This window comes from Struthio camelus, chromosome 3 (assembly GCF_040807025.1).
Source record: "Struthio camelus isolate bStrCam1 chromosome 3, bStrCam1.hap1, whole genome shotgun sequence".
Taxonomy (NCBI): Eukaryota; Metazoa; Chordata; class Aves; order Struthioniformes; family Struthionidae; genus Struthio; species Struthio camelus.
Window position 1 is genome coordinate 90614617 of NC_090944.1, and position 72089 is coordinate 90686705.

Below are 72089 nucleotides of genomic sequence, written 5' to 3' on the forward strand. Positions count from 1 at the left end.
AGGTAATTTACAGTTGGTGCCAAAAAGCTTGTGCTAAACTATGTTATTAACCTGTTTGAATGCAGTTATTGAGAAGAAATACGAAGACAGAGGCCGGCATGGCTGCTGTTAGTCTGATTTCTGTGTGGTTCCTGGAAACAGGGAAACTGAAATTTGTGTTCACAAGTACCCACTTTACAGTACTTTTGCACCTCCAGTGCTGTGTAGCTTCATTTGTCTGCTTCCATCATGGGCACTGAAGGACTACGAATTATGCAATGTATGGAGTTTTCCACCAGTTAAAAGGAGAGGTGGTGATCACACTGCTTTTCTCGGCAATGAACCTATTCCCTGAGTCCCGTGGCAGAAATCTATAAGAAAGAACAAATTATTTGCAGCTGTCGCGAATGAACCTAAGTGAAGCTGTGGCAGACAGAGTGGGCCAAACTCACCCAAGACAAAATGCCATTGCAGTCATCAGTGGTTCTTGTCCCAAGATCTGACCTCTCAATTCAAGCTTGTTGTCCTGAAGTCAGGAATAAAACCATCCGAAGGAGGGCTCTCAGGAGGGGTCTCAGGAAAGAGCGACTCTGAGCAGCAAAACAGTGGATTACAACATAAAATGTACCTTCCGAATCTGCCACACCTTTTATAGCTGGATAAATACTGAAAAAGTTGTGGCAGATTTGGAAGACCTTTTCCAAACTGCAGCCCCTTGACACCTTCCTGTCTTCCTCTCTCCCATTCTCTCTTCGTTATTCATCCTCATTTCCTACTGGATAACACAAGGGATGCAGAATGGTGTAGCTCCTCTTGAAACCCAGCTGCTAAAGCCCATGATTAACCCACATCTCCTGCCCTAGTGGAATATTTGATGTTGTTGCTTGTTAGCAACTTGTTATGCAAGGGATAAAATACTGCTCCACTGAACCAAGATGCTGTACCTATGAGAAAGCTTGGAGAGCAAGGCTGTCTCCTTCTGTTTGAGTATGACTTGGCTGACCTGTGGATATTTCTGATGTGCAGCTGGATGTCAAGCCAGCCAAACAGCAAGTCACCTTCCTTCTGTTTTGTTTAATTTCAGAAATGAAAGAATAGCAAAGATGTAAAAAGAGCTTGGAGCTGTTGTTGCAACTGACATTTTATTTCACGAAGAGACATAAAATGCGGGGCTCCTCCCTAGAGCTAGCCATTTAGAAGCCTTAGGATTGGAAATGTATGTGACTTTTAACTCCTTATGTTGTTACGGACAGTGACCCTGAATAGTTTAATAAGGCTTTTAAATAGCGTCTCCACTCTCTGCTCCATCAGAAGACTGCTCGCTGGAGATCAGGAGGCAGGATTCAATCCCAGGTCTCACGTTTGCTGTTACCGATAGCGGCCGGGAGCTGGGGCCTCTGGTCTTGTGGCCGCGTGGCTGCTGGGAAGGTGGGCTCAGGTCCGCAGGGGCATGGGGCTGCATCTCCACCTCTCTCTGTGCTTAAATCTGCTAGGCAGTATCGCTGGCACCCTTGAAACACCAGCCTGGCCACAGCCCTCTTGTCAGCGATTCCTGCTGTGGTGGCTGTGATCTGCCAGTGCTGGGTACTGGGAGGAGCAGGACCCTCTGCAGGAGGCCCCCAACAAGACCCGCTGTGGGAGGGACCTGCTGCGGGAGGCTGCCAAGGGGACTGCTGGGCCAGCCGAGACAGCTCCAGTGCTTTGTGGTGAACCTGAGGCCTTGCTCCGAATAGGAAAGAAAGGGGACATGCACACAGGCGTTTCCCACTCCAGTCGTTGCCCCAGCCACCGTGTTATTTACCATTCGGGGAGTCTCACAAGGGATCCCGCAGGGAGCATCCACCTAACCTCCTCACTTGGCGTAGGGACCTACCTCCAAGAAGGGGAATACTGCCCTATCTTTGGCAAGAAAGACCAGCCCAGCCACGTCTTCTTCCTATTTCCTTTGCGTTTCATCCTGCCTTGATTAGGCAGCTTCCTTCCCCCTTTTCTGGCTCTGAAGGGCCCTCTGACTCCTCACTTACCTTGGACATAGTGCCAGGGCCTCACATTCAGCCCTGAGGAGGCTGCTGGCTGCAGGTTGTTGCATTGCCATGTTGAGCACACACAAGTACGTAAGTACTGCTGGTGCACTGTGAATGAGGGAGAGGAGGAAAGAGTGCAATTTCCATGCGTTTTTCTTCTTCTAGCACCTTTCTTCCAGACCTTGTATGAGCAGCAACCATTGCCTACCAGCTGCTCTGCTGCTCAGTCCTGACCCTGAAGGGGGCCTGACAGTCACAAGCTGCCACAGAGGCTGGGTACGGACCTGGGCAACTGCCTCGGTGCTCCCTCCCTAGCGAGCATCAGCAAGTCCCATATGTCAGAGCCCCTCATGCCACCATGGACCCACCTCACTGAAAAGTCCCTTGTTGCAAGATAACACATGCTAGGCTTGGTGACACATAACTAGCGGGAGTTTGTATGCCTCCCGGCGTGCGTGGGCAGGTTATTTCAGCCCATTTCCTGTCGCAGAAGTGGTGACAGTTTGAATCTGGTGCCTGGTTTGAATTTGGAGGCCACAGGAAATTCCACAGCTCTGGGAAGAAATAAACTGGTTCTGATCAGGAATGGTGAACAGCCGCCTCCACTGGTTGAGGTGGCTCATCCCCAGGAGCCCTAGTCCTGGGTGCCAAGCTGTGGCCTCAGGGCTCCCTGCTGCAGGGCTGAGCAGGCGAGTGCAGAGGTCAGGACCTGCAGTGTGGTGGCCTGGTACTAGGGGGCAAATCTGGAGCTGGTGTCTTGGCAAACCCCAGGGCTTGCAGATACCTGTTAGGTGAGCTGGAAGCCCAGCACTTCCACAGATTATTTGTGCTTGGCATCTTCTGGCAGAACTTTTTTTACCAGACAAACCTAGATCAAGTCTAGTTTAGCACCTTTCTTGCATTGCTAAATAATGATTTAAGTCTACTGAACTTCTCAAAGTTCTATCTTTGCAGGGAAGAGGACTAAAAATTTACTTTTTTGTTTTATGTATATTTTTCAATAAAGTAAGACAATTATGTCCGGCGTTCAATAATAAATACTTTTTAAAAGGTGTTCCTTTCCTCTTTCCCACACATTCCTCTTCCCAGTGCAGCCCCTTCACCTTCCTGCCAGCTCATAACCTGACAGCAGTGAAGATGTCACCAAAATGGCACAGGAAGAGAAACTGGGTTGTTACTAACCATGCTGTGTTCCTCATTGCAAAACCTGGGGCTTCAGTATTACTGACCCCCCTCCTCCTTTCCCGGTTTAAACATTAGTCTTCCTAGCCAGCCACAGTACAAACCTGCACCACTTCCCGTGGTGCAAACCAGCCTCATTTAAATCACAGCCGCAAGGAGAGGCACACAAAAATCAAAAGCCACAGTGCCAAGTAGTAGGGAAGCAGGGCTGAGATCTGAAAGAAGGAAAGGTCTGAGTGTGTTGCTGTGGCAGAAAAATACCAAATGTAATTATTTAAGGAGAAAAGATGGGTTCTGACAGCTGATCTGAGCTCAGGCAGTGAGTCAGACTCCCCTGTCACTGGGGAGACAGAGCACCATATGACCAAAATCAATGTTCTGGACTTTGTGAGGTAGTTACTGGGATTATTAAGATGACTAGATTTGCCTGTTGGAGTGTACAGAGTAAAACATATGGCATCAAACAAGCCTGCAAGACGGTCAAGGGGCTGCTGCGTGAAGGGATTTGTGTATAAACATAGAGGGGCAAGGCAAAAGCCCTGCTCCTGAAAGTTAATTTCGCCACGTTTGCTGTAACGACAATGTGATTATAGGAGTGCAATGCAGGAGATTTATCTTTTTAATTAGTAAACTCTTGTGTCCTTCAAAAATCTCCTTTCACAGCTACAGTGCCACCTGCGTCAAAGTGCAGCGGGGAGCCCTAGCTTACTCATGATTTCTGCGCTCAGACTCACCCCACGCTGCAGAACTGCCACAGCTCCAAGCAGATGGTCCTGCATCCAATGTTTCCTTCCAGTGTCACTTACTATTAATTAATTGGCACATTGTTAGCGTGCATCATAATTTCCTTAGACATTTTCCTCATATCGGTGTATATATCCTTTCAGTGATATCTTAAATATGTATACATATAGGCCCACATTGCCTAGCAGTGTAAGTTTCCTTTTGGTAATTTCAGCTAAAAAGATTCTTTCTTTTTTCCTGAGACAATTCAGCATGTTAGCAATACTTCCTGAATTTGCTTTGCAGCAGCAAGCTGAGCGCTCTAGGAGTTTTGTCAAAAGCCAAAGCCCACCCTGATGAAAGAAGAGTTGTGCCCAAGCAGTACATCCATCCTCTCACGGAGAGGTAGACACTGTTAGAGGGCACCATCAGTTGGATATGTGGGAAGCTGAGAGATGCAAAGTCTATCCCCAGCTCTGTCCTGGGGGATGGTGTGACCTTGTGCCAGTGTGTATGCAGTCAGCTTGACTATGTTGTAGGGCACCTACAGGAAGAAAAGCCTAACAAAACCCTAAGAAGTAGCATAAAGCTGTGAATGCATTTTCAAATAGCAGATATGAACTTTTCTTATCCTGGAATTACAAAAAAAAAAAAAAAAAAAGACTTGTGACCCCCTAATTGCTGTATTTCTGTTATCACCTCTACTAAGGTCACAGAGCAGCTGGGTCTCTTGGTAAAGCCAACAGGGACTAGGGACTGTGTGTGCATGCATGTGGGTGAGTGTTTGGGGCCCAACTGAGCCAGCGTTGAGGGCTGGCTGGCTGCAGGGAGATCTAGGAGCTGAACAGGCTGGAGGGCTCACATGTAAGGTGCCTGAGCCAGGGCTTTCCCCTGCTTCACTGCTTGCAGATACGCCTGGAAACGTGGCCCTGTATCGTTACCACTAGCTGCGCCGAAAAAAGAAACCATGGCAAATGCTTCCTGACACTAGCATGGCCTGTGGGACAGCTGCTGGAGGTTTCCTGCGCGTGCCAGCCTACTAAGAGCACCCGGCCCTCGGGACGCTGTCGGAGAGAAAGCACCGCTTACATTGCTGCCGTTCCCGCGGTCTCTGCACTAGCAGTGGGGCAACAGTAATGAGCTATAAGGATGAAGATACAGCAGGAAAAAAACATTCCTCAGAGTAGATCAGCTTTCAGGGAAAATCCCTAAGCCTCGACACACACAGACTGTGACACCACAAATGCAAACGACAGACCACTCCAGAAGGACTTTTGTGTGTCTTCGTGCGGCATTTTACTTTTGGCTGAGGTCTCAAGGCAAACAGAGCTCGCAACAGCAACGTTTATGACTGTGCCAAAAGAGATATATATTTTTTAAATGATGCAAGATTTTTCACTCCTACTAATGGACTGTAGAGTTTCACGCTGGATTAAGCCCCAGATTCCCTCCAAGAGATGATTGTACAGAAGCCGCATCATAATAAAGGATGGGTAAGCTGACTTGGCCTTACACATACCCCCTAATCCCCCTTCAGGAATCTCAAAGGCATTTACAACATGAATGAACAGACAAACGGATGAATTAAATCTTGCATATCTTTTGGGAGGTGGAGACAGGAAACAATATTTTCCCATTCTGAAGGTGGAAATTAAAGCAGTAGCCTGTCACCAAGCCTGTTTCAAAGGTGTTAAAAGCTGAGGGCAGGGGAAACCTAACCAAACTAAAGCGACTCCTTCTGTCCATGGGGTATAAACTGAGCTGAGGGCAACTAGCTCAGGTGAATCCATTTCCAGCAATTTTTTGGCTGATTCTGGATCATGCCCTGAGCCTGCAGTAGGACCAGAAAGGAGGTGAGCTCATAAATGCCCCATCCTGTTTTGACCCGTCCTGGCTCAGCCGGGTAACAGCAGTTGTGGATAAAGTGACCAAGGGCGTTTGGGGTCTGTAATTAAACAGATCAGCTTCTTAGGGCGAAACCACCTTACCAGCTGGAGGGAGTTGGTAGCCCACATGTCTCTGTGGTGCCGTTGCCCCTGTCACTTGCAGCTCTCTCACCTATACATTGAATTGCTCGCTGACTTATCAGCAACATAGACACCAAGATCGCTTCTTGCAATATACGGGAGAACAAGCAGAAGTCAAAAGTGCAACAGCCACCCAGTAACTTCTGTCAGCTTCTGCTCTGTGTCATATCAAAGATTTTTCTCTTGGTCTAAAGCCCACAAGACTAGCTCTGAGGAGCTATACAGGGAGTGAAGGTAGAGACAGGGTGTGGGGCCACGTTTCTTGCTTGCCAGTCTTTTTAGTTTATTTTTGTTTTATTTATTTATTTTTTCTCCCAAAAGACCTTACTAGGATACAGATATTCCTTTCATCGGAAACGCAGCTGATCTGAAGGCTATGCCTGGACATGAGAAGATCCATCCGTCCTTAGGAAGCTGTGCAAGTTTTGAAGTGGAGCTGGGGGCAGTAGCTGCAGGATGCTCGTCCTGGCTCAGGGCACTCTTTTAAAGTGATTACCATTGAATAAGAGGGAGCCTGAGCTAGACATAAACACCTCCTGTTTAACTATCAGCTACCTGAAACTATTTGAGCTATAGCCTATGACTACCATGTTTTCTTAAAAAGGACTTCAGACCAAATGTTACTGAAATTTGGTAGGCTTTTGATCTGGATTGGGATCCAGACTTTGTTTCCTTTTCTTTTTAGCTATTTTAAATGGGACTTGCATATCACTGGTTTGGGTCTGCACCTTGTCTTATGTTTAACTCTGATCAAGTCTCACTGAGCAAATATTTATTTTAAATGTGACATTCAGAAGGTCTGTATATCTCTAATATCTGGAAAGAATTGCAATATACTGGATCACTGCAGGACGCTGAGAAAGACATTATTCGTTGCTTCCAAAAAGGCTATTAAAAATATCCCGAAATAAGATAAGTTGCTTAGTAGATGCCTGTGTAGCAGAAGATTAAACATACCTCGGCCAGACAACATGTTATGGTTAGACTAGCCAGGCACTGCCTCTTCTCTTCATAAACCCTAATCCACTATATCATTTCTTCTTTAATGCGCTTTACCTGGCTGCCTGCTGAGAATGATCTATGTGCTTTGTGGAGGCAGAAACTAATATTATTCTGAGGAAAGGAAAAGGAAATAGAACTTAAGCTGACTGTTTAATTTTTGTACAGAAAATTTCGAAGACTCAGCAGTTTTTTTGCAGAAGAAATTGTGACTTTTTATTTTTTACTGAGGGTGTGATAAATATACCTTTTCTAAGCTACGTTTTGCATAAGGGAATATATCAAAGGATAAAAACCACTCAACCAAAATTACCTCTGGGAAGGCCATGTATAACTCCAGGAAAGTATGTAGAGATAAAATACACCTGTGGTCAAATTATCTGGGGAGAGGGTTGAAGTGCTTACTGAAATCCATGAAGCAGCCTTTTACAGCAGGAGAGGCTGAGGTCTGCAGGCTGAGTGAGTCACACAGCTCTTTGAGAGTGCTAAAGTAGCGGAGCTCCATCGCCAGGGTATCACTGTTGTTATCACTGTTTTTCGCATTGGCACCGTGCTAGGTGGGATCCAGAGTAGCGTGGCACTCGAGCTGTCTTCTGCAACTCACACTATCCTCTCATCAGCTGTGATCGGCAGGGGTTCACAAAATAGCAGTAAGGAGTGAAGCTGAGGGAGTTTTAGTGCTTTGGCCAAAGCGAGAGAGGAAACCAGTGGTGAGGCTCAGGTAGCTCAACCTATGTGTCTGGCCCTTCACAACAAACCCAACCACTAGCTGCAGCTGATGGTGGGAAGCTCGTAGGGGGGACGTTCAAGCCTGTAGGCCTCCTGGAGTTACAATTCTCTGTAGCTTTTAGGCTGTGAGGCCAATAGTGCCTAACTCTTTCCCAGGTCTTTTTTATCCATGTCATTAAAAAAGATCAGATTATGAAAAGAAAACCATTTGTCTAAAGAAAAAGAAGTACAGGCATGTGGAAGAGAAAGAGGAAGGAGGAACTGTAGCTATACACATTGCCTTAATTTATGTGCCAAGGCTGGAGACTAGTTCCTAGACTCTGTTTATGGCCAGCAGTGAGAGAATTTCCTCCAGAAAGAGATAGACAGCCCTCTCGTGAGCAGCTGCAGCTCGATGATGTGATCACCCTGCAGCACGTCACCACCAGCACTATGCCAGGTCGGTGGTACGTACTGTATGTTCCTTAAAAAGACCCTTCCCTTCCTTAAACTCTCCTTGAGAGTCTTTGGACAGTCTTTGGGCATTTAGGGATCTAGATGTAAGTAGGGTGCATCAAATATCTATGGTCTATTAATTATTGTTATCCCTGTGTAGCCTATTACCAGAATAACAGTCTTACGAGGCTACCTGCATCCTTCAAGACTAGACGGTACAGAAAAGCACTGTTACTTTGACCACTATGATTAAAGCACGTACACGAGCAAAAGCACGCAGCAGCTTTCGCCAGCCTTGTCAGATCTACGCAGGGCAGCTCTGGTGCACGTCTGCTGGACTTCTGTGCATTCTCCTTTTTAGGTGCTGACTTTAATTTACCTTCCCTTTGATTAACATGGGACAAGCAGGTCCCATTTGTAACAAATATTTCTACCCAAGGTCAGGAAGTTATCATGCTAAGGTTATTTTTCAACCAAAAGTTGATTGCTTCTTTTTGGAGGGGGAAAGAGGGATGGGATGTGAGGAAAAAGAGAAGGCGCCAAAGAGACAGAGAAAGATAGGCAGTTGGTAGATAAGAGAAGCAGTGAAGTGGAAATGAAAGCTTCCATATCATTGAAAACGGATAAATTCATGCGTTGCACTAGGATGTCACAGACTGTAATCATAAAAAAAAATCAAAGATACATAATAGCACCATTACGGGAAAATATGAGAAAGACTTGAAAGATAAGGTATCATCAAAACTCTCTTACAGTGAATATTTTGCCTCTGTTTTGTGCAAAAAGAGGCAAGGATATTGTTCCCTCTGCCCCTTTTTATAGGCAAGTTATTGCCCTTTCTCCACACATCTCTGCTTTAAAGCACAAATAAAGTAGCACCTCTGATAAAACCATATGACAAATGAAGTCATAAAATTCCATACCAGAACTCCAGTGTTACAAGAGTATTTAGGCTTGCAAGGTCGCAAACCCAGCTACAGGTAAATTGCTGTGACAAAGTTGCTCCAAGAGTTTCCACACCTGTTAACTCTGCATGTGTGTGTGTGTGTGAGTGTGTGTGCTTGTGTGCGTGTGTAGCCCTTTACAATACAGACTTTCACTGCCCTTGCACATAATCATTTCATCAGGTCCTTTGCCTCTTCCACTGGAAGGATGGACAGTGTGCAGTCTACTTGTTCTGGGTTTTTTTTGATCCCTATCAGAAAATGCATAGCCCAGTGTCTTGGGCAAAGCCTGATAAAATGTCCATATCAGTCAGCAGGAACTTTATATGCAGCCTTGTACATACTCCAAGTTTTGTAATCTATTTTTGTCTGGGGGGTGGGGGGGGAAGGGTGTCCCCTTCTTTCTCTTTCCAGGACCTTACAAACCTTGAAGAGTTGCATATGTAGGCCTGTGGTCTCCATTTTCCGGCTGCAGATCTGAGGCAGAGACATGAAGCAGATTGCTCAGATCTGCCAAAATGCAGCCAGAAAGTTTAACTACTGAAAAAGTTTTCAGCAAGTAATATGATTTCTTCAAATGGAAATGCATGGACAATACTTTGTTCTATGCAGAAAGCTGCGCATATGTGCACACATATATGTATAGCTCTGTGTGTGTAGGTGTCTCTCTGTAATTATACTTAAGCTACAAATTACACCTAAAAATTGACAAGAGAAAAAAGATTAGTTTTGGAATATTGTCTTCTCAAACCGTATAAACCAGTAGCAAAATTAGAAGACTATCTGTGTACATAATCCTCCCAAACCTAGCAAAATAATTGCTTGCTCTGAGTGGATCTACTAGTCCACAGCAATAAAGCTTTTCCGCATTGACAAATTAGCAAATTAGGTTTTACCTGAAAGTTATTTAAATATCTGTAACTGATATACTAACTCCTGAGTTTCTTGTGGACAGACATAAATATCGAATGGACATCTGCAGTACGAATCTTTCACATTTGCTTCAAGTGTTTCCAAAATCCAGATCTTTAAAGTAACTTAGTCCGCAGGATAAAAGTCATCTCTTTGACGGACTGGTTTTAAGCCCTCAGTAGCAATAGTCTTGGGGTCATAAGATGCTGAAATAAGAACTGTTGGGCCAATAGCTCCTTCCTTCCTGCACCAGTCACCCAGGGTTGCTTCCTGACTTTAAAGAAACAGTGCTAGCAACTTGATAGAGAAGCCAGATGGGCTGCTTGTTCCTTCCAGCACTTCCCAATTAAGGTAAGGACAAAGCGAGTCCTTGAATCTTCTCTGCATCTCTGGGTCTGCGACTCGTCCCCACAGGGACAGGCTGCAAGGGGAAAAGGCAAGATAGCTCGCCCGGACCATCTGCAGTGCAGTCCTCGGGGCAGCAGCTGGCCTCCCCGACACTGCTCTGTCAAAACTGCCTGCCAGCCCGCCCTGAGCACTGGCTGCGTTCGGCGCAGCAGTGGAGGGCGGTGGCTCGCACGGCAGAAGGGGTTATCACCTCCAGGCGTAAGAAAGGGCGCTTCCATTCTCCGTTTCACGGCTTCGTGGCTTTCCGCAGACATCAAGCGGACTGACACGCCAGACATTGCCTGTGTCCCAGACATGCCCTTGAGGCTCCGTTTGGGTTTCTGCAAAGTGCTAGGGCAAAAGACGAATGTTCCCCCGCAGCAAAAATGCTGCAGTGGATAAATAGCAAGGAAACAGTTAACAGTGAAGAAAACAAATGCTAGTGTTTTTGAAATTGGAGGGTAAATGGCAGGTAAAGAGGATGTTTAATTTCTACTTTCTAGATTACAAACAGCAGAATAAGAGACCCGTAGCCCACATCATGAAAAATAATGTGGGTTTGGCAGTGCATAGTTATAATTTAAGAAAGCTCAGCTCTTTATTCAAACCCAGAGATCTCCTACAAGAATAAGACTTGGAACGATGCCCCTCACTGAGTATGGCAAGTCCTTTGGATGAAAGTTCTTGTGTGGCATTAACGGGAATTTGTTTAATACCATGTGCCATGCACTGCTGTGCATTAGGTGCCTTTTCCACACTGCATTTGTCATGGGAACACTTCAAAAACAAGCAGGTACCGGTGGAAAATGATCATGGTGATTCATGCTACTAAGCCCGTTAAGTGCAGTGGGTGTTAGGGATCTCTGTGTTGCTGGCATTACTGTTTCTCACCAGAGCTACAGAGCGGTGATCTGGGAATGGCCATTACTGGTTCTCTGGCACTCGTTACAGCAGTGTAACACTGCCGTGGAGACCCAGCTGGACTCTCCAGAGATCTCACCTTAAAATCTTGCAAGACTGCTCCTACGTTCCTGTCACCCACCTTGCTCTGCTGCCTCTGCCTGGTGAGGGCTGTAAAGTAGTCCTTTCCAAAACGAGTCCCAGGACTGCTACGGATTATCAGTGAGGTGACATTAAAGTGCTTTGACATGTTCCCAAGAAAAGAGCAGGAAAAGTGCCAAGTATTGCTATTTTGGTGTCTCTGAAGAATAGAAAGGTGCCTGCCCTGACACCGTTTCATCATATGAGAGTCTGTAAATTCATGTTCTGATTCACTCTTCTGTTTCTCCCCTAGGTTTGACCTTTGGGATGAAATCCTCAGCTGGAGTTTTTCCACTGGCCAAAGAGGAGCCAGGACTTCTTGCCATGTCTGCCATAATGACTTGCTATACAAAATGATGCATAGGGACTGTACAGCTCGAATGAAAAAGAGACCGGCTGTTTGCATTACTGCAGTGCACTGAGCCGTCTGTAGAGATGTGGTGTATAGGAAAATCTTTGCCTTGCTGAAAACACAGTGATTGCTTCGTCTAAGCCTCCCCTCTCTTCTTAATGCAAGACGGCAGCTTTCATGCTCCTCCGTATAATATTTAATAATTTGGGCTTTGCTGTATAACTAAATATATCAAGTGAGTGAGAGCTTCTCACTCACTTCAAAAGAAATGTTTTGTGCAGATAAGAGAGCTAAAGAAGGCTTGGCCAGCAACATCACAGATCGTAAACACATATCCCTCTAACTGTAACCTACCCAGGAAAAGATAGAAAGTGCTGCTTGTGAAAGCAAACCGCCTTCAATTTTTTTTTAAGTTTTAATGTCAGACTAAAAGACCTTGCACACATTGTAAGAACTGCCAGCATCACTGTGCTTAAGGTTGTGTCAGCAGTACTTCTGTTATAAAGCCTCTTTTCCCCCAGGAATCTATACCTCAGCTGTGAAATTTCCTCCAGGCTCAAACTTCCTTCCAAAGTACTAGCTAGGAAGTGATTTTATTTTCATTAGTTTTGACTATTTTTGTAATATAAACAGAACGGTGAGTGTGTATAAATTATATTGGAAGGAAAAAAGAAAAACATATGTTTTTGTTTTAATTCACTTCATTTTTCTCACTTTCTCACACCTTGAAAGAATTACATTTAAAATACTATGTCACAGCAGCAGATCACATGTAACATGGTCTTCTTGTCTTCATACAGTGGGCAAAAAAAGAGTTAAAAGTCTGAAAGATTAGGTCCAGTTCTGATCTCGTGGGTCTGACTTCAGATATTTGACTCAGTGGGGGGTCCTCTTGGTAAATGAAGTCAGAATCAGACCTATTATCTTGCAGAAAACAGTGGCTCTCTCTTCCATAGCATATTTAACCTGAAGCCCCTAATTGGCCTAATGATTAAGTAACACATTATTTTTTAGACATCCAAGCTCTTACTGATAAATCTCAGAGAGACATTATTTGATTTAAAATCAGTATCAGTAATTTGATGGCTAATGACTTGCTATTAAGTTCCACTGGCACAGAAACAATACAACCTGCCCCAGTGACAAAGCATGGTATATAGGAGTGTCTCATAGGCTTTTAATTATGATTATCAATCTCTTTTTCTGTCTAATACTCTCTCTCTCGCTCTCTCTCTCAAGTCCATGTATTAATCTGCATGTTGCTCTCTAAATAACTGGGCTAAGTCAGATCTTATCCTAAGGAAGCAGCTGTGATTTTTCTGTAAGACTAAGGATCCATACGTCCCAAATCACTTTTGAACTGGGGATGGGTGCTATTTTGAATGTTTTGCCCCTGCTGGATGGCATCTCAGTGACGCCATAGGAATCAGAACGTAATGCTGAAAGCGAACACAGGCCTGATTGCCTGATTTCCCCATCAGCCTTCATTGCTGCCCTCCGGCTCTCAGCGTCCCTGCAGCTGGTTCCTGCGTGCCACAGCGGGCAGCCCCACGGCCCACATGGTGTCTGGGAGGGTGTGTGGCAATGCCGTGACTCTGGCTGACGCAGGAGCTTTGCAAGGTCACTGTCCTTTGCAGATGTTGCTCCACATCATCCCAGACCCTCGCAGGGGGACTCACTGAGCAATACTTCGGTTCATTAGCACACCATTGACAAATCTTTAGCAGTGTTTTGGGTGCTTCTAAGGAAATCCTGCAAGGCAAAATATTTGTTGGTAAATTCTGGCAGAGAATAGACAAGATGGATGATGCAGGATTTTTCCTGCACATTTTGTGGGGTTCTCGTGTGTCTCTTTACGCTTCCTTCTTTGCTGCTGCCTAATCACTTTCTTTCTAAGCTGCACTCACAGGTACCTTTAGCGAAGACAGAAGAAGAACAGATGTTTGAAGATTCATTTGTAAAACATATGTGCATTAGAAAAGCATTTATTCACAGTGAATCACTAGATGTTACAAATTAGGAAGTGACTAAATGCAATATAAGAGCAAGAATCATGCATTATAAAGCATACTCTTTTCATTTATTCGGATAGTTGTAGCTCAGTTTTTAATTATTGACAGTAATACTCCTTAATGTGCTAGTAAATGTGCTGTTTTATATTTAGCAAAAAAATGAAGTCTTAGTAAAACATGAAGTCATTACAGCAGTCAGCTGTTAATTATTGCTTAGGGATAGAGGGAAGACTACAAATTTTGTGCAGGTTAATGAAGCATGAATCAGCTGGCTTCTACTGCAAGAAACAGCTGAATATCTTATGCGCTACTGCAGATACATGGATTCCTCAGGCTTTTTTTTTGCACTAGTGTGAACATGAGCACCTGAAAACAGACCTTAAGAAATGCATTGCAGAACTGTGGAAGGCTGCGGATAGCAGGGAAAAACTTCTGATTTGATCCTGCTCCCATTGAATTCAAGGGGACTTTGATGCAGAGTTCGTGAGGTCCGTGTGGGACCATTAAAAGAGTCAGTGACATTTCACTGATGTTGTTTAGAGAAGGAAGAAGCACAGATCACCCAAACTGAATTCAGATCAGTTTTACCAGCTGGATAGATGGTGCAATACACATCAGTCTCCTCAAGGTCTGTGTGCGTGCATAGGGTGTGTATGCACGTGGCTAATCATCAAGAGAGCAAGAAGGCAAAGCAACAAAGTTTGGAGCCCCTCTGCTGATCCCTCATTCCTTAGTTAGTGGACAGAGAGGCCTGAGAGATACTCACTTTTGCAATGCAATCTAAAACTAAACATTTCCTACTAGACAAGATTTTGAGAATGCTGCTAACATGGCCACCTCCTTAGAAGAACTTTTCATACAACCTCTATGATAGTGTTTACTCTACCGTACAACATGCTACCATTTCTTTAGTTGACAAGAGAGAGCCTTTGATTAATGCAACAGATGAGTAGTCACAAATATGTGTACAAATAAAAGCTGCTGATTCATATAGCTCTGGTCCCCTTCTTGCTTTTTACAGGCATGAATGAGTTCTGACTTACAGAATTGTTTGTAGAACACAAAAACTTTGCAAATACCAGCAGTCAGAAAGGCTGTGCCTGGAGAGCACTCCTCAGTCTATTTTGAGAAACCTCACATGTTAGATTTACTCAGCAGTCGCAAATGTTCGTCAATAGCTACCGAACGGGAGAAAGTACTAGTCCTGTTTATAATTCTTTGGTTGTCCAAACAAAGAAGAAGCTGGATGGCAACTTTGGTCACAGGTTGTACAGCAAATGACTGCTAATGCTCAGAGCTATTAGCTCTAAAACAAACCATGAGCTAATGCAAACTCTTGTAAAGAAAGGACATGCTTGTACAAGGCATTTCGTCTTTGTGGAGGTTTCATGAATGGGAACAACAGTTACATTCATTATATGAATTAGTAACAGTAAATAATTCGAGGCGCTCTAGTCCTGAGCATTCACTTTACTGAGAATGAATTTGGACCCCGCAGGAAGCTACAGATGGAGCCTTAACTTGCAGCCAGAGTCTGAAGGCAAGAAAGGTATGTGCTCGCTTTCCTCCCATTGAAACAAAAGGATAGGCAAGGGCCAGAGTGAGTAAAAGAACCACTAGTGTGAAAGGTTTTGCTAGGACTGTTGTCTGTTTATGTATAATAGGATCCTCTGGTATTAACAGGTACTTTTCAGCTCTTGGTATTGTTTTCAGACCAAGCTATTCACTAAAAAGAACAGGTGTCATTGTCTACCTACCTAACTGTGCAGGAGCCAACAAGCTTCTGCCGCAGGAGAGTTTGGCCAGCACTATTCTGTGACGTCCCTTAAAGACGAGCTGGTGTCTTCACTCAACCCACAGGTAGTTAGGTGTGCATAGAAAGACAAACGGCTTTTTGTTACTGGTGATATCGGCTGGCAATCTCCCTAGGTAGCCTTTGGTATGAGTAGAAAGGAAAGAACTTCTTTTTCTCTAGAATTTCTGCAAATTTTTTTTCCTATAGTTTTAAAATAATCGGGGGGGGGGGGGGAGAGGGAGAAGCAATACCTCAGAAGAGAGGGTATTGTGTGTGAGATCAAGCAGTAGTGGTACCACTGACACCTGATGTGTGAAGGCAGGACCCAAGGGCTGTAGCCCTACAGCTCGCCTGACTGCAAGTGTCCAGCTCTTGAGCTGCCAGCAGAGGTGGACAGTGGTGGGGCAGCTACGTACGGTGCGGCACGTGCCCAGTGGGTGATCACCTCAGCAGAGCCCCTCAGGGCTGCAGCTGCCCCAGCACCCAGGCCTGGATGCGAGTCCTATCACGAGTTAGGCAAGAGTTTAGGTGCTGCAAAGACTCAGCTCACATCAGGATGGGAAAGTCCTGGCTTCCCTCTTCTTCTTTCTTCTCTTTTGGTAGGTAGGTGACTAACCCTCATGACCATGGGGCAGAGCTTGAGAAGGAGGAATTCAGCCTGCATCGGTTGTGCAAGTCAAGACACAACTTTCTCTGAGGTTCTGTATTTAATCTGACAACTCCAGGCACATTGCCTCTTGTATACAGCAAGTCCGGCTTCACCTGAGAATCAAGGGGTCACGTTAGATAAAAATATGTTAAAATGGTGTCTACTTCTGCCCTCTTCAGAGACACCATCTGGCAGACATCAGTCATGGAGCTGTGACACATGCTCTTGAGTACCCAGCTTGGGCCGAATCACAAAGCTTTCCTTCAGGTCTGACAAAATCCACCACTAGATAAAACTCTGGGTGACTTCAGACACTGTTTTCCAAACAAAAGGCAAAGTGCAACCTGAGTAAGAGCTCCAGGTTTGGACCAGACTGGGAGTATTAACCGAGCTACTCCTTCTGGAATTGCCTGTGCCACACTAAAGAGGTGCTTAATGCATAAGCAAGTCAGAGGCTATGAGAAATAGGACGTGGTTTTGATCTCATGCTATTTATATACCAGTATTAAGTCACTGTAGCAGAGCGCAACTAGGCCTTACCGGATCCTAAAGCCAGGATTCGTAGAAGAACTACTGCACAGTGGCAGGCATTGCTAGCAATGAATTTGAGTGGGAATCATCGCAGGGTCTGCATTCGCAAATGAGAAGAGGGAGTGAAACAATTGGCTGGAATGTGTTCAGGGAGAAGCACAATGACAAAATAAGGTTTCTTCCCCCATCATTACCTCCGTATCAGCCGAGCAGGCAGGGTGTTGTCTGTGCCGCCTGCCATTGGCGCGTAGAATCTAATTCATCAGCCTCGCTGCAGATGGTGTCATCCCCTGGGACCACAGCGGGCTTATGATCGATGCCAGCATCCTCACGAAGAGAGAGGAGAGCAAAGAGGGAGGCTGGGAGAAAGCCTGCAAATGCCTCTGACTTCAGATGCCCTGTACTACTGCCATCACTCTTCGCCTTTCCTCTACACAGCTGAAAATGGCAAAGTCAGTGCTGCCATTCCCAAAGACTATCAGGCTTTTGGACTTAAAATTAAAGTGAACTTTTAGACCACTGCTGCCGTGCCTTCCCTGGAGCACGGACATGCTCTGGGGACCAAGCCTGGGTGTTGCAAGCCAGGGCAGCTGCTTCTCTTTTGCTGAAGTCTTTCTCTCTTGTAGTAGCCCAGACAGCAGCCATAGTGGTGCCAGGCTACAGAAAAGCAAACGGCCCAGTTCTGGGTGAGTGTAAGAGCTGGGGCAGCACTGGTGGCCGTATGGGCTGGTGGTCTGTACCGCGGCTGGTGGAGTAGTCATTTTCCTTCAAGCTCACTACATAGATGGGAAAAAAAAGAGGTTTATCTTTTATATGACCTTACAAGTAGGACTGGGGGTTAGTGGAGGTCTTACAAATCAGTATGAAAATAACAATGAAAGTGAATGGTGGGGGCTGTCAGGCAGATTTCCATGAGGCTGAGGTGACCAGCAGGTCCCAGGGTGTTGCAGAAGACCTGGGGTGTGGTGGGGACTAGCTCCTACTACAGCTCTGCCGTCCCGTCAGGGAATGGCTCTTCCTCAAATACACACACTTCACAGTGGTCATAAGACCCACGTATTTATGGAAAAGAAGTAGCCCGAAGTTTACTTGCCCTATAGGCTCCCATAAGGGAAAAGCACTGTGAAAAGAAAAGGAAGAAAGTTTCAACCGAGTTATTACATTTATGAAAGGAAAATAATCATTCCCATAAAGAAATACTTCCTCCGCCCCTTCCTCGCCTTCAAAAGGAATTAAATAGCTATTAAAAAGTACCTTCCTTTTAAAAAGGACAATGAGCATTTTGATTAAAAAGAGCTTTTAAGTATTTATATGATTACCTCTTTTGTCCCCCTGGCAGCATCTGTCTTGTTGACTGCTCGGCATCTGGCATGTGCTGCCTCATGTCAAGAAGGGCCTGATTTCTCATTCAGACAGGAGGTGGGTGAGGGAACAGACGCGTGTATATATGGAGAGACTTTTGCCAAAAGAATAAGGCCATTTCCCTGGCTGCCGTGGCTGCTGGTTGTTTGGCCACAGTGCTCCTGGAAAACAACACTTCTTTCTTCTCGCTGAAGCACCCTGCATGTACCAGATGGCAGGCTCATCGGGGTCAGGTCTCTACCACTGTGTGTCTGTGCGCAGCATGGCCAGACGGCGCGTCTCAGATAGGTATTCCTGAAATGTCATCTCGCTGTGGATGGGATGCCTTTTTCTCCCGCTTCCAGGCTTTCTTGTTTTTCCATGGATCTTCAGGAGATGCGGCGGGATTTCAAAAGCGTTCAGCCTTGGCCCGGCAGTCAGCCCTCTCCCTCCCGTGGCCACAGAAGTAGGCTGTCAGAGGGTGTTTGGGAAAATCCCATCACACCGTTTGGTGTGCTCACATCCATGGCACGCACAGCAAGAGATCTTTGGATTTTGCAGGATCAGCCTTATTTTCCGCATATTAGTTTCTCTAAAACTATCTTTGGTAACACAGTCGATGACTCACACAAACATTAGTCATACTTTGCACTGCGTATAATTCCTTGCCTTGCAGGGTTTCAGAATGTTTCAATGACAGTTTAAAATATCCACCATCCGTGAAAAAGCAGAACAGGTCCAATTTAAGTACAGCTACTTAAGGAAAGCTGAGAGATTAGTGGCTTCTCCAAGAAAGACAGAAGCTGACTGTCAGTGCATGGGTCCTGAATCTCCAGCCATTACATAATGTGGCCACTCCTGCTGCTCCAAATCTCTTCCTAATTTCACTTTAACATATCGTACGTACCAGTAAACCTGCTTAGAATTCAGCAATACAATAAAAACAAAAAAACCCCAAGATCTTTCTGACTCCTACTCCATCTTCCTTGCACTTACGAAGTTTTGCTTCTGAGTTGAAAATTGTACTTTTAAGTGCACTCCCTCTGCCACTTCCCAAACTAAAGAAAGCTACTTGTCATGAGGATGGTTGTGCCTGCTTGAATCATTCTTTAATATCTCAGATACACTGCTTGATTAATTCTCATTATTAAAGCCTTAGTTTTGCTGGCTTCCTCCAGAATTGGACTGAACTCTAAATCACATCCTGAGACTCAACAGAGGTTTTTCTTATTTCTGGAGGAAAAATGCTTTCACCTGTGGCAGATTAAAGGCATCTTGAGGCCTGAAGGAATGGATAACTAATGAGGTAACAAGCCAAAGCAGGATTATTTTGTCTGGCCCTCTGCTGTGTGACTCCTCCGTGTGATTTGAGACCCATCTAAACTTGATTGCATCTGTTGCAGCAAAGGGAAACAGAACAGACTAAGGAAGCTTTTTGAACTCTCCTCTGCTCTCACACCACAGCCCAATTAACAAGCAATGACCAGAGGTGATCTCTCAGCTTTGCACATGGCCCCTATGTGAGAGAGAAAATAGAATGAAAATACAGGAACATCCAGCACATAAAGCCACAGGCAGCAAAACTAATGCCTTTAGTACCGTTCGTTGACCATGCTGTAATGGCTGCTACAGCTTGAAATTATCTTTTTAACTGTAAGTTTGGAAGAAATCTTAGGGTTCGTTCTTTTCTGCTGTAGATGAATGGATCATCAGCATAACTGCTAGAAGCAAAAGTTAGAAAACCATGGGTCAGGTATGAGAACTGGGTTAAAGTGAATGAGAGCTGGGGTTTTTTGATTTGCCTTTAACCCTTTTCTTGTCTCTATAGCACATTGATCACATTTTCATGCTTCTTTTCTGGATGGCTAAAAGTATAAACTTCTGGTTAAAAAATGAAGGGGGTATCCTTATTTGTTCAACGCCTACGGCTTCAAGAAACAGCATATATTGTGAGACACCAGCTGTAAGACACAAACAATTGGCAATACAGCATCAGTGATTTAGATGTCTCCTCTCATTCTACTTGCTGTACTAGAGAACAGTGATCCACTCATCAGAACAAATAGCTCAGTTGGGAAACAAATAACAAAGTGATTTTACTTTATTGAGGAGCAGAAAAGCATCGCTCTCCCAGTAATGTGCCATCATTAGCCTTCCTCATGGCAGTGCAACACAGGGTGGGTTTTCTTTTCTTTCCTTGGCTGGGATTAATTTAACCTGATTTTGTCGCTTAGAAATGAAGCATCTCACCTCAACTTGTTGCCTAACTCCTTTCACAGTCAATGGAGGCAGAGTGGCGGTGCCAGACAGTGATTCACCCCACCTACCCCTATACCTGGCTTATAATGGGATGAATCAGCCAGAGCTTGCCTCCCTCTGTTGCCGCTGGCTACAGAGGCTGTGCAGACAGAAGCTCAGATGAGCAGCCTCGCTTCTGGCCAGGTACGTTTGGGGGAGGTGAGCCCCTTTGCATGCTGGCTCTGTGGCCAGTCTCCTGGGGCACCTGGGCAGGGCTCACAGCCTCTCTGCGAGGTTTTTAAGCCTTGGCGCCCTCTCTGATTAAAGATGTAGCAAGAGCTGACCCAGACCATTCGGGTGTCTGATGCGTAGGCTGACATGTATCTCCCCATGACACACCAAGCCCATTCCCTTGTGGATTGGGAAACAATCCCCCTCCCCCTCCCACATTTCTGGGAAACATAGCTGGATCCTGACATGAAAAACAAAATAGGCCTAAGAACGATTCCTACAGAAAGCGTAGGCTACAAAGAAGCAGAAGTAGCATCAGGTCTACAGACAGACAAGTACAGCGTTACCGCTTAATAGAGGCAAGCAACCCCAAACTGCCAAAGCCTGAAGATCCTCGATGGTGAAGGATGCTGTCATATCTACCACCTTAGTTTCAAGCGCAATGCGGTCAGTACTTGTGCTCTGTGTTTGAGTTGTAACTACCCATCAGAGAAATTTCTTCCCAGCTGTGCTATCTGATGCTTGCCTTACCCACAGAAGCGTAGAGCTGTGTTTCTCTTCTTTAAAGAAAATCCTATCTAATGTAACTGTGAGTAGTTTTATTGTCCATACACATCTAAGCTCTTTTTCTTTACTCCAGAAATCATGGCCTCAGTGGTATGGTGTAGCTAAGCAGCTAATTATGCTCAGTGCAAAACTAACGCTTTTGTTCAGCAGCATCGGAGGTCCTGTTCACTCCATATCATGGAAAAGGAAGTAGAAACACGCAGTTTGCCTTCTGGTCATCCTTAATTAATTCCTAAGTTGTACTTCTACTGTATCTATGTCCTGAGGATGAGATTTAGCCCAGCTTACCCGAGTTGTGCCATTCTGTGAGAAATTACAATGGGACATTTATGAAAATAGATGCTATTCTGAAGCAAGAATGTGTAACAGAATTGGTATCAAACTCTTCATGCTCCTCTGTACAGAAGTCTTTGCCCAAATCACACATTCTGATTATCTCCGAACTTCATTGTCTTCTATATTCCTTTCAAAACAGGCTAATATGGGAGTACAGAGTAGTCAAACTAATAGTGAATTTCTCCATTTTAGTAGTGCAGCTGTTTTATTGCAATGCTAGAGATTTCCTAGGCAAATACTAGCTAGACGCTTGTTTTCATTCCCATCGGTCACTTTACTGAGTGAAGTGGACAGCAGCAGACAGGAAACAGCCAACCTAAGTGATCTTCAAAAGATGACAATGGAAATAAAGGAGCAGTCAAAAGAAGTGGCTGCAGAGGCCAAGAGACATGAACCCAAGGGCTGGAATTAGATTATAGTAAGGGAGACTCTGTGGAAGATGACCAGATGAGTGGATGTCAAAGCAAATCCTGAAGTCTAAGGAATGTCCAGTGGAAAATCTGGACTTGATACCTGGACTTTATATGCAGGAATATAGCACGTTCAGCTTATGAACAAAAAAGCTCTCAGCAGGAATGGAGGGTAATGCTGCCTTTCTCAACTGGTCTGTGCGAATGCTCTAGGATGAAGTAAACTGGAGGAACCTCCTCTATTGGAATCAAACCTCACTCTAGGCAATGCTACATATTTACTAGCTGTAACGTAACTATGAGAAGGGAATACATTGCCCTCTCAGCAATTAATAGGAAGCAAAAATACATCCATAAAATGCCAAACTTATGCTTGTTTTGGAAGGGGGTGACTAGTTTGCAAGGAAATAGTTTTGGTTTCTGGCCAGTGTGACCCTTACCCAGGGGAACACAAATCGGTAACTCTTGCTTTTGGAATGGCGTCTCCTCCAGAAAGGCATCGCCTAACTAACTGGATCCTTGGGAGTGTAGCATTGCATTCACTTTGGTGCCCGTTATCCTCTGGCTGACATTTGTCTAATGAAGAAGAGCTTTTTAATATATTTTCATGGGGTTTTTCAATTCGCACTCATAATTATTTCCAATATGATTCATCTACTGGCTCAGGAAGTTGGAATCCCAGTGCAGCAAGTTTTGCCTGGCTAGAATAGGAGGCGACCCTCATGAAAAGACAAGAGCTCAGACAGCTGTGAACAGAAGGCCTTTCATTTGCATAATGCCAGCTTAGGGATGGGGGCGGAGGAGTGGATGATATTATTCGGAATGAATTTCTATTTAAAAGCATAAATTGGCATTACGGAAGGTGACTTTCTGAAGGGTAAGAGACATAAATCGCACTCACATGGAGCTTTCCATGCTCCAGAAAGAAAAAATAGCAGAAAAAAGAACAACTCTCCCCTCACAGACACCCACCCACAACTCTTGGCCAAAATGCTGATGCAGTGACCATATCCTTGGAGCTCGCGCAAGAGAATGTAAACAGTAATAAAAGGAAATACAAGCAGTGGACTCTAACAAGCAAAATTCACATTGCAACTTCATTATCCACAACTGTGAGTGCAACTTATAATCTGTGAACCTAATACAAGTCCCACTTCGAGATACCCGGCCAGTATGAAGAGTGTATGTTTGTTCCCTTTAGGACTTGGCCAAAATTTTAAAATAAGCTGCAAGAATTTCAGGCTTTTTAAAAAGATACTTTTTTCTATTCTTTTTCAGTTTTGTTTTGCTGCACCCTTCTGGATTCCAATCCTGTGATAATTGAAGTGTAAATAATTGCAGAGGAGATAAGTTTCAAAGCTCCTCCCTCTGCCCTCACTGCAGGCTGGGACACACTTCAGTAGTTTTCGCAGCTCGTCAGCTCCATCAGCCAGAGGTGTTATTGTCCCATCTACCCCAGCTGTTCTGCCAAAAGCTAATGCAGACGCCACTCCTCCAGCAAAAATAATTTTGACAACACGTTAAGACTAAATTCTGGGAACTGATTTAAGTTCTACCTGAGAAGGATCCTGTTTGTACCTGTGTGTGAGTGTGGGTGTGCATGTGCAGGGAACCTGAATTAGGTTTTCTATCTGTCCATTCATGCTATTCCATCATGGAGAGTTATGCCCTTCCGTTTCAGGGAGACTGAATACAAATCTAACTTTGGGGCTATCATCTCCAAGTATTCACACTTGCTTTTGCTAAAACAGCCCCCAATTCTGCAGTCCTCCATGGGAGCAGAACTGCCTGTTACAACTGCATCCAATGAAGCAAGTGGACCTAGCGTGTACATTATATGGCAGCACGAGTAAGGGCTGCAGAAATTGTCTGTAGTGACGGCTCAGCCACCTGCCTTCTTCACCGTTTAAAAAAGAACATTAAACATTTAGGGCCTAATGTCAAATTTGGAGTAAAAAGTGGTGAACGCACACAAAGCATCTTGCCACAGCCACCCAGCAATGAGATGCAGCTTTAGACTCCTAAAAATGTCTTTCAAACTTCTTAAATCTTGTTTTATCTCTTGAGGAAACACTGAATGTGGCAGTGGGAAAGTGGCATTAAAAAAGTGAAGTGGGAAACGTTCCGTATCTGCCTGCTACCACGCAAGCTTTGAAAAAGCAACATGAGAATAAGCGACCTTCTGTCGTTCCTTAGCTCTAAGTTAAATTTGGAAAAGATTTGGAAAAGAACAGGGCATCTCACAAGGATGGGACGGGAGGCAGAGAGGCTTTCTGCATCCTGCCCTTGTTTCTCCATTTTTCACCCTTTCTCCTTTGTGCTTACGTGGAGAGGATGTTGAGTCCAGAAATGACAAAGACAACATAAGTCAAAGCTCCTCTTTGTTTTTCTGTAGAGGTTACCCTTATTTCAAATCTAATGCTCCTGACGCTCTCTCCTCCTCCCACCGCCTGAGAAGTCACAGAGTTAGCTGCGGGTAGCATTTACATTAATGACTGTTTTTCTCCCACCCACCCCCCCCTCCAAGCTTACTAAGCTTTTTCTTTCAGCATGACCAATAAGGCATGAATACAAATAGACCGGAGGGTTTCTTTCCCTTTTCAGTTTTATTTCACCACTTTTAGAAGTTACTGAAGAAAATAGTGTCATTCTGTTCCAGAAGAGCTTTTATACTGAGCTGACACTGTACATTTAAATATGTATTGCTTCCTCTATCATTTGCATTTTAATGTTCCAAACCAATAATCATGAAGCCTTGTGTGAAAATGTAAAATAATAAGGATGCAGAGAAACTTGGATATGATTCTAAATCTTGCTGAATTACACCTTGAGGTGGCAGCTCAGTGAGAGACCCTTTTAAGAAAGTTATTTAGGCAAATTTAGTGCTTGTGAGAGAGGCTGTGCTGAATTGCAATGGGTATTTGTACTCTTCAATGTGAGTAGGCACAATCCAGTAGCCCTGTTCCTATGAAGCTTGTGCCTTGGCAATGTGTCTTAACTCTGCTTTGGAAGAGTTACCTTCCAGGGGTACAAAGAGAGTACAGTCTCTGCGACTGCTCATTATTTTACCAATTAGTACCAGTAGCATTAGACTGGTGTATATGTATAGCATTAGACTATGTATATGTAGCCATCCACCAGAAGCTGGACTGAAAACAACATATTTATTTAACACTGAGAGAACAAGTGCCATCCAAGGTGCTAGTCATATTATTTTCTTATTCTGCTTCATTATGGTCATCATTTAACTCCACCTCGTAGAAAAAAGCAGAATATCCAAATTAGGGTTTACTCTGTGGATGTGAGACTTTTCCCTTGCGTGGAAAGTCACCCATGTGCAAAATACATCTATTGGAGGTATTACAAAAGGTTCTTTCTGTGTTGCTGTTGAATACTCTCTGTAGGTGAAGCCTTACCTTGGAAGAAATAAATACTGGTGGCTCAGTTCTAGCAAAATATTTTCTCTACATTTTATTCTACTTTTTTGCTTTTAAGGGAAAAAATATCCAGCTTTAAAAGCAAAACACATTTCTGCTATCACAGCTGTTGTGCATATAAAGTCCCTCTTGGATCCTTGCAATACAGTGTGTCTTCACTGCAACTTTTTGCTCCTTTTACAAACACGAAATGGAAAAGAACAATCTATTGAAATAAATTTTGCAATCTAAATCTGACAAAAGACTTTTGTTCTCAGTCTTAGAAAAAAATGCACAAGGAGCGAACGCCTTCAGTTAACATAGGAAACCAATATGGATGTTTGTTTAGAGCTGCAGTGAAGCTCAAAATATTTTGAGTTTAGAAAATGTCCACAAACATACATGGATTTCTACATATGACTCTTTGCTTGTGGTTCCATCTATGAAAATAAACCGGAAATACTGTAAGGAGATTTTTTTTTCAGCAAATCCTCTATTTGACTGAAGCCTGAAAGCCTTGAAGAACATGCAAAAGAATCTGTTTACATCAGAACTTCGTCTACAGGCAGGCTATATAAGTCATGAAAAACTGAGGTAAATGTCTGAACTTTGAGACAGACATCCACTCCTCACGTACTCTCAACTCAACTATTTTTACCAGTTCTTTGCCTGCTTTAGTCTATTTTCATCTATTTTGCTTCCAGGCTTTCCTCCAGGTTGATGCATTCTCAGAGCAACACTTTTACCAAGACTAACCTTAATCTGGAGCTGAATAGACCTTGCCCTGATAACATGTAGTTATGAATGATCTCCTCTTCAACATTTTCTCTCCTTCTCTTCCTTTCATCTTGGTAATGATGCAATCAAGTTCAGGAGAAGATGAAAGTAAGAGCCTAGCAAGTAAGGGAAAATATGAATAGAGGGAGAATAAGAAAGGGATGGATACCTGAAATTTTCTCCTTTTTATGGTTGAAGATTTGCTTTTCCTTCCCTTTGGATTGCTTTTCATTTCCAGGAAGGTTTTTCAGATATTTTGAAAAGTTGCTGCATTCAAATTAGGTAAATTAAGCCCCTGTGTTTGCTGCTAACAAGATGTTATCTATCTTCAGCATTCTTGGAAACTTATTCTTGGTTATAGGTTGATGTGGCTTTGCCACTGGCACAGAAACATTTCCTGCATGAATGCAAATTGCTAAAGCTCCCCATTTCCTGGCTAGATGTGACAGACTGCTCAACTTCTTGCATTTAGGCAATAGGGTTAAATGCACAGCTACATCACATGGGCTGAGTTTTGGCTGATAGCTATCTCAGCAGTGAGGAAAGCTGAGATGTGAAGGGCGGTTGGGTTTGGCGCGGTAACCTGTGGTGCCCTGCTGGAATTCACCGTCGGGATGCAGGCAAGGCTTGGGCACTGAACCAGCGGCTCGCTCAGCACACTCCTGCTTCCTGCTCCCTGGCACCTTTATCTGTGGTTACATTTCACCCCTGTCTGCAGCACGGTGTCGTGGTCTGGCGCTCACCTTGCACCCATGGTGCAGCTTCCTGTGTGGCAAAAGGGGAGAGGTGAGAGGCCTGAGCTCACGGGGTAAGGTAGGCACCTGCGAATCGGTTTTGCAACAGCCAGCACGCCGATCAGGCACTGCCTGAAATAGGTGGTAGGAAATGCTAAGGAAAGGGGGCAGATCTGCCATGAAACTTATTCTTGAGCTCAGCCCTTGAGCTAGACCAGCTCTTTCTAGCAGAAAACAGTGGTTTCCATGTGATGCACTTGCTTCAGGAATCAATACATGCTTTCACATCCCCCAGCACCATGGGTCTTGCTTTCCCCAGAAAATCCTCTTCTGACTTGGATGGTCACAAGGACAGGATTTCTTCAAGAAATTTCTTCAGGCTGTGCTAATTTACACTGCATATCAGATACCGATGGAACAAGGCACAGACCTCCCATGTCCCTGGTGGATCACCTGGTCATGGTGCATAGCTGTATCTCTCCTTCTGGCCCAATGAAAATCTATGCAGAGTAGCAGTGCTACCACAGGAAATTTTAAGGGAGATATAACTCAGGGAACTGTGCAGAGCTGTGGCTAGGCAATTTTCCGGAAGTTAGGATACACATATCTAAGCCCCTGGTCTGACTCAGCCAAAGCGGTTGACAGTGTAAGAGGGACTTCTCATCACTCCATGAGGTGTTTGGCTCCCCAAGGTCATATACATATACTGTCCTGGCCTGTGCAGACACAGCTAGTGGGATGATATTAGCTTGCAAATCTGACCAGGGCTGAGACGTTAGGCAGGTTGTGAGACTCTGGCTGTGGGCTGCAGGAGCTGGAAGAGTCAGTGAGGCACGTGAGTCCTGCTTGAGAGCCGAGGCTCACACACTACAAGAACACATGGGAATTTTGCACCACAGTCATATAATACCTTTTGCTGGAGATAAAGAATCCCTGCATTGTTTTCTGTCTCTTTTTGGTGGCCATAAAGACTTTCCTTGGCTTGCCACAGTTTGCATGGAATGCATTGAGACCTTCTGCGTTTATGGAGTCTTTCTGTCCCACATGTTGGTCCACACTGAATTTACACCTCTCTAGAAAAAGGAGACAACACCATATTCCTAAGCTGAAAAGGGCTTCTGAAAAAGGCTTATTAAAAAAAAGTGCCCTTGTAAATTCTGTGCCTGACTCAAAGTTATCTGGAATCAATGGAGAGTTTTCTGCTCCCATTATGTGTTTTCCATCTGGCCCTGCAAGAGAGCTGGTAGGCAAATGTGCACCTAAAGATGTGCTTGCAGGAGTAAACCAAGCAATTAGACACACACACGCATACATCCTTATCTGTCCTGAGTAGTCAGCCATTCTGGGTACGTAGGAATACGCATTTCTGCGCCTGTAAATGCCCCTGTTTGCATGGAATTCAAGCATGCTCAGTGCAAGTCTGAAATGATCCAAAGTTTTTGGAGGATAAAGGAATCTGCCTAAAAGATATAACCCAGGACAAACCACAGATATCTGGGCCTCAGCTCTGAGCCAAGAACAGTCTGAGCAGTCATACAGAAACAGGAAGTCTTGCCTTATTTGTGAAGGGCAGAAAGAGATGAACAAAAAGGGTAGTGAATATGGGAACCGCAACCATTCTGTGATTCTGGGCTTTAAGACCTGTGTCTTATTGCAGAGGATCAAAGGATGTGAGCACTGACTCTGCACAAGGCAGAAGGGTTCTTTACACTTTCTAGTTGACTGCGCTGGTAGTTATTACAAGAAAAATGAGACTTGCTGCAATACTATTCCATGTGCTCCTTATGACTGTTGTGCTTACTTCTCATTTTCTTGTACACGCAAAGGATAGGAAACCAAAAAAGCTAGTGCTGTTGATGTGTTCCCCAGGCTGCTGGCTGTGGTGTATGGTGTCTGTTTTCTTCCCTTGCATTTCCACGTGAACGTATTTGAAGACGGTTCAAACAGCATTACTCTCTTTTGTCCCTATGCCTATACCTAAAGAAGACCCGCGGGATGGTTGCTGATCTCCCACGTCAAGGTGATCGACCTGACCTGCCTCTGATTAAGATGAAGCCATACTGCCATAAGCATGAAGGAGCTGCACTTTGATCAGCAATAAACAGTCGTTTACGTAATTGAAGAAAAAAACACATGTAAGGGAGGTAGCTTTGCTTTGGAGGGAAAAGTCTTGAGGAGGGAAGCACTACGTGAACAAAAGTATTATATTCTGTTGCTCTTTCTTGGCTAGAGTTTCAGGGATAAGATATGAGGAAATTATTAATTTAGTAAGTTATGGATTTCATTCTTACCCACATAAAGCAGCACAAGAAGTCTCAGGGAGGATTTCTGTGGAATAAGGTATTTCTCAGTATGAGCTAGGATTGCATATCTTCCTATGCAAATTATATTTATCTTCTTTGAAGGTACACATATAAGATCAAAATCCTGTCCTTAGGGAAATTCATCAAGTAACAGAACACATGTCATTCCATAGTAATGCATTAGTAAAGGTATAATCAAGGACTAAACAGACCCAAGTAGGATAATTTAGAAAATGTCTATTCCAATTTTAGCCATTTTTGTCTTAAGCTTTCCCTGAAACACAGTTTACACTTTTCAGCTAGCAGTCGGTTTGAGTTGGAAAAAAATGCAGAGTCTTTGCTTTAAAAATGATGCAATGCTGTATTTCTTATTTCAGGATTTTGAAATCTCCCCTACCCCAGCCAATATTTTGTCATGTATCAATAGATACAGCATAACAGACCCTGAGTGTCAATGGGGGATTCAAGAAATCGGCCTTTTCAGTGAAAAATATTACACTCTTGGCTAATTTTATTTTTGAAACGTCATTAAAAACTAGAGTGATTAAAAAGCCAAAAGATTACAAGAAGGTACCTAACCATGTTGTTGAGAACATAAGTTCTTTTATCCACTGTAATTCCAGTGTGATGCCTAACCATTTATAGGATGCAGAAGTTGGGTAGTTTCTTTCTGCAGTTAATGCAGAAGTCTAGCTATTCTGTAATTACTATACTATATAATAATGAAACAATAATTTCATTCCTGCTACGTAATGCACTCGACCAGCTTTAATTAAACCTAACAACCTCATTAGTGAATATCATTATATTGGCTTTAGGGAGGCAATATTATCTAGTGAATAAAGAATCAGTAAGTGACTTTGGAAGTCTGGGTTGCCAGGTGTGCCATGGGGCTGCTGCATGACCTTGGGCAATTCATTTAAGGTCTCTGAGCCTCTTTGTCCACTGGCCAAGTGAGGACTATGGTGTTTACTATCCTTTGTAAAACACACTGAACGATATGGGGCTGCAGTGGAGGGCCCTGCCTGGACTGCTGGAGGCGTATGTCAGGCAATGCAACAGACACCAAAAAGCAGAGAGGTTTGACCCGAAGGTATTGCTAGGACTCCAGAGCTGGATTTGGGGCTGCCTCCCTGATGCGAGCAGCTCCAAAGTGGTTGCTTCCCAACAGAAGAGGGGTATGTTGTATAAAAAGCAAGCCAAACACAGCTGGAGAGGGTCACGTCAGGCCGTCGGCAGGTGGCACGGACAGCAGGGGAAGGCATCAAGCCACCGGCGGGTGAAGAGGCCAGAGGGAGGGCAGCCGCAGGTGGGCAGAGCCGCGGGGGGTTATAATGCTTGAGTTACTGGAACTCACTTTTCCTTCAAATGTCACATATTTGGTATTGTTGCCAGCAGCAGGAAGCCTGTTTTAACACAACTGATTTTTCTAGTTGCCTATTCATTTCTCCTCCCTCCCTGCAGACTGCAAAGGTTACAGCTGGAGAGCTCTACTTCGCTTCGCTGCTTCTGATACAGAGGATGCTTCAAACCTGTGTTCACGGGGCGCAAAACATTTGGCTCTGCTAAATACGGGCTCTGGCAAAGCAGGCTGCAAGTCGGGCTGGACAGGACTTCCGACGCTCAGGACTGACTGAGGTGCAGTACATTCAAAGAAAGACACGTACACATCCTCCTGCTCTTGCTTGCCTTAAAGGGAGAAGAAAAGCAAGCTGAGGTGTAAAAAGCATGGATACACCCTCAGTGCTCATCAGGGAGAGACTGCCTGGTCAATGGGTGCAGCTGACTGGTCATTCACTGCTCCTTACTGGTTGTAACACCGGGAGGGCAGCATGGAAATATGGATTTGTCAAAATTGCACAGCCGTAAAACTGCCATTTGCGAAAGGCATACGTTGCATGTGAAATGTTGCATGGAGCGATTAACGTAATATCTGCCTACATTAGTGTGTGTCAGATACCGTGTACCTGACTTTCTGTTCTTATTTACAGTAGTTTAAATCTCATAAATACCCATTAAAGTAAAAGACTTGCCACCCCTGTGAAACTGCAGTGGATTTAAGGTTTGTGCCTCCTACCTCAGGGGGTTTAGCAGTGGAAAAGTGTGGATGATTGCAAGTAGCAACACGAACTTGCAATCTTTTCAGCTTTACCCTCTAGTGATTTGAAGTGATTCATTCATCATGTTGGCTCGGTCCCTGGTTTCTCTTGAAGAAAGAGCATGCCAAAGTAGGGGGTCATGTGAGCGTCTGTCTACTCTCAAACACTGACTGCCACATTTTTCCAGTAAACTGGAAACCCAAACAAACTTTGTCCAGTTCTGACTTCAGTACCCATGCTGCTTGTCTGTGCTCCCAATTGAACCTATGAAATGCAGCTAAAAACATCATTGTTGTTATGATTAGATGTTATTAATATTTATATTTTGTGCAAAGTAGCTGTGACAGGTCAGGCTTGCCGAAGAGGCTGAGCAGAGCTAAGTTTCCGCTGGGGACTCCCAGGGCCCAACCCTTCAGTCTTTCCTCTTGTGGGGCCTCGTACAAAAAGGTCAGGACAACCACGTGCAGAGGCCTGCACACTAAATGGCAGGATACACTTTCCGTGTGGCAACATTTCTAAGCCTCAGCCTGGCTTTGGGGGAGCTGATTTCCTAAAGCGTAGCTCAACCCCAGCATGCATGTCAGTCTGTGCCCCGTGTGGGGCCATGATCCTACGTGCTGGTCAGGCACAAGCCCCTTCCTGCCTGCAGGACCCCCACCATGGGCACACACCTTGTGGGGCCCAGGCTGTGAGCGCCATGGTCCATGGGCAGGCCATGGCTCAGTCTCCTTGGGGCAACAAGCAGAGTTTTGGGAGTGCAGATGAATGCAAGGATTATGTCAGCTTCCTCCTGCCACCGCTACGTCCTCAGGCTGAGCTGCCAGCATCGGTGCTGTATCCACGGCAGTTATCTGTGGCGACTATTGACGTTGTAATGTGATGGAGCTCGCTTGGGGAAAGCTACAGGCGTTCATGGATAGCTTAATAGCTACCTGCATTGGCCATGCAGATTCGGTGGCATGTCATCACATGGCATTGCCCTCCACTTTCTGGGATGAGTCACAAGGACCTCGTTGCCACTGCATTCATCACCAGCCTCTGCCAGCCTTTGCATAGCTCAGCTTCGAGATGATGTTTTTCTGAAGTTCCTGCTTTCAGGTAAGTATTCATCTGGTGATACGTACACATTCGACTGGCTGTTATGAAAGGCTTAGTCTCAACTTCAGCTTGGTTTCCTAAAAAAGCAAGATGAAGGAGTTTGCATCACCCACCTGTCTGTCTGTCTGTCCACCCATCTGTCCATCTGTTCAGCTGTGTATAATTTGCCCCCACTAAAAAAGCTTTCCAGCCTGTTAGTCTTTTTTAAATTATATGTCATGAAGCATTAGCAGTCTCCAAGATATTAAATTCCTAACAGCGTTGTGAAAATCAGCGGAAGAGGACAAGAGCAAGGCTGAATCCAGGCCCCCTGGGGTTGTGAAGCTGTAAGTGGGGCTCCCTTCTCTCCGGAGCAGCAGCCAGCCACATGGTGATGGCATCGGCAGCACCATAAGCAGCACTACAGGCTGCCCCTCATCCAGCCAAGGGTTCACTGCTGGGGAGGAGGGGAAACATCGGGAGCAAGGGAGGCACTTGGGAATATAGGCAACGGGTGGGATTTAAAAAATGTAGGACAAAAATCTCTAGGAACTAGGGGCTTCTCTTGCTCCTCTATGCAGAAGGCATTTTGACAGTTGTTAATTTTATCACAAATTTCACTTCAAAGTAATAGAATGAATTGAATTAGCCCGTTAGATAGAGAGCAGTATTTGTCTAATGGTTTCTATATAGTACTGAAATCTAGATGACTTTTCCTGGTAATGCTTTTACTGCCAGTACAAAGATTGCTATTTCATGTGTATGTTCGAGATGCCTGGGTACATTATATACAATTAAAGGTGAACTTAGTTATTTATCTTTCTAAACCTTAAACTCTGCTTGTCCCTGAGTTACATAGTTGACCCACAGGTGCCTCATATATCAGTAGAGCTCCAGCAAATGCAAGTGCATTCACAGGCTGTCCACGCTGGGCAATGTCATGAGCAGGTCATCAGCAAATTATACAACAGGTATTTTCATTTAATGGACCTTGGATCTGGAAGTAGTATGTAGGCACTTAGATAGCCCTTCAGTCTCCAGTATGTCCCAAAGCATTGCAAATGGTAATGAAATCATACTCACAGCACAGCAAACCTGCATTATTATCTCCTTTTTCAGGAGACAGAGGCACAAAAAAGAGGAACCTTAAGGAAGACCATACAGAAAACAGATGCCCATCAGCAAGACTGGGCATCAGAATCCACCTGTGAAGATCCTACTGTTTAGCTTTAACTGTGAGATCAGATCGTTCTCCCATAATTTAAGAACAATTTCATCACAGATACGCAGACAGCGAGAGAGAGACAGCCCACTATTAGGATTTCAGCTGTGCCTGCTGCCTGAACTGGCCACAGCTCCTTGTGTTAGAGGTCATGAGTTTGACAGGTTCCTGCTGTACAAATCCCACAAGAGTACAGAAGCAAAACCCAGATGATTTCCATCAACTTCTGATAATTGTAAACAAAAGACAATGAGAAACATCAGGGAGTCACATTTCACTAGAGCATAGAGACAGTGGGGGGCATAATTAGCATTGGAATCACATCTGCATCAAATTGAAAATTAGTAAAAATAAAGAAAACTCTTTGCTTTGCCACTTCTAGGATGAAAAGCAGTAATTCTTCTATGCATAGCGTTTTTTATTAAAATTGCTTTCTTACTCCTTGCAAAATTTAAATAAAAGATCCATAAAAATAGACAATCCATTTATTCAGCCATCTGAGGGTATGCTCCCCACATGTGCTATTCATACTTTTAACAAAGAAGTGCAACTAGATTCCTAAGTGTTGCTGGATGGTCATCTTTCAGCAGCAGTTAAATCAACTTTTTTACTCCTTTCTATTAGATTATAATCCCCTTCAGAAAGCTGACAAAGGCACAAGTCACACCTCCGAGAGACAAGACGGAACGTGGGAATTTGCACAAATCCACTGCTTCTCTTCCAGCCTTTGCAGTCCAGGCAGATTGAGCAGGGCTTGGATGTCTGCACCGACTCAGTTTAGTGGGGAGATACAATCTTTGGCACAGAGCACTCCCTGGGGATTCAGGAGACCTGGAGGTGCTTCTGCCTATGCCACTGGCTTGCTGGTAACCTTGGGGAAAACTCCTTTTGGTTCTCAGACCTCGGTTTCCCTCAGCTGCTTGGTGATTTCTCCATGAAAATTACAGGTGAAAAGATGATGTAAGAGTTAGCTATGCATTACCGCTGCCTGGAGTGAGAGGTGGCAGAAGGGAGAGAAGCCTACATGGCAACTCAGGTCTTCTTCATTAAAGGTATCTTGGCTCCTGGATGAGGTGCTGAGTGTCTCATTAGCAGCATCCAACTTAGATGCAGAAATAGCTACACTGTCGGTCCCTATCCCTGCAGGGTCTTAGGCTCTCAGGGGTAGTGGCCTGGGAGAGCAAGAAGTCCCAGTAGGAGGGTCCCAAAGCCCTGCACCCTGGGAGAGCTCTGCCTAGAGCCAGCAGGAGCAGGACACCCAGGGATGGCTCTGGTCACCTCTTTCTTGTCCTTCCCTGGGCTCCTGACTCAAGGTAGTGCGTTTATTTCCTCTCTCCCTCGGAGACAAGGAGTTCCAAGTGCACCCCTAAGCCCAGGCAGTGAGCTAAGCAGGGCTTGGATGTAAATTGTAATTTAGAGTTTTTACCTAAACATTGTTTGCTAGCACAGATCAAATGGCAGAAGTCAAGCTGACAGGTTAATCGCACTGTGAGGAGATTTTGGTACTTCCAAGGCTGGTTGTGTCTGGATTTGGAGTGAAACCAAATGATGCTGTCGTTTCTCCTGGGGGAAGCAGAGACCCCATGAAGGGGAGCCAAGTCCCCATCAGGGCAGACAGGGCAACCAGGGGCAGAGGAGCTGGTAGAAAAGGAGAAGCTGGTTCAGCCAGGCGCACGATCTGTCAGAGCTGCTTCTGAAACTAGCCGTTTGCAGAATATTTTGACCTTGTCCGCAGGCATTTCCAACAACAGAAATGCTTACTCATATTTTTTTCTTTCCTGAGCAGCTCTATTTTGACACTATGTAATATGCATTTGTCCAAAAAGATGTCTACAAACCATGAGGCTTGCAAATTTGACTGTGAAGCCTCAGGAATTTCAAAGCTCTCTGAATATTTGGGCCCTTCCTATTCTGCTGCTGTTTTGATGCCATAGCGCAAGGCCCAAGAGAGAATACCTGTTCTAAAGTAGATCCCTATGCAGATGGAGCGAGCTTTACACTGCAGCTCAGCATCCATCCTGAATACTTCACTCTGATTCTAGGTCTGATCTGATACTCATATAAGTATGAGGCCAGACCTCTGGGTATGGTCTGAATACCACCGAAAAACCCTCCAAAAATAATTGCTCTTGCTGAATCAACTTGCCTGAAGTGGTGGAAATCATTTCATAATACTTTGTAAGATTATAATTCTTCACTTTCTGAACCCAAGCAACACAATAAGCTAATAAATCTCACTAAAGAGTGATGTGTGGTATAATTGACATGAATATGTAGACAGAGAATATAAATCTAAGAGCACATCTGAATAAGTGATATGCGCACAGCGAACTGGGCATAGTGTACTGACCTGACATCATTAAAATTTGTTTGTCAAGCTTAATTATAAACATAAACTCTAACCTCACTTTTTCTTCATTCGTTTGAAAGTAACCTGATTATTTCAGCGAAGCTACTGCTTATTTATGTGGCTGAGAAGTGACATTAGGGTCACCGTCCTGCTTTCTTAGTTTGGAACTAACATGAGTAACATCTCTAGGTCACGTCTGGAGCACCTCTAGAAATCACCATGTGTGTGACATTGCAGAAGGTCTGCGTTGTCTCTCTGACACATACACAACTACACCCTAGCTTGGAGATCATTTCACCCATTTCCACGGTGCTAGCTGGAGAGAGGTTGCATTTCCTCCTAGTCAACAGAACAGTGAGTTGCTGTTCACAAAGATTTTAAAGTGGGTTGAAGAAGGTAAACAACCTCTGTGCTTATAAAATGGTGAATAGTTACTAGCAAATGCAAGAAGCACTTCAGGATATTAGCACGCATATAAATCATTAGAAAAAATAATTAAGCTTTCCATTGCGGAAAATGTTCTATATCTTCCTGGTATTGAAAAATAATGTGCATTTTAACATATTTTCTTATTTCAGAGCATATTATTAATTCTTGCTTACCAAACTATTATATAAAAAAGCTATCATTTGTATCTGTAAATGAACAGCAAATCACAACTTAAATGAGATGGAAAAACAATCTGCTGTCTTTGTGAGTGTTTCTCTAAATATTACTTTTTTATTATAAAAATGGATTTTTTTTGCATCTAATAGTAGCTTGTTTTGCAGCTAGATAGGTTGATTTGCATATTGCAGCATGACAAAAATAAAACAATCTCATCTCCCTTGGCTGAAGGACTGACTGGAGGTTGAATTCCTTAGCGATGCCAATCCTTCTCTGCTTCTGCTTTCTGTCTTCAGATCCTTCTTTAAAAAAAAAATGTTTTCCACCTAGCCAGGCGAAAACTCTCTCTTGTGTAAGTTAGAATCTTCTGCTTGTCCTTCAGTCTCATCCTCTCCTGCGCTGGAGGCTGGATCTAACGCAGATGAAGAACTGTGATTTGCAATAATGTCTCAGAGACGGAGGCACATGGGCCCAAAGAAATGTCACTGATTTGTGCCTTTTTCTTCCCTAGGCAATTCAGAAAATTCTGTTCAGTCATGCAAAGTCCTACCAACACTGGACAATTCATGTGGCAGAGCTTTAAATGCTGTACTTCGCCTCCCAGCCTTCTTAGGAAAAACAATTGAAAATGTATCCACAGATGTGTTATGATTTGAAAAAGTAAAGTTTAAAATCTTTAAGCCTTTAGATTAATTATCTCCTGTGATGCTGCTTCTGTGGCTGATCCCTGGAGATTTGTTTTTTTCTTCCTGTAGTTATATGCTGTTTTTTCTTACTTGAGATTACATACATCATCAGCCACAGCTGTGCTAGCTACAGTTTCAGCCTGCAGTTTAACAGCTAGGCCTCAAAATAATAAATCATGCTAAGATAAAATAATCCCTTAATTTCTTTAAAATGAAAAAAAAAAGTTTACATATATCATGCTGTGTTTGTAAAAGGAAGGTCTTATAATTAATCATGGCATATAAACTGTATTAGATAACAGAGGTACTGTTTGAAGGTGAATATGGTGTCGTACTTTTAAGACACTAAAGGACTGTACAGTTTATCACAAACATGCAGATCAGGTTTCTATGCACATATCTTTTGGTTTCACAGTTTGCTCTGCTTTGCTTTTAAAAAAAACCCATTCAGATGGTTCATATTGCAACATCAAATTGTGGGAAATGGGTTTACAAATTGAGGCTGGTTTTCAAGGAGTTATTTGCGTGCTTCGTATTTGTGTTGATGCTTTTCATAGATGTTTTACCTCTAAAGAGACCGTGCAATTGGGACAAAAAGACACACAATCAGATATTCTGAGGGCGCTTCACTTTCTGGAGCGGGGAAACCCTAGCCGAACACTGCATCTTGCACCGAAAGCCACAGAGGACTTTGTGCAGGGAAGGAAGGAAAGTTGCTGTAGGTAAAGAAGCACAAGTGCTCAGTTCCTGAGGCTGGACTCCAACCGAACTGCAATGCTCAGCGCTGCCGCTGCTGCCTGTAGCACTGGCGCCTGACTTCAGGGGGGACACGGTGATTTATGGAGGGAAAGTTTCTATAAACAAGCAAGCAGCATTATTTACTGATTTATTACTTACTTGGGATGAAAGAAAAGAAGTGGAAAGAACAAAAGTTAAGTCTCGATGAGAGAGCACAGTGTGTCTCCACTGTAAGAAGGCTTCAGCAGCTCCAAGGACAAAATGGGTGATTTGTGTGCAGCACGGTGGAGATCTTAGCAATATAACAAGGCAGTACACAGAAAACAAAAGGCGTCACAGTTTGAAGCTACTGCTAATCTCAGAATCACAGGAAAGGCTTCTCACCTGGTATATGTCTGATTACAGGCATAACGCTGCATCTAATTAAATGTGTTGAAAAATTAAAGCTTGCAAAAATCATTTCACAACTGTTCTATTCTTTGAGGGGAAGAAATTCTTTCTTCAGGTGTATATGGTGCTTCTAAGGATGCAGCACGCAGAAAATGCCCTACCTGGGAATTTTGAAGCTGGAGTGTTGTGATTTCCCTTTTATACTATTCCTCTGGGATTACAGCTGAATGGAGGGCAGTAATGGCAAACTCTAACACTGAAAAGTCAAAAAAGAATGGAACTGTTGACCCTCCAGCTGGTTAGTAAATAGAAACCAAAGAGTTCCCCCCTGGGCATAGCAGGGAAGCACATCCTCCACCCAGACAGGGTTCTTCAAGGGCATTAATATGGGTTGATTTTCATGCAGTAACAGCTTTCTCTTGCCAGTGCATGTCTAACAGCTCACCCTGTGGCTCTGCTCTACTAGCAGTGAATTCCAGTCGAGGGAGACAAGTTAAGCTGCAGTATCTTGAGAACTTTAAAATAAGATAGAGAGTTAATGAGGAACATCACTGGCTTATCTCCATAGAGGGGTGTCTGAAATTTACTCTGCTTTCATGCACCCTACTAGTATCGATTTGCAAGAGCTTCTCTAGAATAATTAAACCCTCCCTTCCACAGTCTTGCCCACCAGTCACAATCCATATTTCTGGGAATGGCTTTTTGTCAACTCTACCTGTACTAATAGCCACTTAGAGTAAGGAGACTGCAGAGCATCCAGAGGGAAGCCTACCAGGGCTGGCTGTTAATTCAACAGCACATGGTGGTTTAACCATCCGAAGCTGCTCCTTCCAGGTTGCGCCTTTCTGGAGATGACCCACTTGCTCTCTGCTTTGAATGCTTTATCCGACTGCACTGGATACCTCCTGTTTCTAGTCTCAGTCCTTACAAGAAATGTTTGAATAAGTTTTCTGGCTGGAGGATGAGCTGCAGTGTGTGAATGTGTATGTGTGTGTGCATGTGTGTGTGTGCGTGTGGAGGGAGAACTGCCAAGGAACAAAAGCATTCTGAAAACTCATCAGACTAAAAAAACCCAACATGCCCAACCTAAAAGCTAGCAGTAAAGGTTAAAAACCACCACAAAGGCTGAGAAATTGCATGTTAAGGCATAGCAACCTATGCTTAATCCACCTCATCCTGCCTTGGGGCTGCACACTGCAGCACACCAGAGCGCCGCAGCAGGCCTCTGGGAATGAACCAGCACTAGTAACATGATCCTCCAGATCCCTTTAGGTGACAGGCTGGAGGGTTCATGTTTTCTTTCATGCTTCTCCTCACAGTGGGGAAACTACCTGTAAACATCTGCAAAGGTATCTCATTTCTCGTCTTTCCAGTCTGCCTTCATGCCCCTCCTCGGGCTCGAGAGCAGCTGGGTTGGAGGGGAGCTCAACAGCCCACCTACCAGGCTGATCTGCGGGGTTTTGGCATTTCCTCATGTGCCTTACTTAGCTGTTGCTTCTTGCCTGGCAGTCTGCTGGGGCTGGGGCTGTCTTTTGTTCTGTGTTGATGCAGCAGCTGGCACGATAGGATCCACGCACAGCGCTCTCAGATCCTATCACGCCATGAATGAGAAGGCACACTCCCATTTACCTCCCGGCAGAGCAACTGGTTTTAAGCCACCTCTGTGGTGAAATGGCATGAATCGTCACATTTTTCGAATTTAGGCACTTGCTATTTGTTAAGCAATTGAGCACTCCTGTGCAACTATCACATCTTCAGGAATATTGGACCAGATTCGCCCAGGGCAAGAAAGACCAAGATGACAGGTTATGCTATTCCTCTGCTCCTCTTACTCATGGCCAGAGGAGCAGGTATATAACACCAGACTTATTCAAGACACCTGAACCAGTTCAGTGAGAGCAGAAAAGGCCAGTTTCTCAGGGCTTAACTGTAGCCATCTGGAGCACTAGAAACATTTGGCTACCCTTTTCTCTCTAATTTTTTACCTTTTTTTTTTTTTTTTGTAATCCCCCAGGGACTAGAATTCTTAAAGCAAAGCTGAATATGATTTCCAGGCGAACCAAGGATGGTGCATTTCCCGACCATGTCCGGCACAGGGGCTCATAATTGTGCTGTGGACCTATGCTGCCAGAATACTTGATATGAGTAACAGTACATGAACTCCCTATTCCGGTCGATCTTTTACAGTAATACCCATGTTCGGATGCCTTTCATTGCTACCGCCCAAAGATTTGAAGAAATCTGAGAGTGGAAAGACGAATATCACCCATGGTCACTTGCGTCTTTACCTGAAGTTTCTTCCCCTCTAGCACTGCCTGTTTCTCCCCGCATTGGGATTGATTCAAAATTCATGGAAATGAATTTGATTTCAATGAGCTTTGCATCCCTTTTTGGGGGACAGGGAACATAAAAAGGGGAGAAGATTAATTTTACCTGATGTTAGCTAAGTGGAAGTGAGACAAGCAGTCATTCACGCCCTGAAATCAGCAGTGGGGAGTGAATAAGGATGATTAAGGTCAATAGTACAATAGGTGTCCAGGACAGGATGGGTCATCCTCTGGATGTGCTTGTCTCCCTCCACGCACTGTGGAGGGAGCCTGGCTGACCTGATCAGATTAAGGATCTCACTTTTAAATCACTGATACCTCTCTTTAGATCGCTGAATCCCACATGGCTAGAAAAGAAGTTGTGCATCAGGGTTTCTAGTCATGCTTAGTTAATGTACACTGATCCAGCAGAGTCTATGCACAGGGTATGGGTTGAGCCATTCCCTCCAGATTTATGGGGTCAGCATTTCACTGAATTCCCATAAACTGCTGTTCATCGTTTAACTCCTTTTGTTTGTTTTTCCAGTAAACAATAATAAACTAAGCTCTGCCACTAATATCTGAGCACCTGTCGCGGAGATGCTCGGCTCTCCCTGCAGTATATACGTATAGTATATGCCAGCTGTGTCCATGGGGAAGCAGTAAGACAGCGGGCTTTTTTGGTGGTGAGTCTAATGTAAAGGCAGGCTTACTGAGAGGACTGGGCTCTCTCTCAGCAGCCCTGCCAGTGGAGTCTCCTGAAGGAAGAGCAGACTGCTGCCGGGCAGCCCCTTCACCCACATGGTGGGTACAACCCACCCTAAAAAGCCCATATTTTAATGAGAACTCAGGTCCTACTGCCATGGCTGGAAAATAGTCATGTGCCTCATAGTGAGAGAAGCTTCATAAAAGAGGCAGCTTATATTCTTACCATCTCCAACGGTGCAACGGCATCCAGCTCACTAAGGTCTCTCGTTCCAACGGATCCTTCTCCCAGCGGGCTTGTTACATGCCCAGCAGAAATTAGCAGTGCAAAAAATTGTATGTCCTCTTCCTCATGATAGTGGGATGGGATTATTGACCTCTGTAATATACGCGTTTGGCCGTTCCAAAGAGCAAAGGTTCAAGTAATACAGCTTTTGCAGCTCCCTGAGCAAGCATTCAACAATTTAATAATTTCACTGTTACTATATTTTCACTGATGTCTCCCCTGCACCATCTTCATGCTAATGGCTTACTTGGTTTCTTATGCCTGTTTTTTTTTAGTATAATCTTTTGATAATAACAGTTTGTAATGGGCATCATGAGAGATGCAAAGTGCTGAAAACTTTTGCAGTGGAAGGAATGCAATAGCAAATTCCTCTGCCCAGGCCAAAGCCTCAACTGGCATAAATCAGCGTGGTTTCATTGCCAGGTGTGAAGTTCGCACTTATGTGTATCAGCAAAGGATACACCCCTGAGAACTTTAGTCCATTGTTTAACACGGTTAAATTTTTCCCTCTTCTTATTCCTGAAACCACACTGAATTTTAAGTTTTCTGAAATCCAGCTCAGTAATTCTCATTTCTTTGAGTCACACACTTGCTGACAATCAAATAAATCTAACAAGAAGGGAGCTTGAAGAGAGGTTTTCAGTTTCTGATATTTTTTTCATGTCCTTTTCTGCGTCCTTCCTCAGCACCAACTCCCTCCCTTCCCTGAAATATTTAATGCTGATGCCTCTGAAAAAAAATGGAAACAGGGTACGTTCTTCTGTTTTGGTATTTTTTTCCCCTGGCCTTATTAGCTAGCACCGTACACATTGTAATAATTGTGCTAAGACAAACTGCTGTCAGCAGCACTGGCTAGTTTCACAGATCGCTCTGACTGCTTTCCAAGCATCACTAAGAATAGCTGGAGACAGTGATGTATGATGCTGAGTAGAAAGCTGTCATTGCAGTGGCTCCTTTCTTACCATGGGCCTGTATCAGGAATCACAAAAATGACAGACAGGAGAATTTCCTTTGAAAGTTTGGGGTGAGACAAGTGGTGAGAAGAAGCTGAGGTGCATATCACGAGTTCCTTATACCCTCTAACTCTGCAGCACCAGGTATAGATACCATCTAATAGTGACTAGCAGCGCACTGTTTATGCATTCTGAGCAGGGAGTTTATTTGTAATTGTTAATCTGTGTTGTTGTACTACCTGAAAATCAAAGTGTAGGACATTTGCTCAAATAATGTCCTTGTGAAGGAAAGCAGCAGTTTAAAGCTGCTGCTTACTATGAAGGGTTCAGAATTGGATATTCCGTAACAGAGTTTTGTCTTGCAATTCTTAGAGAAGTGGATACAGCAATACGTGCTGCGTGGTTAGCAAACACATACGTATATGCGCACTCTTAAAGGTGTGCTGTCAGACAATTCCTTTCTTAGAGCCACAGACAGTTCTTGAAAATGATGCAAATGCATGCTCTTTGTTCCTTTTGTTTGACTTTTATGCCTATTAGTAAGGACACAGCTAATTAACTGCAGACAAACTGTCCCACTGACGAAATCTGCAAACCTGCCACATAGCTATAGTGAAAGCTAGTGTCTTTGAGGACAATAAAAATATGCATTTTTTTCCCCCCAAAACCTTATTTGCTAAGAGTAAATAACCAAAGGGCATCCTTCCACCAAGGTTTGTGATCCCTTACTGATCTGTCCAAAATTTCTCTTTAGGACAACAGGCCAAAGCATTCATCACAGCGTTCACATGACTGTTTTTTTCTAGGTCTTTCTATTCTCTTTTGCATCCCTTGCCAGAATCCTACTCGGGTAGTAGTCCTGCTCCTTGCTTGCCCTCGCTGGGTGGAGCAGAACAACAGGGAAAGGTTAGGATGAGCACACTCAGATGGGCTTTCTCTACGTTCCTCCAAGTCTCGTAGAGTCTCTCCTAGGAAATGTTAACACCTATGGGAGGCCCACACCCCAAACAGCTGCTGGGGAGGTGACTGAGCAATGGTTGGCCCCAAACTAAGAGTGTCGCTGGGCTCTATTCCCAGCTCTGCCATGTTCTCCTTCCGGCACATGCATTTCTCTGAGCATCGTTTTCCTCAGAAACTTTGAAAAGGAAGAGTTTGACTCAAGAGGTAATCCCTGATCACAGGGGGTCATATCTACAAAACTTAGCTTTACATGCAGGCTAGTTCTATGTTAGCATGCAGTGTGGGGCACTAGGAACGGACCTGCAGTACAACAACCAGAGTTAAGAAATCTGTGTGTGCACTGCTGCTAAGGGGTGCTGCAGAGAGGAATGAACTTCCATTAGCAACTGGGACAAATCTTCTGGCTTCATTTCATCCCAAAGGACCCCTGTTTGTGCACTGGGAGACTGCTCCATGATGTCCAAAACCAAAAGCACAGCATGGGACAACAACAATTTGCTGCAAAGGCAAAGTGCTGATCTGATTTAAGACATTAACCCATCCTGACTGAAGTATCTCTAGCTACATTCCAGTTCTTGTCATTTGGTTCTAGGAGAGCTTTCCCTTAGCTGTGGACCATACTTTGATTCCCAGGAAAAATGCCTCCTTGCAAAGCAAGCAAATATGGTTGGTTGCTTGCTGCATAGCAAGGCCATACGTTTCCAGCATTGGGTTGAGATTCCCACCAAACAGCTGTGCAAGTCGGACAGGGATGTTTACCTGCTGCTAACTGCATTCATGCCTGTATTATTGTTTGTGATACCTGTGTTAAACGAAAGCCTGCCACTTGGAAGTCCGTGAGAGGGAGTCAAGAAGGCAGAGAAGCCTCTTGAGGTTCCCATCACGCTGCATCTATTCAAGAGCAGAGGCTCAGCTTGTTGTAAGTGTTGGAAGGGAAAAAGGCTCCTAGCCCATATATCTTGCAATAAGGAAGGATCATCTCCACCAGATGGAGGCAGGGATGCTTTTGTACAACAAAATTTACAAGTTTCCCTAGTAAGCACTTCCAGTTGTAGAACAGTTCTTAACTCAGGTGGTGCTTTACTAACTTTGCATGCTTTTTATGCTGAGTTGTCATCAAAGGCATGCGCATACCCTGAGTCAGAATTATTAGAGATGTGGAGCTAACAGATTTTTTCAATGGAAAGGGTTATGTTTACGGACATTATTTTTTTTAAAAGTGCATCTCCTAAAACACATTTACAAAGGCACAGGGATGCTCAGATTTGTTGGGTTACTTGGTTTAAATATCTGCAGCTTTAAGAAGACTAAGCCCCACTCTCTTCAAAATTAGCGTTTGCTCTCTATGAAATCTACAAACAAACACAAATATCCAATCAAGCTTGAAATTTCTAGCTGCAGCTGTTGCTGATTTATATGCTCAAGATTTTCAGGTTGAACTTGTAGAGGGAAGGGTACATCCTCCTCTGCCCCAGAGGAGGTGGTTCAAGGCAACCTGAACTGGTTTGGCTCAGGCTCTCTGAAATGAATGCTATTTACAAAGTCCCTCCTAAAATAGTTTCTTTGAGAAAGCTGTATTTGCTTGAAAATTGAAAAGGGCTGGAGGGAGCCCGCAGTCCTTCGCTAATGCTGTCAGAGTCCAAACCCACCTCCTTCAGATGCAGGTTTCACCAGGCAGTGTCAGACTTCAAGGAGGAGTTGCTGGAGGAGGCATGAGGAAAGTGTGGCTGGTCTCGCCAGCACCTTCCTGGGGTATTCGGAGCAGCAGTGGGCTGGAGGGTCTGTGCTGCTGTTTGTTTGCTGTGTTTGAAGGGATGTCTTTCATGAGGGACCAGTGACAGCTGGTGGCATGTCTGAGGTCATGACTTCAAGGAGGTTGCAGCAATGCAGCTCAGTCCAGTTTAGGCATTCATGTGGCTCTTGGCACCACATCTAAGGCGAATGCTGCACGTCAATTATTTCACCTCAGGCATGGAATACATTTTGCACTTGAAACAGCCTAAATTTCAACTGGTGCTGAACTAAAAATACCCTACTCTCATGAAACTGTAGCCCCTCTCTGAGATCCATTTACCTCAGAGCAGCGACGGTAAAGCAACAAGATCAAAACATTACTTGAAGTCTAGGAGCATGCAACAGATGAGCTTTGCAGCCTGAGAAAATCTTTTATTTCTGTAACTTATCTAAGATCCACCCTGTAAATCTGCTGGAAGAATATACCCTAAGAAATGAAGCCAAGTGAATAAATGTGAAATGAAGGATTAGCTTCATTTGATACTGTATAACAGCAGATCTGTGTGCAAAAATGTACTTTTGAGATAATCTTTTTTCCCTCCCTATCCTATTTTTACTTTGGAAAATTTCATGTGTCCTGTCCAAGCTGACAGTATTTTTAAGAGATAAGCATGTTATCATGCAATATGCAATAAATGGTATGGGAGGGAGAACAGTCAGTATGTTTAATACAGCCTCACTAAAGTGGACCAATTTCATTCTTGATGAGGATAATGGGTTTAATATCCTTATACAGTGAGACATTTTGCATATGACCATCAGAAGCTTAGTAAATGTGAAACAGATGCTTATGCCCAGGGCTGTAACTGTATAAAACAATCTATCTCCCACCCAGTCCCCATAAACTTCTACAGCATTTAATATTCCCCTGACAAGCACCACTCTGGGCGGCTGGTGTCAGGGACGTACGGCAAGGAGCCCTTGCACCTCCCTTCACCCATGAAGGAAAGCAAGGACCATGGTCCTGCAGAGCTACTACTGCTGTGTGGGCAAGCAGGGAGTCGCTAAGGAGAGAATAGATATGACCAACCTACGGTCCTAGAGCTTGATATTTGTGGAGGAGACACATGTGGGTCAGGTGCAAATACCACCCCTTAGATCAGAGGAAGGTGGTGAACTACTAAAAAGTTATGCAGTCCTCCTCACACACAGTGGGCTACAAGGGCATGCACCCAGCCTGATTTATTTGTTCACAGTGCAAGAAGCTGAGAAGATGGCTTTGGATGTGACATAATGAAATGGCAGGCAGAGAAGAGGCAGAAATAGAGGATAAAAGAATTAATGATGGGATGTATTAAATTATTCCACTCTGTGTGCAGCTGGTGAATAGTATGGAAAAAAAATCTATTTATTTTTTCCAAGCAGAAGTTTTCCAAAGGCTTCCAAATCAACAGGTTTGTACTTTAGATGGTCCTGAAAATATGTAGGTGGAAATATCACTCATTCAAAAGAACAATGGCAAATGCACAGAACAACATAACTAGCTATTGCAGAGTGAAACTCATTCCATATGCTGTCATCCCATCTAATATTGACCCAAGTTCTCAGATGCCTGCAGTTTTTCAAGTTTCAGGGAAAGGATGTGAGTCTCTGAAAGAATGCCTACAGGTCTGGGACAAAGCCAGTGATTTGGATTCTGCTCCTCCGGCCCAATGGAACCAGCTGTGGGAGACACAGCTTTCTCAAGGGTTAGCCCAAAACTGTGGCAAGGAAATTCCCTAACACTAGAGGTATTTCCAGTCCTTATTCTTACAGGCAAGGCACATTTCTCTGATATTGCCTTCTGTCATGTAAATACAATATACATGTATGTATGTGCATGTGTATTTATATACAGATATATACATACATATGTATGTGTATACACATAGTTAAAAAATCTCCAAAGAGAACACTTCACTGTGGACTATTCTTCCTGTGAGGAGAGGATGAGAGACCAAGTATATGACAAATGTTGGTTTTATTGCTTAATGAACCACCATGAAGCATCACAGTGCATAGTGTGGTATAACTGGCATAGAATAAAATAAAATATAATAAGCAGGACTGGGTACAGAGGAAGGAGAGAAAGGGTGTCTAGAGAGGAAGGCAGCTGCAGGCATCTGGGTGTTGGCCAGGGGAGGTAAACAGCTGTGTGAAATGGTGTGAGCTGGAGCAGCTGGAGAGAGACTGGGGAATGCCTAGGGAGGATGATAGGCTGGGAAGGAAGAGAGGACAGTAGGGAAGTGTGATATGGTATTCGAAAGAGATAGTGTGGAGGCAGAATATTTTGGAGGAGTGGTTAGAAATGGGTGATTCAATCAAAAAGACTTTCATGTATAAAGGAGGTGAGATGGAAGAAGGAAAGTTTTGCATATATTGTCGTATTTGTGTCAGAACAATATTTATATTATTCTTATTTGAACCGCTAGTCCTTAATCTCATGGTAGGGTTACCCAGTCATATTGGAGACTCCATTTTTGATCCCTATTAGAGGGTAAGTATCAGCCTGGGTGACTGCATAGAGAGGAGACCACCATCCACTCAGAAAAAGCTTGTCTTTCGCCACCAACACAGCCTCCACCTTCACTCTCACTCCAGGCTAAGCCATGAGACTGGATAAAATGTTTCCTGTCAGCTATTCAGGACTGGAAGCAAAGGAACTGCCGGTTAAAAGTGGAGCAGCGCTTCTTTCTTCATCTACGTATTCACAGTGCTGGAAACAACCAAGACTTAGATGTAGTGACTGAAGCTGATGAGCAGACATCACCATCTTTGTACGTGAATATGGAGGAGGAATTAAATCATGGGCAGGGTGTGACATTTTAATCCAAGACCACAATTTGTCCAGAATATTTTCTTAAAGGTTAGTACTTAAGCAGACTACTAAACCATCATCCATCAGAATATTTGGATTTCTGCTCCAAGGAAACCAGAATAAACAGCATAAACTTGACAATTCAGATCAGAACGACCTTAATGTTTGCTCTCAGTCACACAGTGTGACTCATTCACACAATGTGAATTGCATTTTTGTGGTAGTCTATTTTGCCATTCATCAGTAGGCATGATGTATACTCACCTCCAAAAAGAAGTCCTGATCATTTGAAAGCATCCCATACAGTAATCAACTGTCTCCCATAAGAAGTATTTGATATTGGTAGCAGCCTACTTTTATTTCCCATCAACAAGATTTACTGGCATGAACAGCAAAGTGAGGACGGAGCTCTAACAGCTTTTGTTTGCAGCTTCATACATGGCTAGGTGACAACATGCTGCAAAGACAGTGTAAAGAGAGGCTGCAGACTAACCAGGCCAGGTCTTGAGACGGCACAACTGGGGTGATAAAATACACTAAGTATGACTTGCTGTGCATGACATTAATTATATTAAAAGGCAGCTGGAGATAAAAAGTGACTGCAGAAAAACGACACCATTGTGCTTCATACTGCTGCGCTCACTCTCCCTGATTTTAGATGAAACTCAATGGCAAATCAAAAACCAATTTCATTCATCACTGGCAGCCCTGCAAACTAAAATAGGGGTATGTAACTCAGTGATTCCCGGGGGAGCTTTGTCACTGGTTTCAGTTGAACCAGAATACCCTCAAAGCTTTCTGGAAATCTATAAATATCCTAATTTGGCAAAAAAAAGTGAGCTGATGATGAAGACTGATGCAACCTGTCATCTTTTTTATTATATCACATGATGTAGAAGTGCACGGCCTACGCCCTCCAGCATGTTTGCACCCAGCTGATGGTACTGCTTGTAACACCATAGGATCTAGGGAATCCAGTTAACGCCAAAGCCCAATATTTTAGGAGATGCATGCATAAACATGCTTGAAATTGAATATCCACAAAGACTGACAGAAAGGAAGTGCTAATACCAGCAGTGTGGTGATGGAGAACGGCAATGAAGTGGCTCAGGGTTGGCCTGTTGCAGAGCAGGGACTAACACCTCAGCTTCTGAACGCAGCCTTCAGGCTGCCTCGTCTCCCTGCGTAGCAGCCTGCAATCCATGGAGAGATGATGAAGTTCGCTGGGGCATTGTTTCCCTAGGCATTTTCTGAATATAACTGTAATTCAAACTGATGGAAGTTTGGAAATGTTTCACCACTCCATCTATCTAGGTCTGATTTGATTCCATCAACAAAATAGCTGAGTTTTCTTTCTCTTTCTTTTTCTTTTTTTTTTTCCCCAGCACAAACGCAAACTCTGTAAGTTGCAAGCGTCAGGAAAACTGAACGAAATGTAACAATGGGTCAGAAAAGAAAGTACATAGATCCTAAGGATCAACACATTTAATAATAATAAAAAGGCTAGCAGAAGACAGGGCAGGTGATACTGATTTGCTGTAACCCCATCTGCATGTGTACATGAATATAAATATTTATACTTTTATTTGGACTTTATGATTTATTCATTATATATATATAAAAACAATGAACAACACATCTGCATGCTGTGAATCTGGGTTTCATTCAGGGTTTTCTATTGACAAAATAAACCCCTGAGGATGAATCTTCTGCTGTATTTGGAATGTCAGGAGCTTATAAAGCCACGTTTTTATTTAAAATAAGTACACAGACATTATAGGAGGAAGAACACTATCTCTCTCTCACACACACACACACTTCCCCCCCTCTCCCGCCAGATCATATCTTCAAGTTAAGAAAACAAAATTTTTGACATGAGTTATACACCTGCTTTGCTTTTTCTTGCTACTGAGATAATCCAAGAAAACAGGAAGTCACTAATTAAAAATGACTGAAGCTGTAGTTTTACAAACGCTTCTGCATGACAATGGACCTTCAAGCAAAATTCAGGGCTAAAGTTGCTGCAAACTTGTTCACAAGAAGTTGTGGTGATATATGGCTGTTGGACTAGATAATTTTTATATCAATTTTAATTTTTTAAATTTTTGTAGAGCAAAAAAATTTATAGGGTGTTTTACAGCAATCAAAAACTGGAAAGTCTGTTGGTGTTTGGTTAACCCCCCCCCCCCCAACACACACACATACACACTCTTTCCCCCTTCCACCCCCAAAATATTAGCTTTCTGAACTGTAAAATTGCAAAAAGCAATTACCTTAATCTCTTTTCAGTAAGAACTTACAATATCAAAGCCAGGTGTACAAGTAGTTCTTCCGGACAAATACACACAAGTCACTCTGGCATAACCCAGGTGTGTGGAAATTTATTTTCCATCTCATGAAAATGTAAAAGGTAACCAGAGATTTCAGCACAGCTTTGAACTCCAGTGAATATAACATCTGATTGCCCAACACTTTCAGCTACAAAGCTCCGGTAGGTTATTAACTCTGATGCCTATACCAATGGGTGCTATAATTTCCATGAACCCATTGAGTGTGCCTGCAGAAGGTATAGCTCTCAAAAGCATGCTCTCCCAGGTTATAAGATATGCAAAATGCAAAAGCGAGCAAAATCTCCTATGGTTTCAATGAATCTGTTTGCTCTATCCCCTTTTCCTGCAATTTGATAGGTAAAAGACCTATATTCCCCCTTAAATTTTATAATTTAGCCACAGAGTCTACATCAAAAAGTTGCAAAGGTGCTGTTTATTGTGTATATTTATTTGGAAACATGCATTTAGTGCCTGGAACCTTGTGGTATTTGCAGCTGAAGTAGCTTGTGCCTCATCTTTTGTGGTAGGTTTCCATTTTACTCATGCAAAAGAAGCCCTCAGCATATTAAACTTAGTCCCATTGGCTCATGTTGCAGCTTTCAATAAAGCAAGGCTGCTGCAGTCTGCTCAAGGAGCTCAAATCAAAGCCAACGGAGTCAAGGAAAGGTACCTGTCTTATTCCAGCAGGTCTGTGCCAGAGCCTGCCTTTTTATTGTGGCCCTGGGTATTCAGAAAATAAAGTGAAAGGCATGTGGTTTAGTAAATACATTGGAAAATCTGTTGACTTTGAAATATCTATATCAAAAAATCTTTATCAAATTTACCTGCAACTCAAAAAGACACGTTTTGTTCCAGAGGGTGTACTATCTGTCAGCCCTGAATGACAGCGTAAAAGCAATAGCAGGTCAGGTTCAAGGCATCCGAGAGTGCCACGGGTGGCTGAGAAATCAGACTGAGGAGAAAAAGCCTTTACTTGCACAGACATACAGGTAGAGGAGCCACGGAAGTGCATGAGATGCCCAGGCTACCACTGCTGCCTCCGTTTGCTTCTCTCCCAAACACCTTCCTTCCGTTTCCCTGCTCCCAAGGGGTTTCCTAGCTCTGCCTCTCCAAACCAGAGAGCCAGAGATAATGCTGCTCATTATCTGTATTGTTTCTCCTACATAAGGTGTTTCTCTCATTAACAGACAGTTTCTGCTCTCAGAAGAATATATCAGCCCCAGAAAACATGCCCAGACAACTGAGGGAGAATACAGGCTCTAGTAGGGTGTTTCTTTTCTGTTCCTGCCTCACTCCTGCCCCTTCCGGGATCATGATCCCATAGACTTCAGGAGGAAAAGTGAAAAGCTTTAAGCCACCTTGCGCCTTTCTTCTGGGTTCTTTTCTTGCAATCTTTTCCATTTCCAATGGTAAGGTAATTTTTACGCCTGGGACTGGGGTGAAGGAACCAGATGCTGCTCCTGTTTCCTCCCTGTTATCATCTCACTCCCAGTGATGCTCCCTGTAATCGTTCCATTGTACAACTGCATTCCCTGTAAAGTTGAACAATGAATAATGGATGCAAAAACTAAGTGGCGTTTCAGGTACATTAGTATGCATATTGTTATAAATTCGTTTCAGTAGGTGATATGGAGCCACTCTTGTCTCTTTTGTATTTTGAGGTGTCATTGCTTCAGGCTCTGCTAATGTTCATTTTGTATTCATTCATTTGTGTCTGTAGTTTTACCTGGATTGTAGGCTATTGTTCTTATTTGCAAAGCTTGGGTTTAATTTCCTGTAGGAAGCATTTCTTTTGTCTCTAGGGCTCATTCTCCTATTATCATCCATCTTGAGAGTACTAAAGCACTGTCCTGCTGGTAGACTATAATTTGTTTGTGTTCTGCAGAAAATTTTACCACTTCTGTCCTCAAGAAATAAAGATCAAGATTTTCCTACTTTCTCAGTCTAGCTGCCGGTAGTCAAGGCTTCATATCTCTTCATTTCTATACCTGAATGCTAGTCCACGAGCTCACCAGCCACAGTCATGCAGATGCTTGTTACCTTTGGCCCACGTCCAGCTACAGTCGGAGCCTTTGCTGAGTTCCTGGAAAGGATTCCTATCAACCATGTAAAAAGCAAGTCATGTAATATCATTTCCTTACAAAGTTGAACAGAAGCTACCTCCTGCTCCATTTCCGACCCCCAGCAGTACATCTTTCGGTTATTTCTTTTATTTAGACGACATACATATTTTATTCATTCTCATTAGGCTGTTCAATAGCAACCCATTATCTTTCAACAGATTCATAGCAGATAAAACATTCATATTATTGGCCCTATTTTTATTTCCTTTTTATGATGTTCCCCCCTCACACATGCAGTCTCATGCTTCCTAACAACAGCATGTCATTAGGCCTTGCCTTTGGCTATTGTTAACAATTAACTGATAAAATGCGGTAGGATGCTACAAAAAGTACAGCCGATCCAAAGTCTTTTTTCCTCTCTGTGCTATCTATATTGGACCAATAATCACACGGAGTTATCAGCTCAAGAAAGTACAAAATGAACTCCAGTGACAATGGCAGAAAGAGACAATAGTGAGCTACGGCTGGGCTCTCCCAGGACACTTTGCACAAAAGAACAATCGCCCACAGCAGTCTCTCTAAAATGGAATTTGCAGTGGATAATATTCAGTGTATGCACAGTGAATATAAAGTAAGACAGTAGTAGCTGATAGCAGTTTCTCTGTGCGTGAAGTGCCTCTCTTACTGAAACTTTCTTGTTTTTGATGATGTATGTAAAGCCTTCTTAACAGTATATGCAGCATGGGCTGTTAAGGAGAAAATATTCAGACCAGGGCACCAAAGATAGGTATCGAAACCCGAGTACTGAAATGAGTTGTCCTAACATTTGGTATCAGGAGCCAGTGGCCACATTTGAAAATGCTGGTGTAAGTGACTCTCTCAGGATGAAGCAGGGAACCTACGGCAGAGAAAAGAGTGAGTCCTCATTGTCTGGATTCTCCCTTTTTCCTCCCACAGCAGTCAAAAAGTTCAGCTCTGTAGTTCTTTGGTCATATGAAGCCAAGGATGAAAACGGACCTATTAACTCTAGCAAAGGCTGCGAAACCAGATGAGTTGGTCTCACTGAGGTCTACAAAATTAGGTGCTTCGTTTGGAAGCCTATAATCTCAGCTATGCCCAAGATCCCTAGTCTGCTGTGGTGACAGCAGGCATGCGTGCACTGGAGTTTCCTTGCTGAGAGGGCCGGACAGCGTGTCCCTGAGCAGAGGGCATGCACAGAGTTAAGCGGACAGCATGGATGACCGTCAGATCTGGGATGTGCAAGAGCGTGACATGCAGACATACCATATGAGGAGAGAGGGATCAGTCATTAGTGGCTCATTTCCACTTTTATTATGGTAAATTGCCAAACACTGAGCAGTTGCTGAGCTCTGAAGTCTGAAATAAGAAAAACTTAAATCTTACAAAAATATCCTGTGTGTGCAGTTCCACTACAGAGGTAATTATGACCACAGAAACATGCCTCTTCATAAACATCAAGGTCTCATGCACTGTGTGCATATACATGCACATATACATGTTTTTATATAGATATATACATACATACTTAATGGAAACACACACATATAAACATAATATTACTCTCATATAAATATATCATGCATATATCTTTCTATATAAACATGCGAGTCTCGCTAGATAAGAACAAACACACATATGTATATAGACACAATAACAGATATGCATATTCGTCATAGTTTTTTTAACAGGTTTGCCCTTACATACCTAAATATCCTTTCTCGTGTTTGTTAAGACACTGTGCTCAGTCACATTTTTGTAGGCAAGGGATATCTCCAAGGACATTTGCTGTTGGCCAGGTTCATTTACCTATTCTAAAAGGTTTTATTGCACAGCTGTGTTCAACAGGAGATAAGCAGCTCTGGTATAAACTACATAACCTCCGTTGAAGTAAGTGGGGTGGGAGGCAGCTTAAAATCAGGGCTAGGTTTGTCAGGTTGCTTCAAAGCCCACTGCCATTTGGGCACCCCATAACCTCAGTAAGACCAAAATGGAGTAACTGAGAATAAAATTTCTCCTGAGTGGCAGAATGATCCCCTCTCTAGTCATAATTAACATGCCACATAGATCAAAACACCACAAATGCTTAACCTAACATTACTGATTCCTCCTTTCGTGCAGTTTGGTGCCCGATGCCCTCTCCCGCTCGGCCCACGGCCTCCCACCACACCACTGCGGGTCCAGCTTGGCTCCACCGCTGACCGCTGCCAAGAGCCATGTAATTTGCCCATACCACATGCGATAAAGGTGTCTATTTTACTGTCAGAGTCACCTGGCAGAGGTGCTGCGAGGACAAATGCATTTTGGGTTGCATGCACGCGACTATTTCGGCGATGCAGGCCAAACAACAGACCACAAACGCTCAACCTTCAGGCACACAGCCGCCTACTGCAAAGCTGGAAATGAGCATGGCGGTGTGCCACCTTTTCTTTCATTTTCTCTCTTGGCAAATTATTCTTTGTTCCTGGCGTCTTGGTTCTGGGTTTTTTTCATTCTTGTGAAATGTTTAATTTTTCTTTTTAATACATGCCCTGGCACTGAGCACCTGCTGCAATTAAAATGCTGGTATTTGGCTCCTGTGAGGTCTCTTCTATTATGAAGTCTTATTCATTGATTGTAGACTAATGAACCCATCAATTCATCACAGCACTTCTATTACCCTACTGCTGTTGTGGGATGTCGTATTGCTGAGCTGGGGTAAGAGGACTGACTCTCTCGCTACTGCCCCAACCATTGTTAAGGATGTAAAGAAAGGTAAAGCAATCAGAATTTCAATACAGTTCAACTCTGTGGCTCTTCTGTGGCATGTTGGTTCCTCCTGTAGTAGGACTTTCTCATTTAAAGCAAATCAATTTCAGCAATACTTGCTGTTCAGAAACGGTGGGTTTTGAGGTGGACTGAAGAGGGGAGGAGACTTGATATTTTGCTGGGAAGCAGTGGGGGACAGACAAAATGGTAGCTCCTTTCACTTCTAAGAGCTGCTTGGAGTGGGCCCTCAGCAAAGCCTAGGTAAAGGCAAGTTAAGGTAAATAGAAACAGCAAGAAATATTTTCAACAGCAATAGCAACAGCAGCAATATGTTTTTCTCCCCCGCATTAGATGCTGGTAATACTTTTTTTTTTAAGGCCAAGTCTCAGATAATATGTGGCAGATTTACGTATCATTCCGTAGATTGTTTTCTGTTTTTTTCAGATTGTCTGGTACTGTACTGATTCAGCAAGGAAATGCAGAAATGCATAAAAGGAATTGGGAAGAAAATAAAAACCAGGACCACAACAGAAATTGTCTTTAAAGTATCACTTCAAAGTCTGAGCAATCAAAACCAAAATAAAATAAATTAAAATAAAAATTATATCTGGCAGTCTTCATATCTTTCTTTCTTGAGAAGACATTTTGGTGTTGACTTTGGAGAGTGAAAACTATTAAAGGAGCATACTGCAAAAAGAAAGACAATAGATTGTGCTTCATAATTGTGTCATAGAAACCATAATGTCTATGTAAAAAACATGTAAAGAAAGGGTCTGCAAGCCCAAGCAAGAGTAATGGAGGTGTTTGAAAAAATGAGATGCCTATAGAGAAAGCTAGTTAAAGCTAGGAAAGAATATAAACTTTTCAAATTATATTCCTTGCTGAAAACCTGCACCCAGATTTAATCACCAAGAAATTTACTCTGCTTTTTTTTTTTTTAAGTCAGCTGTTACAACACATACAGTACTCTGATTATCCAAGCATCTCAATTCTAGGACTAGATTGTGTTTCTTAAGTGCGTAATCTGATGCCACAGTACAGACAGGGGATGTGGGCAGCGTAAGCATTTTAATACCACATTCATCTGCTACACATGCCCTGACAAAGTTTTTTGTGGCTGTGGGAGACAGATCATCTAGAGCACTCAGTAACTAATTTTCTTGAAAAACAAGGCCAACAATTAGGTAGTAAATGGTGGTGCTGCAAGTCTAATTAATTGATGTTTGCAAAACATTCTGAGATTCCGCAGATATAATGTGTTACAGAAGTGAAAAATATTACAAGTAATCGTCACTGATGTACTAATAATACCAAAGGTAAGAATGCAGCCTTGTTGTAAAGAAAAGATTCATAACAGGTTTCTCTTGCAGTGGGTTTGTTAACAGAAGCACTCAATTGCAAAGCCAGTACAAAGCTCTCTTCCAAGCTGTGGTGCTTCAGGAAGCTAGCCAAACTAAGGCACCTCATCCACTTTTGTCACTGAGCACACGTGAGGGAGCGAGCTGGCTGCAGTGCTGCACCCACCTTCACCTAGGAGGTGTGCAAGCCTTTGGCTTAATTCATACTCTCTACCCTGTGCCCAGAGTGAGATCCCCCACTGCTCTGCTGCTGCAACCCACAAAATAAGTGCATGACTTCCTAAATAAGAGAAGTGATTTGGCTGATGAAAATTCTGGATCAGAGTCTAACTTTTTCATTGCAGAGGGCACTGGAACAGCTGGAGAAGAACATCAGCCCCCAAGACCTGCCCCACCATGAGCATGGAGGGAAAAGATCACCATTCCCTCTCGGGTCTCTTTTGGAGTCATGTTTTGGCCTCTTCCATCTGTTGATACAGCAATCCTAGCAAAATAGATTTATGTGCTCTCCGTAAGCTTGCCTGCTGCTCTTTGCAGGGAACTATAGTCCAGGTACTCTCTTTCCCCCAGTTTAGCTGACTGAGGGGATGAGGGTAAGATGGGAGATGTGCTTCTAAAATTCTTTCATCAGCTGGGAATCCAAGGCCTGCTGGGGTGGACTTTAAGGGCTGACAGGGTCCCAACCCGCTCCCCTATGAGCCGGTAGCAAAGCTCACAAGAGCAAGTTTCCCTCTGGGGACTCAAAAAAGGATATCTTACTTTTCTATTCAGCAAGGCTATGTCTGGGATTTACTCCAAGTTTTAGTCAGTGGCATGTGCTTTCTCCATACATGCATGTTTAGCCATTTCTGCTCCTGGCAAGGCCAGGAACACCCTGAGCCATATAGCAGTGCCAGACATCCTGCCTTGGGCTCTCTGCTGGCGTTCAGTAGTCCTTGCTAGCCCACACCAGCGCCTGCACCTCTTTGCAGCTGGTTAGACAAACGTGGCCCTGCAGGGATATTGCAGTGTGCAGCTGGAGCTGTCAGGGATAGGTAACACAGAAAAGGAGGAAGATGACTGGGTCGAGAGGGGTGATAATTATAAAGCAGCTGATGCCTGACTGGGTGAGCAGGGGGACTGCTTGTGCGGACTCATCAGCCAAGCAAAGCTCCAGTAGGCCATCCCTCCCTATGCTGAGTCTCACTCCTCATTATTCAGAAACAACTGTATTATCACAAATTCTGAATTATTTTTCAGAAATAACAATTTGATAGAAAAATAAACCATTTGTGATTAACAAAGCTGTCTCGGAAAGGTTGTGCAGAAAGGAGACAGGAGCCTCGGCTCAGAGCGGTGGCAGGGGTAGAGATATGGATAATCTCAGTGCAGAACAGGGGCAGGGATGGGCAGGATACAGGAAGCCTCATTTGATACAGTGATTATGAGGCAAAGCTTTGGTAATGGAAGCAGGGACCGGGCCTTCGTGTAGGAACCCACCTACAGGACCTGCAAGCCCTCCAGTACCGAAATGCTCTGTTATTTCTCTAGATGGGGCTCCTTGTACAACAGCAGTCCTGGGTGGCTACAACACACCCTATATCTTCATGTCTAGCAATGCGCCTGCAAGCACGCTGATATTCCATATTGCATGTCATGTTTGATTACTTCATTATTGTGGTTGCCTCGAATGAATGAATACACGCACCCATTTTCTTCCTAAGATCTTCTGATAAGATACACTCATGTAAGCTACTCCCTTAATGAAGGTCTGTGGGAAAGTCTGCAGGCATCCACGAATGATATTCATTCACACTGAGTGGAGGATGTGCAGGGCTTTCCACCTGCTCTCCAGCTTCTTTGCCTCTGTCTGCAGTTGGATTTTTCCACTAGGTCCCTTGCAGACTCCAGACAGATCAGTGAGGCTTCACAGCTGCCGAAGCCGCTAATAAGGTGGATGCACAGTCCCTCTCTCCCCCAGGACAGAGCAAGGAGTAGGATAAGAGTGATTCATAAACTGGAGTCTGAGGTGACTGCAATTCCCAGGACTAATTGCACAATTCTGCTATCCCATCAAGCGTTTCACATTTGTCACAGACCTGGCAGAACAAACCTTGGGTTTTCATACCCTTACTGCCATGGAGGGTGGAAATCAAAATCTTTACTTAAGTCCTGTAGGCTGCAAAGTTATGGACAAAGTGACTGTAAAATGTGAGCAGAGAGCAAACGAAGAATACTTTTTGCTCTTCCTTGGTTCAGCTCCAAAGCTCGTGGGACAGCTTGTGGGGAAGCTTCTTTTGTTGTGTTCCCTCCTGAATTTATCATCTATCTACATGTCCTGTACCTCCCTCCCAAGGCTTTCGACCAGCTCAGACCTTTACATCCTTCCTCTTCAGCTCTTACTGCCCCAGATCAAAAACTGCTGTTCTGAGGGATTTCATTGTTTATGTTTTATTTTAGGCAAGGTGGTGTTCACCTGTGGCATGCTTTAGGGGAGATTACCTCAGGGAGTTAAAAATGAGTATATTTCAGTAGCTGTGGCAGTATAACTGTACAAGAAGAAAGTATGTTGCATGTCAGGCACAGTTTGATGGTCCTGTTGTATGTTTTTGAGCTTTATAATATTTTAAGACTTTTATTCCATCTTTCAGGTTTTCTGTGACAGTATAGCCCAAAAAGTCTGTCTTTCCAGCTCATGCAGCTCCTTTTTGTACATCTGTCCTGGAAGAAACCCTGAGACCATAAACCCTCTTATTAGCTCTTACCCTTCTTCAGCTTTGTTAGGGTCACCACTGCCTTACAAAAGCTTAAACGCAATGACAAAGCCCTGCCTGTTCTCGGTTGCAAATCTGTTACCCAAAGAAACCCAGGATCATTTTGGTTTCTGTTCTGTACTCTTTTACGATTAAAGATGCCTCTTTACGAGGCATCGCTTTTCTGCTGCGTTCCTAAGAGCTATCACATCCACTGTCACACCACCACGCAACGCTCTGCCCCTGGATTGAGTGCGTCCGCTCCCACACGGCATTTCCTTTCTCTCTCCCTCACTCCCCATCTGTATTTTACACAGAAACCTTGGAAGAAGCGAGCTGTTTTTGGGCTTTGCAGCCAGTTTTTTGGGTGGAGCAGCTGATGAGCTCACTGGGGCTGCGCTGGCCCCAGCGGGGTATGGTGTTCCCGTCTGGAGGGAACAGCTGAGACACTTTAACCTTTGTGCACAGTTAGAGCCAGACGAGTGCTCAGCCACTTTGGAAACAACGGGTAATTAAACTAATTGCTCTGTTCAAAAATAGTAAGTGGAGTAAGACCTACAGAAGTAATTAGAATTGCCACACCATTGCTATTAAGAAACAATAACATTTCCCTTATGTAGTCATCAATCTGGTGACAGAGATGAGAGAGATCAAACATCATCAGTTGCTTTTTTGATCTTCCTATGCATGAAGAGCCCAGAAGCAGGGCTACACCCCCCAGTGTGCTCTTTTTGTGGGGCTTTTATAGAACCAGTCTTTTGGAGGGATGAGAGTTTGCCTTCCCCTCCCTGAACCAAAATATCTCTAGAGAGATAGATAGACAGACACACGTAGTAAATATTTGCGTATAGCCAGGGCTTTCAGGGAAGCTGCTAGGCTCTTAGTGGCAGAGAACTTGTGTTGCGTTCCTCCCTGCTCACTCTTAGCTGCTCTCCCATAACGGACAATCAATGGCAGCTTTGCAGAGTCCACACTTCTACCTCCCAGCTAATTCCTCCACGTCAGGAGTTAGAAACACTCTGGGACAGTAGTTTTTGGAAAATTCTTAATTTACATTATAATTCTTGAAAAGTGACCAACTTAGTCTACACTTAAGGACCAAAGACCAACTCAATATCCCAAAGCTTGGAGGAACTGCACAGGAAAATGAGGATGGGGATAAATATGCTTATAATGGAGGTGGGTGGAGTGTTAATAACTAGTCAGCTTTTTTCAGATGAGATCAGCAAATGAAGGTGTGCCTTAATTTTGAAACACTATGCCCAGGTGACTGACTATATTGGTCTTGGAAAGCTCTCAGATGAGTGGGTTTCCATAAAATGAAACTAATGACTGCTGCTTAAGGAGACATTCAAAGATTAACTCATGTCTCTTGTGTAAGATGCATCATACTGGAGAATGGATATAGAAGAAGACTGTATGATTAATTTTGACAAAAAGATTTTCTTTACATAACCTTTTTGTCCATATGGTACATATGTCTCCACACCAAACCCAAAAGAAGACTTCAGGCATCCTGACTTTGAAGACAGTGTTGAATTTTTTTTAAATCAGCGAAAAGTGCTGAACTTTCTTGCTCTTTGAGAAATAAAGATGTAGGAAAGTGTCAGTGCATATCTTCCTGGAGCAGATACTCACTGTTTATAAAAACTTACCTGCTCTTCTTTGCTTTCATATTGTGTTATCATACACTAATAAAGCTAGCTGTGGCACGCTCTTACGGAACTCTGCACCTTTATGTAAACAAGCACTTATCTGAAACAACAGAGCTTCAGTTTATGAGGACTACACTTTATGATCTTTCTGAAGAATTTTTTTCAGAAGAGATACTACTTCTATACCACCTCTGGGCTTTTGTCTTGTTTTGTTTTGTTTTCTCCCTCTGTAGTCATCCCCTCACAGCCTTGCTGAATGGAGATTCCTACAGTGCCTAATAATATGACTCCAAACTCCACAGTGCTGAAATGTTCCACATAAAGGCAGATAAAATAATTATCAAAAAATCCCTCAAATCTGCATTGCCTCCTCTCTCTCCAGCCAAGATCTTGCACTGGGCATTCACTTATCCCCTAAATATGAGCTTAGATTTTTAGGTTGGCCCTTGATTTTCATTACAAGATTGATGAACATTAGCCAAAACCTGATCCTTGAATCTGAAAACTTCTCAAAAAATTTTTCCATAGTTCGATTGTGACCGTGTAAAGCTGAATCCACCCTCACGGCTTTGACCCTCTATTGGATCCAAAAGTGGTGGCGAGGGTGAGGTTTGCGAAAGGACGGGCCTTGGGGAGAAGGTCATGTTGTTTCCAGTTTAGAGCTGGATGCAGCTGCAGCCTAAGAAAAACAAAACAGAAAGGCCCCTGTGGTTTACACAAGATTTCCACCCAAGGTGAAGGAATTCTCATGGGGCTGTCTGGGTTTTCCGTTGTTTGGTACATTTTTTTAAGTATGAATTCCTGACTCTTTAATTGCCCGTTTTGAAGTAACTTAAACGTCTGACTGATGATGTTTACTAAAGAGAAACAGCTTGATCATTTAAATCTAGCCAAAGCTATTAGTAGCTGCAAATCATTTCTCTGAAATCCGTTTGATATAGCTTTTGTGAAATGAGTTTATCATCTTCATTCAACCCTTAAACTCTGGTATAACTAATATTGGTTTAATCTGAAAAATATTCTGCTTACCCCAGAGAAAGGTCTTTACTAGAGGAAAGGGCAGAGAAGGGCAATTTGCGTGATCAGGAGAATGAGACAAGAGGTTTTAAGAGCCTCTCTTGGTTAGCCCAGCAGAGTGAAAGCTGAAAAGGGAAGACTGCTTTCTATACTGGGGTGCGAAACACCGGCAAGGGAAAGATCATACAAGGCAAAGGAATTGGTCAGCACCTACTGCTCGTCATACATTTAGGAAGGAAATAAGAGGGAAGTTAGTGACCACTACGGCAGTGGAGCAGCCATATAGGAATGAAAAATTTGAAGTAGTTGTAAGATAGTGTTAGGTCTGGTTCTGAAGGAGAGTCTATGACTCATCTGCCTCCAGTGCATGCTGCGTTCCCAGTGGAGCAGGCATGATTAATCCGAAGTCACTCTTATCCTTAACGTGGAAGAAGTCACAGATAAGCACTTTTCATCTGCTATAAAAAAATAGGTAAATCCTAGATTCCAATGTTTTGCCTATATTTATTGGATCTCCTGCCAACCAGTACTTTTTTCCACCTTGGTCACAGAGACTGAATCCTGCTGGGGCATGACAGAAAGGACCACAGAAAGTGGCCAGTCTCACGTGCTCTTCCTAAGTAGCATCTCCTAGTGCCAAGATCGGAAACAGAGCGCTGGGCAAGCGGGGCAATTGGTTGTCAAAGCATCTAGGGCATTTCTTACATTATTTGGTATTTTTCATTTCTTTCTCACCCCTAGCAGATTAATTCCAGAGATCAGCTTTGCAGTCATGTTTGTGGAGCAGTATCAGGAAGACCGATGTCAGATTCTCCGGGTTGAGTATGTCGTACCCTGAAACTTTTCCAAACTGCTTGCCACACTTCAACAGAAGAACCCAAACAGGGAAATAATACCAGAACTAGGGTGACGAGCACCAAAAATGTAGTGGCAAATAAGCAATGAAGATAGAGGGCACATGTGCAGATTCACAGGTAAACACAGCTACATGCAAGATAAGAGAGATACTGAGGATAATGAGGCCTCCATATAGGCAAATAAATGTAAACCTGTTTTCCATAGGGTTATTCAAGGAAGAAGGAATAGACTAGGGATGTCTTGAGGCCCTTCCAGCTCTATTTTTTATGACTCAGTGATTTCTATGACTGCGGTTTGAAAGGGTAGCTGATGTCAGACAAGCCAGACTGCAGGGGAGCAAAGGATTTGGATACCAATCATGCTATTCCCAAAAATAGAAGGCAAAGCACAATTGCACTCAGACACTGGGGTCTGTGGCTGCCGAGATGTCTGTGCAGATGAAGGCGAACAGATTGAATTAGATTTGACTGGAACAAAACGTAGCAGCACTAGGGGTGGAAAGGGAAAGAAGTATCAAGGATAGAAATGCTGGTAGAAGGCATTAGAAATCACCACTGCCTTCGGGCAGAGCTGTGAGGCTACTAGTTATGGCAAATTACAATATACAGATTGGAGCCCGCTGAGGCCAGTGAGCACAGTAATTCATACAGCTATTCCCATGACCCATAAATACTGAGCCAGCGAATGTGATAGACAGGAACAACAGGGAGATGCTGCAGTCACTGCTGTGCCTCAATTCAGGCAGAAACATGTTTGCAAAGGGTGCAGTCCAGTCACGAACTCAGAAGCATGTTTGCACCCGCGCTCATTTATTCATCATCAACAGCATGTTGCAAACAATCACAAGAACGCTAGTTACTTGCCAATGTGCAGAGATTTCTCACGTTTGTCACTTGAGTGAGGCACAGCAATAACAGTACCCGATTCCAGCTGTGTGCTACATACAGCTCAGTATTTATGAGTTTCACGTTGTGGAAACATTTGTTGTGGTCCCATTCATCTGGGTACAGCTAATATACCAACAGCATGCCAAGCCCTGGGACGGCTCACCCTGGCATGGTATCAAACTGACTGGTGGCAAATAGAGCCTTGCTGCCTCCGTCGCAACATGACACCTAAAGACGAACACGGGTCCTGAAAAGGATTAATTGGCACCCGTGTTAAAGACACCCAAGAAGTAGTGGGACTATCCGTGATGTAAGTTGTCATCTAAATGTATTCGTACAGTTAATAGGAAGCACGATAATCAGCCACTCCTGCTGTGCTTTTTGTTACTCATTTGTGTCACAGCAGCACTTAGCCATACGCATAAAAGCCCAAGATTTCACTGTGCTAGGAGATGTACAAACACAGAGCGAAAAACGTGACTTCTGTCCACAAATGCTTGGCACCTAACTGCCCGGTGAAATGACACCATCCATATATAGCTGTTTGCAGAGCTACCCATTTGTCATCTCCTCAGCCTGCCAGGCAACATGACCGTCAGCTTTGCAGTGCCCAAGTGCTCACGCTGTTAATGAGAACCTCCAGACAAGCTCCCTCATGGGGTGGAAGTCTCAGTTTATGTTGGAAGAGTTGAACAGATTGGTGTTGAAACTGCACCCATAGAAAAAGCCCCCTGACCTGCCCATTCTGCAGCTCTCACCTTCCTCCGTCCAACTTCCCATTTCCTTCACAAAAACTTTCACTCGATCCTTTGTTTTCCTTTTGATATCCAGAAGGTCCCATGTTTCCTCCCTTTTCTCCTTGGCACCAACCTCCTGGTAGATCAGCAGAGTTGAGGGACTCCTGCAAGAAGCACCAAAGGCAAATCCCAACGCAGGAAGCAGGAGCACAGGTGCTATTTTGAGATCTCAGTGGAGGAGCCAGCCCCACCAGGAGCCAGCCCCACCAGGAGGGGCCACAAGCAATGGCTGGTTTCCTGCCTGCAGTGGTAAACAGGGAATTTGAGAAAAGGCACTGCCAGGAATCTGTTAAAAGTTACAAGATAGTAAGCACTGAGTGGGGAAGAGGGATGAGAAAGGTGAGGGATTGAAAGGATCATGGCATGACATCAAAGGCTTCGCTAGGGTAGAACGTCACGGCCACAGAGCCCAGCTCACACCACCACGACTCTACCCAGCGCGACAGGTTGTAGACCTGGAGCTTCACTTGTGAAACAGCAAAAGCTCAACAAGAGGAGAAAGAGGGATTGCACAGGAAGGTACCTGGCAGAGTGGGAAGGCAGCAACTGCAGGAATAACATGAGAGCAAGTTCTCAGTAAAGGTATCAGGCGCAAGCATGGCTGGAAAAAAAAGGAGGCATGCAAATAAATACATGAGTGTATGTTGTGTAGGATAAAGAGCATGGAACAGAAAGGCCCATTCAGCCATTATCACAGAAAAATCCACAGAGGGGCACTTCCCCACCTATCCATAGGCTAGCATGGCTTTGATAGTATCCGTACTTTTTTCTTACCCTGGGCAAATTTCTGATTTTATCACTCAAACTGTACTGAAGGCAGCGCTGGTAAATTAATTCCATTTAAGTGGACTCAACACTGTTGTGGCAGAAGATACATAGACTGAGGAGGCAGTGGTTTGAGGTATATATGGAGGACTCCAGCCCTCCATCCATTCAATTTAGGACTAGATCCTGTTGCCCTTATTCATGCTAAATAATATTTTACTGCCAAAGTGGTCCTGTTGCAGCCAGCAGTCTTAACACTTATCCTAGGCACCACAAAACTTGGCAAATGAAAAGGACAATTGCTAATGCAAATGAGAAAAATTCTTTTGAAGGGAATGGTATTATACCCCCGTGACTTTAATAATGAAGCCAGACTGTTGTTTAAAATAAAAAATTGCCCCCTAACTTCTTTTAGCCATTCATCCCTAGAATATGACTCTGGACATTTCCTGGACAGTATAGCCCCGTGACAACAGCGGGGTCCTGGAAACTGCATTTGAAAAAGCGGTGAAACAGCCCTATAGAACATATTCAAATCTGCGTAATAAGAATATTCCATCTCATCCTTTTCTCATGCTGCAAGCTATGCAATTATGCTTTTTAATCGTCCCCCACACTTTCAATAAAAATAGCCATTAAAAAAAATTAGCAAAACCAGAGAGTTGCTTTGGAAAACACCTTAATTGATATGCAGAAGTCCATTTTCATTGTTTATTATTAAAATTGGTGTGAAGGAATTATCTCCCGTGGTCAATCAGGGGGATTGATAGGTTTTCATATCATTTTTTCCTTCTCAAAAGACAGAATTTTGAGTACTCTGAGATAATTGTTGGATCAGATGACCATTCCAACCAATAATCACACAGGGATTGTAATTGATATTTTATAATTAAAGTCCAAAATGAGAAGGAATAATAATAATTAGAGGGAAAGCACATAATAAGATAAGGAACAACAATATAGCCAAGAGTTTTCCTTTAGGCAACGGAAACAAATTACCCTTGAGCTTTGTTAAAACAAAATCATTTTCTCCCTTTTGGGGAGTGGTTTTTGTTTTTTCATTTGAAACACACTTCAGACTCTAATAACCACTAAAGGGACAGCGTATTTGTTCGAGGGAGAGATAATGCTCTCATTTGAATTGTCTTGCTCCCAAATGTCCCAGATAGGAGCTGTTCATCCTCACTGCTAAGTGTTGGGCAAATACAAAACAAGAGAGAGCATCTGCCTCTCCGGGCTTCCTAGGCAATCTGACATCCCAAAACACAGAGCAGGCTGCGAGTGCTAATAAGAATTTTTCAATTTCCATCTCTATAGGTTTTACCTTTCCTCCCTTTCTCTCATAAAGAAATTGAAATAAGACCAATTATGAAGCACTCAGGTAGAGCTGGTGACGTCCGAGGCCCCCTGTTGAGTGGGCTGTACAGAAGGGGCAGAAAGCCTGGTCTGGCCCAGGTGAAGGCAGTGATCTCAAGCCAGTGGATCCCTAAACGGATATATATTCTCTGCTTGCACATTTTGAGGTCCCCCAAGCTTGTTTCATGAATCCGGGATTCTCCTTGAAAATCTGTTTCTGTGAAGATCTTCATGAACCATGAGAAAACACATAAGAAAGTCAAAGTTTTCACCATGAGTTCTCCATTCTCTTTCTGCCATGAGAATGAGTCCGACAGAGCAGTTATCTCGTGTTTCCATCCCCCTGGCCACCAGGGCTTTTTATACCACACAATGGTTCTAGAGAGAGGTATGAAAAGGCTTATACTGGCAGCTATATAGTGCCTTCCGAAAAATGTCGTTTCCTCTTTGCGAGGTTCTTCAGATGGTTGCTGGTGTCATTTATTCACATTTATTTCCTGATCTAGGGTGTGACAAATGGAACATAATGCTTAAGTGTTCTCTCAAGAATGAGTCTTAAAAATGGCCTCCCTTAATTCTTCTTTTCTTTCCTTTCCAATTAATTTAAGCCATGCAGAATGATAACAGAGAAATTCAACACAGAGAAAAATGTAATATATGAAAAATATTTTATTAAACCATTTTAAAAAATGGTTTAATTTCTTAGTTCTGATTTTTTGGAGACAGTCTGCTTTGTAGTCTCTCTCCTTTTTCTCTTACCTATCAGCAAGTTCCTTCCTTTGAAGTTTCTTCTGGTCACTTCAGGTTCAAGGCCCAGACAGATTTTACTCTTTTGACTGAGGATATTACAAGCTTCCCTAATGTTTATGACCTTGGGATCACCACCGATCCAATCCAAAGCCAATCTACTTCGCCAATGAGTTCCCTTAATTTATCAGCGTTTATCTTTTCAAAATAATAATGGTAATGTATTTAGAAAGGTACTTGGAGACTTTTTTTAACCTATCCACTTACAGAAACTGATTAAATCCAATCAAATCATGAGTATCATTACCGGATAATATAACAATAATATTAGTGCTATCTGGGAGCAATGCGTCACATGCAGTCTAAGGCTAAACTGAAAAAGTTATAGTCATCCTGCTATACTACACTATATTACCAAAGCTTCTGACTGTATTTCTCTCTAATACTAATACTGAAATCTCTGTTCATTTCTAACTCTAAAGGTTCACTGCAGACCCTTAGCCCTATCCTACTAAAATCTCTTCAACTATCCTTCTCTGAAATGAATTTGACTTAAATAGATTCTGTTTTTTCCATATTCTGTCTTCAGATTCCTTTCAGTTATATTTCTTGAGTTATTACAGTGCTCCTCCATGACATTTTCCTTCATTTCTACTGTTCCTAAGCAATGCATACTTTTCAATAGCTATGTTACAGTTTGGATGACAAGTGGAATAAGTTTCTATGATCTTGGTATTGCCACGTTTCATATCCTACACTTTCAGCCCTTTCTGTTAGTTTCTGGAATGGTCCTTTGCTGTTCTGCCCATCAGCATCATCCTCTAGATTACTTAGGCAACAGACCTCTAATTTCTTTTGACAAACAGTCCCCGGCCGTCTATACCTTCTTCTTCCAGGTATTGCATTGCTCAGGTTCTGTCTCCTCTGTTCCTCCTTCCACCGGCAGATCACACTGATTTCTGCCTGCAGGTCACACTGTTCTCTGATTAGTTTTCAATTTAAATAGGCAAGTGAGTAGTCAGAATTTTCTCATTCAGCATCCATACAGACGTCTCTAGACAATGTAAGTGGGATTTCATAAGCATGTTCACAAGCAGGTGCCTGCATATGCTCTAGTCATCTGACCTGTTGCAGCTGGTGGTAATCAAGTCAAAACAACCAGTAGAGCCTAGAGAGTGATTCAGGTCATCCTAAAATAGCCATCTAAATATTCATGCAGTTGATCAAGCACAGACATCTAGCGCTATTTTAGATGCTCTAGGGTCCCCTACTTTGCATCCAGTGACTGTCCCAGAAGGGTGCCTGTCCTTCATGGGTCCTGTGCCACATAAGGCACCGTAGGACTAGATGCCTGTGTTCAATTAACTGAACTGAGTCCTTAGTGGCTGATAGCTGAGTCACTCCCTAGGCATCACTGTACGTAAGGACTAGGGCTCAGTTGCCCACATTTATGCATCCTGTGCCATTTTAGATGTTCAATATTAACCTACCTCTGTAAAGAAGTCTGTAGATCCTGTCTCATTAGTGGATGTCTTGGATGCCCTTTGATGTCTCAGATATCACCAGATACCTATGTTCAGCTCACTGAAACTCTGCCTTAGCTCTCTACTGACTGTAATGGTATTTAAGGCACCTGTGATACATGTTCACACCCAGTTTAGGTGTCTTCATCTCAAATTGAGTCATGCCCTGAGTTTTGTCTGTCACATTATCCATTTCCATGGTTTAGTGGATGCATCTACAGTTCTGGAAAGTTTTGACTTACTAAAGTAGTTCTGATGACCCAGAAGCTTTGCTTTGCTGTTCACCTCTTTTCTTCCTGACCATTTCTTATTTGTTCTTTAAGTAATACTAAAAAAAGACTCTTACCCAAGCTTGCATCATTAAAAGCTCAGAAAAATCCCAACAGCATTAAAGTGACTATTTCTAAAGGAATTCAGCCACCTGTAGAAACTACAGAGCCAAAGTGGTACCTTGCTCACAAATGGGGTTATACAAGGAAAACAGTCAACTTTTCCAGCTTTTAAAAGGCCACAGTTTAGCTTTTGTCAAACACAAAGCACCAGTGAGCAACCAATAAAGTATTTACAGAAAGCGGGAGCTTCATGTGGCCCATCTGTACTTTCAGAGCATCCGTATTTGTCCAGGTAACTTTCCATGTCAGTCAGGAAGGAAGAAAACAGAACAACTGTATGAAGTGTTGGAAGGAAGCAGTCCGCAAAACCTGCATCACTACAATCATACAGACTGGCACAGTCGCTTCGCTCACTGGTGGGTCTGTCCTGCGTCTCCTGTACCCTCAACACTTATGTCCCTTCACCCGGTCACCCCAGTTACCTTTGTAGCCACAGTCACTCACCTCCACCATCTGTAAAGGACAAATTACACAAACCAGCTAGACCACGTACCAACACTTCCGTGTGCAAAGAAGCACCTCAGATTTAGGTTGCTTTGAATGTTCTGCATAAAACTAGAATGTTGATTTAATATGAGAGCAGTTATTAAGAATGTTTTTGTGCCAAAGCTGAAATTTATCAATAAGTTTTGCAGATGTGTGCTAATTTTTATGGATTCCCATCCGCTTTCATTTAATTCCAAATTTAAAAAAATACAGTCATCTAATCAGGGAGCAGAAATAATGCTAGCTGACCAATGTGCACCAAAAATAAAAAAATTAAGGACTAATGAATGAATTCCAAAAATACCACTGAGGGAAATAAACACATCTAAATTATCAGGGAACTATTTGGAAATAATGAAAGTTCTTTTAGATGTAAGTACTGTGCTGAAATATTGAAAAGAAACCTGACCTTATCTGAAAATTCATTTGCAATGAATAATTTCACTGCCTCTACTAATTCAGCACTTCTGCAGGGCCAATAAGATTCATTAGACAGAAGAAAGGCTAAGCAATGGAAATGTACGTTTATCCAAATATCAGCTAAAAGTAAATGCTAAGATGTTAATTTAGCTTTCCTTGAAACAATATTCAAAAAAAATCAAGTGCTAGTAAATGTCCAATATCAGGAAGGAAGGAAATGTAACTATGATTAAGACTTCAAAGAGCAAGAAGCTTAACCAAAAGTGAACATATATTTCTGATGCCAGGTGAGGGACAAAACTATTTTTTAAATACTGCCATGAGCACATTAGAAATTCTAATTCTGGGCCTTTTTTTTGAGAGAGTGAGGGCTATGTCTTTGAAACACTCAGGCACTTAATTGTCTCTCCAACATCACTGAGGTCATCGCAACAGGATGTATTTGAGAATAGGATAAATTCCTTAGAGCCTAAATTTAATCTGATTCCAAGTGGTTTTTGAGAGCTCAAGTACCTAAATCCCCTCCAAATCTGGCCCTAAAACCTTAATGCTGCTCTTAGTTACATTTTAAACTGACTTCAGTGTAGCTACTTTGGATTTACACCAACACAAGGGAGATTACAATGAGAGCCAGAGGCTTGTTCACACTGTGCACAGTTCACAAAAGTAGAAAGGCAAAGGCTAAGGCACACTGTAGCTATGCAGGAATGTACGTAACTTGGATTTTCCATGGACTTTCATCCTACATAACTTAAATCATAGGCTATTTTGAATGAATGATCCATTCCACTTGTTCAGCTACCTAAATAAAAACATTAGAAACCATCTAGATCATATTATTTAACAATCCTTTTCTAATTTTCCATTCTGCTCTACTAACAAAAAAAAAGCTATAATCACTTGATGGCTTGATCTAAACTATTTGTTGTATGTTATCTATATAAATTACTAGTTGGCAGTTAAAAGGAGAAGAAACTCATTAAAAGAAGTAATGAAAAGTGAACATGACACTGGTGTAGAAGCCACTGGATAAAGAGGTGGTAAGGTTATGATGAATGTCATGGTATATTGAGGGGTCACATGGGAATTAATCAAATAACAGAAAGTCTATATTACGCCATTGAATCTATCTTCCCCATTCACGGTGAGATCGACTGTGTCTCTGTGCCTTCTGCTAGGTATTCCTCTCATCTGTTCTTTAAAATCTCTTGCTTGGCAAGTACTCCAGAGATACTGTCTTTTTCTAAAAAGATGTGTGATATTTCTATTTACCTATGGCATTTGCCACGCCATTCCTTGGAGATTTTCTAAATGCACAATAGTGTTGACTTAAAGTTAGCGGTGTTTAGTTAGCAGTGTACTTGATACCTTATATGCTGGCTGAATCACTTCTCTCCAGAGAACTATAAAATTACAATAAGCCAGCTCCTATTTTCCATTTAGATTAATCTAAGTGACTTAATTCAGAAATGGAAAACTGCATAGATTTCCAAGATTTCCTTTCTTAGATTATCCACCATGAAAACTGACCTATAAATTGATCCTGTTATTTTATAGGTGAGTTTCTTTCTTGCAGTATAAAGGAGTCCTCGTATATTCCACCTACGTAAATTATGTCTGTGAACCACTCCATACTTAGTTAAAAGAGATGGGAACCTCTTGAGGTGACTCAGCCCATCTGAAATCTAAAGCAGTAGGATGACTGATGTTCATGGGCTATAAGGGAGACCTAGTTCTCCAGCACAGACAGGGTGGTGCAGTCAAACGTATGCGTCTAGATCTATTTGAAAAGCCCTGGGCATCCTGCCAGGCCACCAGTGCTGCTGCAAAGGGTGTAGGTCTCCTGAGGGCCCTTCTGTGTCACCTCTCTCTGGTCAGGTGCCCCAGAACATCT